This window comes from Polypterus senegalus, chromosome 4, assembly GCF_016835505.1.
Source record: "Polypterus senegalus isolate Bchr_013 chromosome 4, ASM1683550v1, whole genome shotgun sequence".
Taxonomy (NCBI): Eukaryota; Metazoa; Chordata; class Cladistia; order Polypteriformes; family Polypteridae; genus Polypterus; species Polypterus senegalus.
Window position 1 is genome coordinate 229323549 of NC_053157.1, and position 61868 is coordinate 229385416.

Genomic DNA, 61868 nt, shown 5'->3' on the forward strand with positions numbered 1-61868 from the left:
TTGACAAAACCGGAAAAAATTGCCATAGATATCGATGGTCGATCCTAAATGATAATGTGCTGCTGGATGGCCATTTTAGTCAGGTTCAAACCTGAGAGGATCGTCTTCTGAAATTGTTGGTTGCTTCGTTTTATGCCTCTTCCCGCCAGACTTGAGGAAGGATGGACAGAATAATGTTAATATTTTTCCCTCCTCGCATCTCTCTCTCAAAACAGACAGCTGACGAATCAAACTCAATATTGTTTTTAGAATTTGACATAGCATATACTCCGATGGCAGACAAGTATAATTTTAAATTTTGAAATTATAGACACCATCTCTCTTTCTCTTTGGGTGGGGCAATAAAGAGACCAGGGTTCAAGTCCCAGCTGCTATCCATATGCTCATTGCATAACTTTACATGACTTACTGTTCTTATGTTGTACCTGTCCAAGTTTAGGCAACTTGTAAAGCTTTAACATTAAATGTTAAATAAACAGCTAATTGAGTCGACTCCATGCTTAGGGGTCTCCTCTCCATTAAATACACCTCTGGTTGTTAATCATGGTGATGTAACTTATCTCCCCAGTTCCCAAACTGCCTTTTTCTGCTCCAACTGATCACATCAAATAAAAAAGAAACATAAGAAGTTTAGCGCATTTATTCCCAGTATACAAAATTCTGCAGAATAACTGAAGGCACAAAGATTTTCCATGAAATGTGAGAGTTCATCCAACTTATTTAAAAGTGATGCATATTCCTCGTTATATGGAGGCAGGCCAGTTGTGAAATGTTTCTAACTTATTTTTATTCTTGCTCAGGATCTTCACCCTTTCCATCTTCAGACGAGCTGCTCTTCTGATAAAGTTTAAGATAATTCTTTAGCTGTAGTGATCATAGTGCTACTGGCCTAATACGGGAATATGTAATATACTGTACCCCACTTCATGTTCCTAAGAGTCTCTTACATTCACCGATGTTTTATACAGTATGTAATATAGCCTCCTCCCTCGCCCTGTGACTTCTTCTGAGATTGCAAGCAGTTTAGATGTGCTGACAGTTAAACTTCTAGTGACAAGACAGATGCCACATCATCTCTCTGTCTGTCTCTTTCTCTCTCTGCTGTAACTCTCTCTCTCTATATATATATATAGATAGATAGATATTTATACACTCACCTAAAGGATTATTAGGAACACCATACTAATACGGTGTTTGACCCCCTTTCACCTTCAGAACTGCCTTAATTCTACGTGGCATTGATTCAACAAGGTGCTGAAAGCATTCTTTAGAAATGTTGGCCCATATTGATAGGATAGCATCTTGCAGTTGATGGAGATTTGTGGGATGCACATCCAGGGCACGAAGCTCCCGTTCCACCACATCCCAAAGATGCTCTATTGGGTTGAGATCTGGTGACTGTGGGGGCCATTTTAGTACAGTGAACTCATTGTCATGTTCAAGAAACCAATTTGAAATGATTCGAGCTTTGTGACATGGTGCATTATCCTGCTGGAAGTAGCCATCAGAGGATGGGTACATGGTGGTCATGAAGGGATGGACATGGTCAGAAACAATGCTCAGGTAGCCCGTGGCATTTAAACGATGCCCAATTGGCACTAAGGGGCCTAAAGTGTGCCAAGAACACACCCCCCACACCATTACACCACCACCACCAGCCTGCACAGTGGTAACAAGGCATGATGGATCCATGTTCTCATTCTGTTTACGCCAAATTCTGACTCTACCATTTGAATGTCTCAACAGAAATCGAGACTCATCAGATCAGGCAACATTTTTCCAGTCTTCAACTGTCCAATTTTGGTGAGTTCGTGCAAATTGTAGCCTCTTTTTCGTATTTGTAATGGAGATGAGTGGTACCTGGTCTTCTTCTGCTGTTGTAGCCCATCCGCCTCAAGGTTGTGCATGGTTGTGGCTTCACAAATGCTTTGCTGCATACCTCGGTTGTAACGAGTGGTTATTTCAGTCAAAGTTGCTCTTCTATCAGCTTGAATCAGTTGGCCCATTCTCCTCTGACCTCTAGCATCAACAAGGCATTTTCGCCCACAGGACTGCGGCATACTGGATGTTTTTCCCTTTTCACACCATTCTTTGTAAACCCTAGAAATGGTTGTGCATGAAAATCCCAGTAACTGAGCAGATTGTGAAATACTCAGACTGGCACCAACAGCCATGCCACGCTCAAAATTGCTTAAATCACCTTTCTTTCCCATTCTGACATTCAGTTTGGAGTTCAGGAGATTGTCTTGACCAGGACCACACCCCTAAATGCATTGAAGCAACTGCCATGTGATTGGTTGATTAGATAATTGCATTAATGAGAAATTGAACAGGTGTTCCTAATAATCCTTTAGGTGAGTGTATAATGAACCCTGCAATGGATTGCTGTCCTGGTATAGTTCCTGCCTTGCACCCAATGTCTACTGATTATTAAAATAGATAAATACAATGAGTATGGCCCTGGATATTTGCAAATAAACTAGAAATTGTATTTATTTCTGTATTAATATCCAATATTAATACCTCAGAAGATTGTCAAAATGTGTTATTTGTGTGGCCTCGGCTAAGGTGGTATTGTCGATATTACTAACCCAAATTTCTGCTTACTATAATGTAATGAATCACTCAGGGATTACCCACACAGGGCCAGTTTAGAGTGACAGTCTAGACCAGGGGTCGCCAATTCCAGTCCTGGAGGGCCGCAGTGGCTACAGGTTGTCATTCTAACCCTTTTCTTAATTGGTGACCAGTTTTTGCTGCTAATTAACTTCTTTTGAACTAATTTTAATTGACTTGCTCTTGAAGACTCTGACCCCTTAATTGTTTTTTTCCTTAATTAGCAGGCAAACAATAACAAGATACAAAATGAGCCAAAACAAATGGTGTCCATCATATAATATCTGAAAATAATGAAAGATGAAGGTCTCGGGAATGTCGATCTTCTCAGGTCCCCAAAACATTTTAATAGTGCTCTTAGAAAGAGAAAATCAACAACATCAGAAAAGTCTGCTAATGCTTCACTAGAGGAGCAACAAGCCACGAAATTAAAGAATTGGTTTAATTAACGACAAGAATTGGCACCTCATTAAGCAGCTGGTTGGAGTGTAAATGATTGGAGTTTGAGGCCCTGACTTCTGTTGGCTCACTCACTTCACATATATATATATATATATATAAACTGCTCCAAAAAATTAAAGAAACACTTTGAAAACACATCAGATCTCAATGGGAAAAAGTCCTGCTGGTTCTCTCTACTGCTATGGACAGACATGGTGATGTGTGATGAATGAAAGGATGGCACATCGTGTGATAGAAATGAAAAAGATCAACCTACAGAGGGCTGAATTCAAAGGCGCCCTGAAGATCAAAGGGAAAAAATGATACAGTGGCAGAGAGGCAAGTCCATTTTGACAAAATTTCATTGCAGCAACTGCAAATCATACTCACATTGCCACGCCCCCTCCTTAAGCTGCACGTGCGACGATTATTTATTTTAAAAGGCAACGAGCCGCGGACTTCACCTAATCACAATTGAAATGACTGTTGACTTTTATGTACTGCTGAAGATGATTTAATTGAAAGAATACACATCTCTTTAATGGGCATACTTTAAAACTTGAGTTAAAACTCTGCAAATGCCATTGTTCAGTACTATTAACGACTTGATGCTTATACTCTTACATAAGTGTTTTACAACTGGTGCATCATGAGAGCTACTCAGGTGTGCGATTGAAATAAAAGTGTCCATCCATCCATTCATCCTCTTCCGCTTATCAGAGATCAGGTCGCGGGGGCAGCAGCTTGAGTAGAGATGCCCAGAATTCCTTCTCCTCAGCCACTTCTTCCAGCTCTTCCGGGGGAATCCCAAGGCATTCCCAGGCCAGCCGGGAGACATAGTCCCTCTAGCGTGTCCAGGGTCTTCCCCGGGGCCTCCTCCCAGTTGGACGTGCCTGGAACACCTCACCAGGGAGGCATCCAGGAGGCATCCTGATCAGGTGCCCGAGCCACCTCATCTGACTCCTCTCGATGCGGAGGAGCAGCGGCTCTACCCTGAGCCCCTCCCGGATCACTGAGCTTCTCACCCTATCTTTAAGGGAAAGCCCAGACACCCAGCAGAGGAAATTCATTTCAGCCACTTGTATTAGCGATCTCATTCTTTCGGTCACTACCTATAGCTCATGACCATAGGTGAGGGTAGGAACGTAGATCGATGGGTAAATTGAGAGCCTTGTCTTACGGCTCAGCTCCTTTTTCACCACGACAGACCGATGCAGAGACCACATTACTGCGGACGCCGCAATGATCCACTTGTCGATCTCACGCTCCATTCTTCCCTCACTCGTGAACAAGACCCCGAGATACTTGAACTCCTCCACTTGGGGCAGGATCTCTCCCCCAACCCTGAGAGGGCACTCCACCCTTTTCCGGCTGAGGATCATGGTCTCAGATTTGGAGGTGCTGACTCCCATCCCAGCCGCTTCACACTCACAGCTGTGAACCGATCAAGAGAGAGCTGAAGATCACAGCCTGATGTAGTGACTCAATCCTGAGTCCACCAAACTGGACCCCGAGGGGTTCATAAAAGTTATGAACAGAATCCGTGACAAAGGGCAGCTCTGCTTAGTCCAACTCTCACTGGAAATGGGCTCGTCTTACTGCCAGCAATGTGGACCATTCTCTGACACCGATTGTAGAGGGACCGAACAGCCCTTATCAGGGGGTCCGGTACCTCATACTCCCAGAGCAGCCCCCCACAGGATTCCCAGAGGGACTTGGTCGAACGCCTTTTCCAAGTCAACAAAACACATGTAGACTGGTCGGGCAAACTCCCATGCACCCTCCAGGACCCTGTTAAAGGTGTAGAGCTGGTCCACTGTTCCGTGACCAGGATGAAAACCACACTGTTCCTCCTGAATCTGAGGTTTGACTATCCGACGGACCCTCCTCTCCAGGACCCCCCAATAGACTTTTCCAGGGAGGCTGAGGAGTGTGATCCCTCTGTAGTTGGAATACACCCTTCGGTCCCCCTTTTTAAAAAGGGGGATTACCACCCCGTTCTGCCAATCCAGAGGCACTGTCCCCGATGTCCATGTGATGTTGCAGTGGTGTGTCAACCAAGACAGTCCTACAACATCCAGAGCCTTGAGAAACTCCAGGTGTATCTCATCCACCCCCGGGGCCCTGCCACCAAGGAGTTTTTTGACCACCTCGTTGACCTCAGTCCCAGAGATGGGGGAGCCCACCCCCGAGTCCCCAGGCTCTGCTTCCTCATTGGAAGGCATGTTAGTGGGATTGAGGAGGTCTTCGAAGTACTCCCCCCCACCGACCCACAACATCCCAAGTGGAGGTCAGCAGCGCGCCATCCCCACCATATACGGTGTTGACACTGCACTGCTTTCCCCTCCTGAGACGCCGGACGGTGGACCAGAATCTCCTCAAAGCCATCGAAAGTCATTCTCCATGGCCTCCCCAAACTCTTCCCATGCCCAGGTTTTTACCTCAGCAACCACCGAAGCCACATTCCGCTTGGCTTGACCTATTAGCTTCCTCCAGAGACCCACAGGATAAAAGGTTCCAGTAGAACTCCTTCTTCAGCTTGACGGCATCCCTCACCGCCGGTGTCCATCAACGGGTTCGGGGATTGCCGCCACGACAGGCACCGACCACCTTACGGCCACAGTTCCGGTCAGCCGCCTCAACAATAGAGGCACAGAACATGACCCATTCGGACTCAATGTCCCCCACATCCCTTGGGACATAGTCGAAGTTCTGCCGGAGGTGGGAGTTGAAGGGGCTTCTGACAGGAGACTCTGCCAGATGTTCCCAGCAGACCCTCACAATACGTTTGGGCCTACCAGGCCTGACCGGCATTCTCCCCCGCCATCAAAGCCAACTCACCACCAGGTGGTGATCAGTTGACAGCTCCATTCCTCTCTTCAACACCAAGACATGTGGCCGCAAGTCCAACAACACGACCACAAAGTCAATCATCGAACTGAGGCCTAGGGTGTCCTGGTGCCAAGTGCACATATGAACACCCCTATTCTTGAACATGGTGTTTGTTATGGACAATCCGTGATGAGCACAGAAGTCCAATAACAAAACACCACTCGGGTTCAGATCGGGGGCATTTCTCCCAATCACGCCCTTTCTGGTTTCACAGTCATTGCCAACGTGAGCATTGAAGTCTCCCAGCAGAACGAGGAAGTCCCCAGAAGGTATGCCCTCCAGCACCCACTCCAGGGACTCCAAACTGCTGTTCGGCGCATACGCACAAACAACAGTCAGGACCCTTCCCCCCACCCAAAGGCGGAGGGAGGCCACCCTCTCGTCCACCGGGGTAAACCCCAATGCACAGGCTCCAAGTTGGGGGGCAATAAGTATGCCCACACCTGCTTGGCGCCTCTCACCGGGGGCAACTCCAGAGTGGTAGAGAGTCCAGCCCCTCTCGAGGAGATTGGTTCCAGAGTCCAAGCTGTGCGTCGAGGTGAGCCTGACTATATCTAGCTGGAACCTCTCGACCTCGCGCACTAGCTCAGGCTCCTTCCCCTTCAGAGAGGTGATATTCCACATCCCAAGAGTCAGCTTTTGTAGCCGAGGATCGGACTGCCAAGGTCCCCGCCTTCGGCCACCTCCCAACTCACACTGCACCTGACCTCCTTGGCCCCTCCCATAGGTGGTGAGCCCATGGGAAGGGGGATCCACGTTGTGTCTTCGGGCTGTGCCTGGCCGAGCCCCCTGGGTGCAGGACTGGCCACCAGGTGCTCGCCATCGAGCCCCACCTCCAGGCCTGGCTCCAGAGGGGGGCCCCGATGACCCGCATCTGTTCAAGGGAAAACACCATCCAAAATTTTTATTCTTCATAGGAGGTTTGATGAAATAACAGTGTAGTGCCCTTAATTGTTTCTAGACCTGAGACAGACACACTGTCATAAGATGATGAGACTACCTGGAGAAGCTGACATACCAGTGGCCTGGGGACATGATTGCTAGCGAGTCTTGCAGATCCCTGGGTCAGTGGAGTGTGGCTGGCAGAGAGAGGACCTCCTGTATGAGTGTTCAAAGGAACTTAGCAGCTGAGAAAACGAGTCCAAAGTGCTCACTGTAAGTGCCATGTGGGCGAATGGCAATATCTAAGCTGCCTTTTTTGGCCGGCGTCTCCAAAAGTCTCACCCCTTTGGGCATTTTGGCAAGTGTAGGAGATTTAATGTTTTTGTTGGTGGTAGAATCATGGTGTGCCTTGGGATTTTTTGGGATCCAAAAAGTGTGCCACCACAGAAAAATGGTTGGAAAACACTACTCTACCTACACCTTTACTCCTGGCACACTAAAAAAGAACTTGATTGCTGCTGTCTTACTTTAAAACTAACATCGTGCATTACATGAACGGTTATGCTGTGTTCTTTGAATAAATTAGTGAAAATACTGCAAACTGGAATTATGGGTAGAGATATTCATAACACTTCTATTTTATAGAATTGTGTTATTATATTAGAGCAGTCAGTGCTGCAAGCTACCTGGCAGCCCAGCAAGTTAAATACAGAGGCACTAGACACTTATTTCTGTTTTAGTGTCATTCAAAGAGAACTTATTTAGCACTAATGCATGACATAGATTTGAACTTCTAAAAGAAACATGAAATGAAAAAAAGCTGATTTTTTTTTTTTTTTACCGTTGCTACTTTTCTTCAGTATTGCTCCAGGACCACCATAACCACTTCCACTGCACCCGTTGGTATGTATCAATCAGAAAAATGAACACCAAGACATTGTGATCCATCCATCCATTTTCTAACCCACTGAATCTGAACACAGGGTCACATCCCAGCCAACACAGGGACCAATCCTGGGCAGGGTGCCAATCCACCACAGGACACACACAAACACACCAAGGGCCAATTTAGAATCGCCAATCCACCTAACCTGCATGTCTTTGGGAGGAAACCCACGCAGACACGGTGAGAACATGCAAACTCCACACAGGGAGGACCCGGGAAGCGAACTTGGGTCTCCTAACTGCGAGGCAGCAGCGCTACCACTGCGCCACCGTGCCGCCCAGGCATTGTGATAACTTTTAAATAAAATTTTAGTTCTGAAATTTTTAAAGGTAGTATATAAATACAGTTCTGGATGTGCATGTAATTCTTCATGTACAGAATTAAGTTTTTTGTATTATTGTTAAGAAGTGCCACAATGGGCTTTAACAGGCCCTGCCACTTGACAGCCCCCAGCCTTGACTCTCTAAGACAACAAGGAAAAACTCCCAGAAAAACCCTTATAGGGAAAAAAAATATGGAAGAAACATTGGGAAAGGCAGTTCAAAAAGAGACCCCTGTCCAGGTAGGTTGGGCATGCAGTGGGTGTCAAACAGAAGGGGGTCAATACAATACACAGATCAGAACAAATCCTCAATACAGTATAATAGTGCAATAGAAATATTACAAGTACAGAACAGAATTTAACAGTAGATAATATCACATAATAGGATTTGGATTTGTTCACAGTCCTGGAGACCTCGGCCATCAAGCTGCCTCCCCCTATTGGCCATTCCACAGCTGAGTCAGCCAATCTGATGAATGGACCCCTCTACCCCATGATTCCTGTGATCCTCCATCAAGGGATGACTTTACTTTAGGCAGGTAAAACAACCTGGTAGGTGGGCCGTGGCACCAAGTGCCACATCTGAGTACTGAGAAAAAAAACAGAATAGGTGAGGGTTAGTATCCAATTCTAACTATCATGTTACTTATATTTTAGTGCTAATGACCAACAACAGAGATGCAGTCTGTACAGTTAATCAGCAGCTCTAGACAGGGTAGGCTAAACTGAAGTACTGTAGTGAGTCTTCAGCTGGGATTTGAAAGCTGAGACTGAATTGGGCATCTCTTAAAGCAGCAGGCAGACCGTTCCACAGTTTAGGGGCCCTGTAACTAAAAGCTTGACCTCCCACTGTTATTTTATTAATTCTTGGAATCATAAGCAGATCAGCATCTTGAGATCTTAATGTGCGCTATGGTTTGTAAGTCATGATAAGTTCAAACAAGTAAACCAGATATTTGGCAATTTAAGGTTTTATATGTTAAGAGGAGGATTTTGAAATCTGCCCTAAACTTAACCGGGAGCCAGTGCAAGGATTTAGGAACTGGAGTGATGCGTTTGTATTTTCTTGTTCTTGTAATAATTCCTGCCACAGCATTTTGGATTAACTGGAGGCTGTATAAAGAACAGTTTGAACAAACTAAGCAAAACTTGTTTCCAAATCCAAATCAAGACATATGGCAGGACACAAAACAACATAACAAGAAAACTTATTTTCCAGAAAGAGAATTGTTTAAGACACAAAATCAATTAAGCCAGTAATGAAATCTGCATATTCAATTAAACATGAATGGATAGTAGAAGGAAAGGCCCTGGAGGCCAAGCAGAGAGCAGGCTGTGGTCAGCATAGAAATATGCTTATTTTAAATGCCCCCAAAACTAAAACAAATCCTCCTACACCCTTATAAATCTGATTCAGCACATCCCATTCTCACATATTTTTAAACCTGCTTAATTCAGGTCAGTGCTACAGAAAACAAAGCCCACCGCAGCAGAGCAGGACCCAACCTTGGCACTGATGAATTAAAAGAAGTTTCTAAAACAAGATGGTCTGATGGACATCACTGAACATCAGTCAGTTTTACCGTAAATGTGTTCTACAAGGAGATTCACTTGAAAGAGGCCTCGGATATTCTGTAATAACTCTCGCTAGGACGAAACATCAGGCAGTGTGCTCCACCGTATACGGAGCATCAAACAAGCCAGGATGCCCCTGCGTCGGAGCGGACCTTTAACCTCCCTTTGCAACTTCTGGGAGCCTACCGCCCATACCCCTTAACTCAGTCACTACTCGACTTCTCATCAGGATGGTGGTGTACAGTATTGAGCAGCGCGTCTTCATGGTGCAATCCTATTGAGCCCCCAATTCGTTTAGGTGATGTCAGAATCAACTGGATGATCCTGAGTTAACGAAAAGTTACTTCTATCAAGATGGAGCAACGTGTCACACATCAGCAAGGAGCATGGCAGAAACTGAATCCTTCTTCGGCAACAGGGTAATTTCAAAGGGGCTTTGGCCACCATGGTCATCGGATCTGACACCGCCAGACTTCTTCCTTTTGGGTAGGCTCAAAGGAAAAGTCTATTGGGAACAAGCCTTGGAAGATTTGAAGGAAAATATCCAGGTTGTCCTCATTTTAATAGTTCAATGACCTTCAGGCCCATCACTAAACTGGACACACACACGGCCAAGGGTATAGGGGACACTGCAGGGCCAATTGGTCCACCTGCCTGCTGGAAACAGGCTGGCAGCACCCAGTATGAAGAAAAATTCACAAATAAATAAATTACATTGGGCGTATGATAGAACAGTGGGAAAAAATGTTGGATAAGACCAAGCTGAGAGCTATTACACATATTTTCATAATGTAGAAACATGATTGCGCAAATTGAGCATTTTGCAGTCATGGATGAGAGTAATAATTACTTTTTAAAGATTTGATGTTGTATTTCAGTCTCAGCCCTGGGGCTGTCGAGTTTGCATGTGTCCTTGTGTGTTAGACATGGACCTCCAGGTAGTCTGTTTTTGTTTTCTCCCCCATCTTTGAAGATGTGCACTTTAGGTTTATGAACAATCCAGAATTGGATAAAAGTGACAGCCAAATAGATGAATAGCAATGATGCAGATGAATGTGACTGGTGACTTTAGCTAAAGTTTGTGTTCCACATTCTCATAGCTGTCTATGTACCACAAGGAAAGAGGCCAACATTACAGAAATGGAGAATTCAAACTGAGAGAGAAAGAGAGAGAGAGAGATCAAGTTTTTGGTGTGTACCAGAATGGCCACTTTTCACCTGTCACACCCTGTGGGCTTCATACCAAGCGCTATCGTCCCTCATAGCAGTGCTGAGCGCACATGAGTGGCAGGCTGAGACGGAGTCTCACACACACACACGATTGTGGACATGCATGTTAGGAAGTCATCACACCGCTGAGCAAGGGGACATTTGCCTTTAGCTCAGAAGGACTGGATGACCAGAAGATAGATAGATAGATAGATAGATAGATAGATAGATAGATAGATAAAACTTCAACAGCGCTGATAAAACAAAATGAACACAAATGACGGGGAATTTTTATTGGGACCTCTGCTGTCACATCAACATTAACAGTTTGCCATAAATTGAAATACATATTAAAAGTGGTTTGGCATCATAGGAGATATTATTTAATAGCAAGGCATGACTTATGAGAATGGTGATGAACCACCTGTTGGAAAACACAGTGCATTGGTTTATGCACATTTCCAAAAAAAAAATCCCTTGCTTCAAAAAACAAAATTCTTGAAAGAAAAAAAAAGGTAACTTTCCTCAGTGTATCAATGATAAACCACATGAAACCCAATGGCAACACAACACTGTATCGGTGCACTCTGCTTTTCTACGTCTGCATCTGCTGTTTGTTTGCTCACAGGCCGAAGGTCCCTTTTGATGTTTGCAGTTTATGATTTTGTTGTCACTTTACTGTATTTCAGTTGCCCCTCGTTTGTTCCTTGGTTACTTTTGATGACATGAGTGTTTCAGTTGTGCCCAGTCACTTTAATTTAATTTCAAAAGATGTTTCCTTCTATGGCTGTAACTTATTATGGATGTGCGGATAGCTGCACACATAGACACCATAACAGGGGGATTCCTCTTCCAGTCTCCCACAGATCTGTTTTCACATCTGCTTGGTCTTATTTGTTTTCCTGAGTTATAAATTCTTGTGCTGCCTTTTCCACATGTTCTGTTAGGTTAGGTAAACTTATATTATACCAGAGGAAAACGTATTTGAAGCAGCAAAGTACAAAATATAGGACATTGTTACAAACACAAGAAAATAAACCAGGAGAACCTATAAGCAGCTCTTGACCCCTTTCCCCTCATAACTATTCCAAAGAAACATTTTTACTTTTGTATTAGTTCACCTGCTTCATTTGAAGACTGGAATTAGTCCTTTCGAGTTCCTTTAAACTCAAGCCTGCTCAGGACATCGTCTTTAAAGAGTAGATTTCTCCATTGCTGCTTATGGGTGCCATTTTTACTACTGCTTTGTTTTGCCAATTAACATGTTTCGACCAAGGATGTCTTCCCAGGCTTCTCTTTTTCCTGTTCCCAGAATTTGCTTTGAAAGTTGTGATGTATTGTTTTTCAGGTATTGTTGTTTATATTGCATGATGTGTTCTCTTGGGTAATTTGGGTTTTGATGTCACAGCAAGAACTTCACCCTCGGCACATATATGGTGAGCCTGGGAACCGGACCCATCAGTGGTTCATTAACGTTCAAGGACTACTTTTTCATTTTGTGTATTGTTTTTTTATTTTGGATTTTTGGTCTTTACACTGGGGCAGCACGGTGGCGCAGTGGTAGCGCTGCTGCCTCGCAGTAAGGAGACTTCGTTTCCCGGGTCCTCCCTGTGTATGTTCTCCCCGTATCTGCGTGGGTTTCCTCCGGGTGCTCTGGTTTCCCCCCACAGTCCAAAGACATGCAGGTTAGGTGCACTGGTGATCCTAAACTGTCCATAGTGTATGTGTTAGTGCCCTGCGGTGAGCTGGCGCAATGCCTGGGATTTGTTCTGGTCTTGCACCCTGTGCTGGCTGGGATTGGCTTCAGCAATTAGGATATAGTAGGTTGGAAAATGACTGACTGGTCTTTACATTGCTGTGTAGTACATTACGTTATTGCCTTCCGATTTTTGGATTGTTGACTTGGGACTTTGGTTTGTATTTGTTGACACACTTGTTATAATGGGCAGCATGGTGGTATCATTGCTGCCTTGTAGTAAGGAGACCAGGGATCGCATCCCAGTTTCTCCCAGTATCTGCGTAGGTTTCCTCCCACATGCAGGTTAGGTGAACTGGAGATTCTAAATTGGCCCTGGTGCATGTGTGTGGGTGTGTATGCCCTGCCATGGACTGGTGTCCTGACCAGGGTTTGTTCCCTGGCTTGCTCCCTATGCTAGTTGGGATAGGTTCCAGAAGACCCCCACTACCCTGATCAGGACTAAGCGGGCTAGAAAATGACTAAATTACTTATTTTAATATGATGTTGAATATTAGGGGACTGGCCATGGCCAAAGTGTGTGGGTCAAAAAAAATCATTCACATTAGAATTATTCCTACTAGCTTAGACTGAATAAATGGTCAGTTCTCACAACTTTGCTATGATGAGCCAGTTTGGTGGATGTACTGGTAAATGGATGGTACCCTGGGAATTATCATCTGTCAACTGATTTTGGTACTCAGTGCTCCTGCTACCAGAGAAAGTGTGCAAAGTGCCAAGGACCTTTTGTTTCTTTTCTAATTGTCTTTTCTGTTCTTTTTGATTCTCACTACCCGAGTTACACTTTTATCATCTTCAACAAATGCTGCACACCAACAAGCATACAGTAACTACAACGTGAGGTCGTCTTATTCTATCTTAGAAGAGCACAGTTCACATATTAACATATAGTAGTTATCTACTTTGGATAGAATGTGCCTAAAATGATCAATTGAAATAGCAGCAACATTCCAAAAGATGAGTTCATTTTAATATGTACCAAATAATATGGCTGTAAGATTAAAAAATGCCCCTTTCTGCAATGTAGTGGTTATTTTATGGATGACCTGACTCTCAATTGTATTCAGACTTTTGGAGGAAAAAGAATCAACTTTTCATTTCTACACTCATTGTACCCCATACCCACCAAGTGCCACTGACTGACTTATAATGCTAGAGACAGGACCCAGCAGCACTGATGTCAGAGTGGCTCCATCTACAGGAACAGAATGGACACCTCTTTAATTTGCATCACAGGTTCGACGTAGCACCTAACTTGTCTCCCTGGTCGTCTCTTCCTGTACCTCAGAAGAACTGTGAATTTTCCTGTGTTTATTAAGACTGCTTAGCAGTGAGAATTGTTCACCACATTCAGGACAGCAATGTGGCTTTTCCCCTGTGTGAAGTCTCCTGTGATTCTTCAGAGAGCTCTTTTCTGAAAACCATTTCTCACATATAGGGCAGGAATATGGCTTCTCCCCAGTGTGCTTTTTCATGTGCCTAAGAAGATGACTTCTGCATGAGAAAGGCTTTTTGCATTCAGAACAGCAATGTGTTTTCTCCCCATTGTGATTTCGCACATGATACCAAAGACTCATTTTGTGTGAGAATCGCTTGCCACATTCAGGACAGGAATAGGGTTTCTCTCCTGTGTGAAGGCTCATGTGCACCCGTAGGTTTTTCATTGAAGAAAGTTGTTTGCCACATTGAGTACAGAAAAACTGTCTCGCAACATTCTGTCCAGTATGAATTTTCATGTGACTATGAAGATGGTCTTTGCGGGAAAAGAATTTGCCACATTCAGAACAGCTATACGGTTTCTCTCCCGTGTGAATTCTCATGTGCATCTGAAGGTTTTTCGTGGATGAAAGCTGTTTGCCACACTCAGTACAGGCGTATGGCTTCTCCCCTGTGTGAGTTTTCACATGTGACAAAAGATGATTTTTTTGTGAGAACTGTTTGTCACATTCAGAACAGCCGTGAGGCTTGTCTCCTGTGTGAATTGCCACATGTGATAGAAGATTGTTTTTACGTGAGAATCGTTTGCCACATTCTGAACAGCTGTACGGCTTCTCACCTGTATGAGTATTCATGTGCGACAAAAGATGGTTTTTTTGTGAGAACTGTTTGCCACATTCAGGACAGCTGTGAGGCGTCTCTCCCGTGTGCATTTTCAAGTGTGCCTGAAGATTGCTTTTTCGTGTGAATTGTTTGCCACACTCAGAACAGCAGTGTGGCTTTTCACCAGTGTGAGTGTTCATGTGTGACATAAGATGGTTTTTGAGCGAGAATCGTTTTCCACAGTCAGGACAGCTGTGAGGCTTCTCACCTGTGTGAGTCTTCATGTGGGACTGAAGATTGTTTTTTTGTGAAAATCTCTTGCCACATTCAGAACAGCAGTGTGGCTTCTCTCCTGTGTGGATTTTCAAGTGTGCCAGAAGGTTACTTTTCTGTGAGAATTTTTTACCACATTCAGAACACCAGTGTGGCTTCTTCCATGCCGTAGCAGTTTCCTGTCTCTGAAGAGGGTCTCCATCTGAGAATCCTACAGCATACGAAGGCAGAGGGAAACTGTCATTTTCTTGAAAATCTGTTTGAAGACAGAAACAATTGATATTTGTATTAAACAAACAATGCATTACAATTCAAATGGCAGTGAGACCTCCAAGAAAACACAGCACCACATTTAACATGAACTCTGAAAAAAAATACAAACAGATGTGTACAAAGTATTTTGAGGTCAAGTTTGCACTGAATGAATTAAAATTCAAGTTTCCAAACACCATGAAAATCAATCATCATTGGTGGTCACTGAAGATGACATTCTGCATTATGGGCTGATTATGTATATCTATCTAGCCTAAGTGTCCTTCAATTTGCTCCAGTAGGAAATTATGACCTGGAGAACAAGCTTTTCACAGAATATGAGCTTTACACAAATCAGTACCATCTGATATTACTCCTCTACTTCATTATTTAAAAGCTGCTTAAAAGACTAAATTCTATGAGTCTGTCAGACAAGAAAGAAGTTCAGACAAACAACTTGTGAAATGTTCATATTGTGATTAGCTGTTTTTTTTCTTGTCTTTATTTTGTATAGAAATTCATGACGTTATTGTGTTAAAGTATGCATGTAGTTCATGTTTGAATGTTTTTCTTGAACGTGTCTGAAAATTGAAACGTTTGTGCATCTCACTGAGATGCCATTATTGTTTTGTTACAAATGCCACAAATTGAAACAATTAAAAACACTCAGGTCCGTCATATCAAAGGTGATGGTATATAGCTTGACCGAACTGTTTACACATTATCAGAGACTGGGATAAAACTCTGTGCAATCATGAACTACTTTGAGCATGCTAGTCCTGGTATAGTGCTTTTAGAAAATCATTCTACCCCTCTGAAACAGTCACTTCATTTGTCTTTCAGCCTGACATCAAAACCCATTAAAATATCTTCTTCCAGCTTCATTTAGTGTTAAAACATTCAAGTAACAAATAGGCACAACAGTTCTGAAAATCAATAAAAAATGAAAACTCCCAATAACAGAGTTGTAAAAGTGACCAGTCTTCTGCCTGAATACTTGGTAGAGCCAATGTTTGATTTAATGACAGCCATCAGTCAGTTTGGAGTTCTCTTCACCGCCTTTGCACACCTTAGATTGGGAATATTTGCCCATTCTTTCTTACAGAATTGTTCAAGTTCCGTCAAATTTCATGGTGAGCTTTGATGGACTTCACTCTTCAAGTCTACTGCCAGATTTAAGTTGGGATACCTTTCATTCATTAAATTATTGTTCTGGGTTTTTTTTGGCAATTATGTTCGGGTTCAGCCTGCCCTGCATTTAATAAGGTACCACTTGATAGGTTAGTTCAGAGTGTGGTGTGTAGATGGGTGCAGAATTGGCTCAGACTGAAGAAGCAGAGGGTGATGGTGTGAGGAACCAAATCAGAATTGGCCGACGTTCTACATGGGTCAGTGCTAGGGGTGCGATTATGCTTAAAATATATGAATATATATTAAAAAAAATATATACATTTATATTGTCATGCACAAGCACATAGGGAGCTGCTTAAAGACCCAACGAGGAGTGTGGCATATCGTACCAGGGGACAACGATGGGGTTCTAACCCTTCTTTCTTTATTTCCACAGAAAGAACGAAGCACCACCACCATGAATTCACCCGGACTCGATAACAAGAACTCAGCCACTTCCGGGTCCTTTCCTTCCCTCTGGTCCCCCTCTGATGACGTCATACTCCCATCTAACACCACGGTTCCTTCCCAGCATTTCAGCTACCTGTTTCCAGTCCATCCCCATAAATTTTCCACCTGTCATTTTCATTTCTGTCTGGTGTACTTTGGAGAAAACACTGACTGTAATTTTTTGTTTACAGTATACGGGGCCGGAAAACCCAAAACATGTATGCTTGTTTCTGTTCCTTTGTTACTATATATGTAAAAATGATTTGGACAGGAATATAAATAGGTGGATTAGCAGATAATTTGGAATCTGTTAAGTCATTATAGAGGGACTTGGGCAGATATGTGGCAGATGAAATTTAATGTCAGTTAATGTAAAGTATTATATGTAGAAAGTAAAAATGTGAGATTTGAATACATAGTGGGAGGTCAGAAAATCAAAACTACATCTTATGAGAAGAATTTAGAAGTCGTAGTGGACTCTAACATATCCAGACAGTGTTCAGAAGCCATTAAGAAGGCTAACAGAATGTCTGGTTATTTAGCGCCTTGATGTGTGGAGTTTAAGTCACAGGAGGTTCTGCTCAACCTTTATAACACACTGGTGAGGCCTTATCTGGAGTACTGTGTGCAGTTTTGGTCTTCAAAAAGGACATAGCAGCACTAGAAAAGGTCCAAAGAAGAGCGACAAGGCTGATTCAGGGTCTACAGGGGATGAGTTATGAAAGAAAGATTAAAAGATCTGAGCCTTTACAGTTTAAGCAAAAGAAGATGAAGAGGAGACCTGACTGAAGTGTTTAAAATTTTGGAGGGGATTAGTCCAGTGGATCGAGGCGGTGACTTTAAAATGAGTTCAACATGAGGGACACAGTTGGAAACTTGTTAAGGGGAAATTATGCGCAAACATTAGGAAGTTTTTCTTTACACAGAAAACAACAGACACTTGGAATAAGTGAATGAGTAGTGTGGTGGACAACAGGACTTTAGGGACTTTTAAAACTCAACTTGATGTTACTAGCACGCTTTGTTGGGCTGAATGGCCAGTTCTCGTCTAGGTTTTTCTAATGTTCCTCATCAGCTGCCTGGCAGACTGATGCAAGTTTTTTCTCAAGAATTTGGATGTACAGTGGAACCTTGGTTTGCGAGCATAATTCGTTCCAGAAACGTGCTCGCAGTCCAAAGCACTCGTATATCAACGTGAATTTCACCATAAGAAATAATGGAAACTCAGATGATTCGTTCCACAACCCAAAACTATTCATATAAAAATGATTAATACAAAATATAAAGTAAAAATACATAAAACAAATTAACCTGCATTTTACCTTTAAAAGAATCATGGCTGGTGTGAGCAAGTTTCTAAACTCATGTGGGATTCCACCCAATGGGACGACACGCGGTAGAGTGTCCCAAAGCAATCACAGTCTCCCAGTGCTGTAGCAGTTCACCATAGAAGCGTATCCAAAAAGATCACAGACATGCTATAAGTGCCTGCCGTCGATGGGTGATACAAGGAACATTATAAAGATCCCGCTACAATAAATAAAAGCGCTGTTGCTGTTTCAAGCTGAATAAAGCTGGTGTTGTACTGAGACTCGGCTTCATGTTTTGGGGTGCAAGATGGCGACTCACACTTCACAGCACACACATATGCGCGTGTGCAAACACACACACAGTCACAATGCTGTAGTAAACAGTATACGCTCGTATGGATGTTGACTATATGAGTGAGGCACACAGACTCAGATGGAGAAAAAGAGACGATTGCCCTCAAGAGAAGAGAAGTGAGAGAAAGAGGTGTGCGCGAGCAAGCGAGTGAGTGAGATAAGGAGAGAGAGCGGCAGCAGAGAGAGAGAGAGAGTGCTGCCTGGCGAGAAAAAGATGAGAGAGAGAGAGAGAGAGAGAGAGAGAGAAGAACCATCAGCTCAGTTGTGATCACATGACGCTCAGCAGACAAAGTGTATCCATATATTGCGAGACATCGCTCGTTTATCAAGTCAAAATTTATTAAAAAATTTAGCTCGTCTTGCAAAACACTCGTAAACCAAGTTACTCGTAAACAGAGGTTCCACTGTAATTGGCAGCGCTAATTTCATATCAATCCTGACCAATCACACTGTCCCCTCACAAAATAATGTTCCCACCGCTATGCTTCACAGTAGATATGATGTATTTAGTTTTCTCTCAAAAGCTTGGAGATCAGTCTAAAAAGCTCAATTTTAGCCTCAACTGACCACACAGCCTCAGAATCTTTCAAGTTTTTTTTTTTGGCACAGATGAACCAATCTCATCCAAGAACCCTTCAAAGTCCTTCAAAATTGCCCCTTGGCAGCTTCCTTGGTCAATATCCTCCAATTTCTTTGGAATTTGCAAAATTTTCATAATTTGTAACTACATTTTGTTTAAATTTCTTCTGATGATGGAGGTGTCCATTTGAAGGATTATACAGTGATTTTCTTGCATACACTGAAATGCTCAACTGACATTACTGAACTTATTTGCCTTGTATGGTAATACAGTATATCTGCATTCAAGGTGAGACGCAAAAATAAGCAGATTGGTAAAATATATAAGTATATACATATATATATATATACAGTATATATATACAGTATATATATATATATATATATATATATATATATATATATATATATATATATATATATATATATATATATATATATATATATATATTGATGAATTACAGCATTCTCTCATGAAGTTCTTCGTGCAAAATGTATCTCACTGATTCCCTGTCAATACCAGCCAAGTCTGAGATAACTCGAACACCTAGGTCAGTGGTTCTCAAACTGTGGGACGGGCCCCGCTAGGGGGGCGTGAAGTAACAAAAAGGGGGATGCAAAGATTTGAAAAAAAGAAAACAAGAATCGAAAATATGAAAAAATACATCTATCAAAACCAAAACAAATTAACTTAAACTACAGTGGTAGCGCTGCTGCTCGCAGTTAGAGACCCGGTTCACTTCCGGGTCCTCCCTCGTGGAGTTTGCATGTTCTCCCGTGTCCGTGGGTTTCCTCCGGCACTCCGGTTTCCTCCCACAATCCAAAGACATGCAGGTTAGGTGGATTGGCGATTCTAAATTGGCCCTAGTGTGTGCTTGGTGTGTGTGTGTGTGTTTGTGTGTGTGCCCTGTGGTGGGTTGGCACCCTGCCCAGGATTGGTTCCTGCCTTGTGCCCTGTGTTGGCTGGGATTGGCTCCAGCAGACCCCCGTGACCCTGTATTCGGATTCAGCGGGTTAGAAAATGGATGGATGGATGGATACATTCTGATACTAGAAAAAATATAGAGTTAGATAAATGTCGATAAAAGTTAAGTAGGTATAATAAAATATGCATCTATGATATATCATTAATTAAAAAAGAACAAATTGGTATTAGTGGGCTCCTTTCAAAAAAATGATGGGGGGGCAATTAAACCTGTTATGAAAACTCGGGTCGTAAATACGTAAAGGTTGAGAACTGCTGACCTAGGCGATGATCACTTCAAACAATCTCATTCACCGTTTTGATGTTTTCATTCGTCCGAGAGAAGCGTGGGCAATCTGGGCGTTGAACGGCTTCAACATTTTTTTGCCCGTTTTCTTCAATTTAGCGAGAAATTTGATGTTGATTCTCCGTTTGCTTTTTTCACCCGACATTATCGCGGCAACTCGTGTAGCGATTGTCGTGCAAATACTGACTGGGCTCTTCACAGGATATACGTGGCTGGTCAGAGGTTTGAGAGGGCGTGTAGGAGGGGGTTATAATTCTATGATTCACGTTTTTCCAGGAAAGCCCCAAGCACAGCCCAGTCCAGTTATTTTTGTGTCTCATCTTGTAAATATTTACTGGATATATATTTTTTTTATATACAATCACACACCACATAAATTTGAATGTGTAATATGATTAAGCACTTATTTTACCATGCAATTTTGCAGATGGTTTTATTTTTAAAGGATACTGTAATCTCACCACCAATATGGGTTAAGCACTGAATTGCATTGACCCTTAGATAGTTGTTGAGATACACCGAGTCTTACAGTTGCATGCAAAAGTTTGAGCCCCCTTGCTTAACATGTCTGTTCCTGTGAATATTTAAGTGAGCAAAAGATGAACTGATCACCAAAAGGCATAAAGTTAAAGAGAACACATTTCTTTTCAGCATTTTCTGCAAGATTAGTGTACTGTTTTTTGTTTTGTACAATTGTACAGTAAAAGAAAAAGTAGAAGAGCAATGTGGAAAAGTTTGAGCACCTCGAGATATCGGAGGTCCCAGAAAACTTTCATTAGCTTGTTAGGGCTACATGGCTTGTCCACAGTCAATGTTACGACACTCCCGGGTGATGAGAAATGCAAAGCTGTATACATTCTCAGACTCCTCAAGCTTTGTCCTAACAATCAGAAGCCATGGGCCCCTATAAGCAGCTTCCTAGCACTCTAAAAAATAAAATAATTGATGCTCACAAAGCAGGAGAAGGTGACAAGAAGACGATAAAGTGGTTTTCAGGTCGCTGTTTCCTCAGTTTGTAATGTTATTAAGAGATGGCAGTGAACAGGAGAGGTGGAGGTCAAGTTGAGGTCTGGAAGACCAAGAAACCTTTCTGAAAGAACTGCTTGTTGGATTGCTAGAAAGGCAAATCAAACTCCCGCTTGACTACAAAAGACGTTCAGGAAGATTTTACAGACTCTAGCGTGGTGGTGCACTGCTCTACACCCGATTTAGACCCAGCAGAAGAAAACCCTTTACTGTGTCCCAACCACAAAATTCAGTACCTGAAGTTTTGAAATGAACATCTAAACAAGCCTGATGCATTTTGGAAACAAGTCCTGTGGACTGATGAAGTCAAAATGGAACTTTTTGGAAGCAATGTGGAGAGGTATGTTTGGAGAAAAAAAAAAAAGGAGGGCCAAATTCCAAAATAAAACACCTCTCAAACTATCAAGCATGGTGGTGGACTGATCAGACGTTGGGCTGTGCCCAGTGGCACAGGGAACATGTCAGTGGTAGAGGGAAGAATGGATTCACATAAATATCAGCAAATTCTGGAAACAGACATCACACCATCTGTAAAAGAGGATGGGTCCTACAACGAGATAATGATCTGAAACACACCTCCAAATCTGCAAAGGAAGACCTCAAGAGGCGGAAGCTGATGGTTTTGCCATGGCCCTCACAACCTCCTGACCTAAAGATCATTGAAAATCTGTGGAGAGATCTTAAAAAGAGAAGTGTATGCAAGATGGCCCAAGAAGAAGCCTTTAGCAAGGATGAAAGGGCGAAAATACCCCAAATGAGAACTGAAAGATTCTTAGCTGGCTAAAAACTGACCATGTCAGGGGCCTAAATATTTGCTTCAGGCCCTTTTAATTATTTTGGTATTTTGTAACTATGAATAATGGAAATAAAAATGTAATCTTTCTTAAAATATTCAAGAATTGTGTCATCTTTAACTTTATGCATTTTGGTGATCAGTTCATCTTCTGCTCACTTAACTATTCACAGGAACAGACATTTTAAAAAAAGGGGGACCAAACTTTTGCATGCCACTTGTAAGAGTCGGCTGGCAGCTTAATCTGGCTGGGATGCCCTGGATATGGAAGGATGGGGGGAGGCAGCTTTTTTAGAACACTGCCTCCTCCAAGAAAGGAAGAGGGCATCCTGGGACTTGGGAGTTCCGTGTCTTTGACCTGTTGGCCGCCACCAGGGGGTGCTGTGAATATACAGGAGACAAAGGTTTTCGCCCGACCCGGAAGTGCTGGCAGGCCACGTGAGAGGAAGCCCAGAAGCACTTCTGGGTTGGCCAGTATAAAAGGAGCGGACAGACCTCACAGAAGCCAGCCAGAGTCAGATGGAAGGAGGACAACACTTGCCAGGAGGTGTGGAGGAGAAAAGAAAGAATAAATGTGTATTGTGCATTTATTTGACGCTGTGGTGGTGGAGAGCACTGTGAAGGAAGAATAAAAAGAAATTCTTGGTACTTTTATCTTGTGTCCTCAGTGTCTGGCTGTCAGGTTTGAGGAGCAACAGTGCACACTAGCGTCCACACACTGTACAGGTAACCACTCCACCAATGTAAAATGTCCCTCTGAAAGCTGACATCAAAGACTGGGTGGAGGATTAACAATCAGGGGGCATGGCTGAAAATCATACTGGACAAAGCTGTAAAAATGGTGTAGGCAACTAGTATAATGAATAATGAACATGCATGGGCAAAACCTAATAAGATGGCTAAATTCCATTAGCTGTTGCCCATTAGCATAGCAGGAAAGTTTCTTATCTATGTTAAGCTACAAATAAAAATGTCTTCACGCTCAGGAACAGTGGTTTTCTCCAAGGACAGAGCATGGCTTTTTATTATCTTTAGCAAATGTTAAACTAAAACCAGAAGGCTTTTTGGACTCTGCGTATTTTCCTGGCTTTGGATATTGTCGGTTTGGGATTTTAATCACCGACTCTTGCTTAGGGCATAACAGGAGATGACTTTATCATTGTTGTTTGGCCAGTGTTTAATAATTGGTGGATTTAACCTTTTGTCAAATAGAAAGAAAAGCATCTGAATGGCCTTATTTGTAAATTAATTATTTACTGGGTTATTTTAAAGTTTTGTTTAGAATAAGGATAACAAGGAGTCAGGACTCCGCACTCAAATGATGGGCCTACCTAATAGAAACCCAAAAACAACCCAGTGAGAGGGTCTTCTACTCCATCTGGGAATGTCATACGCCTGCTGCGAGTCTGCCTCTTGTATAATTAAGAAGTGAGCCACCTGGACAGAGAACAAAGACCATCTTAGGGCTCCTTTATACTTCATGCTCAGAAGGCGTACGTGCACGTATCATGGCTGCCACGCATTCCCAGCGTTCATTTGACGCATCTTCCTGAGAAGGCCCTCAGAAATTAATGTGACGCATGTGAAAGTTGCATTACCTGCAAAAAAGTCAAGGGGGTTTGCAGTGCGATAAAAGTTGAAATGTGGTGTCAGAGTCTGTTTCGTTCAGGGGCAACTGGGTGAAAAGTCAAGTCGGCGCCATCCTTTGCCAGTTAGGTAAGAGTTAGGTTCAAAGAGATTTTTTAATGATATTTAAATGAAAACGTAGGATGCTGGAAAATCCACAGTATCGCCTGCTTTATGAGAGTCCCAATATGTTGAGAGTAAAGATTTTCCTTAAGCCGTACTCGCAGGTCACCTTTTGTATTTTAAATAACGTTATCATACGATTACAATCAATACAATTTAAATAAAGGATCGGCAATTTTGGTTGCAGAAAGTAATGTAAAATAGAGTTTGTTCCATCTGCAGAATAGAGTTTGTTCGTCAATTATATACATTTATTTTCAACATTTTAAATCACATTGTCATTTAAATATAATTACAAAATCTCTTTGAACCTAACTATTACCTAACTGGGTAAGGATGTTGCCACCAAACCCTCCGTTTACTATCTACATGTGACAGAAAGCTGCTTTGGGAATCTTACGGGATCGATGTGCGCGCTTCGATATTTGATGAATGGTTTGATGTGGTGAAGCAAAATGCCAACATACACATGCATTTGTGGGGCTTTTATATTCAAGCGTTGCATATTCCTGATCATAATGACATGATTCATTTTAAAATTCTCACACACCATCTTTTGTACCGTCTTTTTTTTCCTGGGGCTTTCTCCTGACCTGACAGAAGCGGCAAATGACAATAAACCACACAGAACACATTAAATGTATGATATTCCAACCTCTCTGCACATTTAGGATCCTTAGATTTATACTTGCTATCAATTTCATGATGAAATGCATTGAAGTATGTATGTTACATTTTACAAATAAATCATTAATTGCGTTTAAATAATGAATACTGTTAATATTTACACACATGGGTGTGACACTGTGGCGGAGTCACGTCGCTAGTGTTCCCCGCCTGGAGTTTGCATGTTTTTCTGCTGGGTTTCCACAGTGTGCTCTGGTTTCATTCCAAAGACATGCAGATTTGGTGACACTAAAATGATGCTAATGTGTATGAGAGTGTTTGTATTCACCTTGCGATGCCTCCTCCAAGGATCGTTTCTGCCTCGTGCCCAGTGCTAGCTGGAATGGACACATCCCTGGATTGATGGATTTAATCATTAAACATCCTTTTCAGAGATATTGCGGTAAGGTGTCATTAGGATTTAATGGCTGTTCCAGGTAATTCACAACACAGCTAAGCCGAACCTGTTCTCACCATGATGATATCTCGCACTGCCACCTGCTGGATTCCTCCAGATTTACATAAAGTACGTGCACAAGTATAAACAGTACAACGCTTGCGTAGCAGGAGCGTCCGTTAGAGCATGCGTCGCGTGAAGCATAAACCTGGCCTTAAAATGGTTATAGCTACAAGAATCCACATTGGCAACATTATCTATAACTTCAGGGTGTGCTTCTAGTTTTTGAGGTTAGAAGAGTAATTTGCCTTCACCACGGTTCTGCTTGTGGTTTCTTGTTGGATGAATTAAGACATCTTTATTAGCTCCAGGTCAGTAGAAGCAATAGTGGACATCTTCAGTAGACAATCTGTGCATAGTGTAGTTTTGGGTAAACAGCACTACTATAAGAGTAAGGGTGTACCTTAGTGGCTGAAACCCCACCTACATACCCTATGGCTGACAATCCACAAGTCTAGAGAGCAGAAATGTTAACACACAGGTTTAACAGACAGTCTCTGCATAGTGGAGGTTTGAGTGAAATGTACCTTAGTGGCTGAAGCCCCAAATGCCTAGCTGGCACACCATGGCTGATGATTCTGTACAGGTGGAAGTACTCCACAGTGGAGTCAGAAAGTATCCTGACCCCTTCAATTTCTGCACATTTTATTGTGCAGCAGATTTAATTTTAAATGGACAAATTTGCCATTTTTGTCTATTAGTGTCTATAATTAATAACCAGGTGTAACAAAGGCGCGATACAGACACCTGACCCGACACAGATGGACACGAAGGCACGTGTAAACTAAATAAAATATTTATTTTTCTTCAGCTGGAGGGCATGTCTTCTCCGTGTCTACCAGCCACAACACAGTCCCCAAAGCACCACCAAACAACCACATGCTTTCTTCTTCTTCTTTACCACCACCACTCCTCCTCCTCCTAGCTTTGTCTACCTTCCACCTGACTCTGGCCACTGAGTGGTGGTTACCGGGCCCTTTTATAGTCCACCCGGAAGTGCCCCATGGTGGTTAATTGCCGAGTTCTGGCTGCCCCCCCGGTGGTGCCTGCAGGACCCAAAAAGGCTGCACCCAACTCCAATTCCCATGGAGCCCTGTGGGAAATCGAGGCACCGCTCCAAGCCAGAAGGGCGGCCATCTAACGTCCAGGGGGAGGTATTGTACCATCCAGGGCTGCTCCCCCTGAATGTACAGTGGAGGGGCATCCTGGACTGATCTGCCACACAGATTAGGTTGGGGAGAATGCGTTGGTACAGCCAGTTGCCACACCCACCACACGACAAAACAGCTCGGGATCCCGGTTGACAATCACCCCATGCAGACATGCAGTCTAGTCCCACCCTCTGGAAATGACCATCTACAGTATCTGCCACAGCCAGGTGTTACATGAGTGTTCCCTTAGCCTGGATCAGCTGTTCAGGTCCTCAACCATGACAATCCTGTGAGCCAGATCACCCTTGGTCAATCGCGCCACATGGCTGTAGTGCCATAACCGACACTCCTTCACAATGCAGTTAATGTGCCTCATTTGAGACTCCATGAGCAACCGCTCCCTCGACACAAAGGCAAACCAGCAGGACCCAAGGATTCTCTGAAGAGACACAGTACTGAAGGAGTCCAGTCGTCTCAGGTCACTGGATAGTGTCCATGTCTCACAACCATAGAGTAAGACAGGAAGCACCAGGACTCTAAAGACTTGGACCTTTGAACTTTTGCAGAGATATTGGGAGCATCACACACTCCTTTCCAGATATCTCATGACCCCCACAGTCTCTCCCAATCCATCTACTGACTTCATAGGGAAAGTTTGTGATCCTGGTTGGCAACCCCCCTCAAGCAGACATGCAGTCCAGTCCCACCATCTTTCTGCTGCAAGCAGGTGATACATGGGCAACCCCTTGGACTGTTCCAGCTGCTCAGTTCCTCAAAAATGACGATCCTGTGAGCTGGATCACCTTTGGGGAATTGTGCCACATGGCTGTAGTGCCATAACTGACGCTCCCTAACAATTCGGGTCATGTGCCTCATTCGGGACTCCATGAGCAACACAAAGTCAAACCAGCGGTACCCAAGGATTTTCTGAAGAGACACAGTACCAAAGGAGTCCAGTCTTCGTCTCAGGTCACTGGATAGCGTCCATGTCTTGCAACCATATAGTAAGACAGAAAGCACTAGGACTCTAAAGACTTGGACCTTTGTCCTTTCACATAGATATTGGGAGTGCCACACGCCCCTTTACAGCGACCTCATGACCCCCATGCTCTCCTAATCCGTCTACTGACTTCATAGAAAAAGTCACCAAAGAAAAGAATGTCACTGCCAAGGTAAGTAAACCTCTCAACAATGAAGTCGACACTCTCTCTACAGACAGACACACTGCTGATGACCGTGCCCAAGAGGTCATTAAAGGCCTGGCTGTTGGTTTTTAATCCAGGACAATCGCAAGCCCAGGCACTCAGACTCCTCACTCAGTCTCTTGAGACACCCAATCAGAGCCTCCATTGACTTCATAAAGATGACAGCATCATCGGCAAAATCAAGATCAGTGAATCTTGCTTCCATGTGGGAGACGCACATCATCCCAACTGACTGTAAAAATGGGATTTATAGTCCCTATCTGGAAAGGGAAAGGTGATTGCCTGGATTATGACAACTACAGGGGGCTAACACTGCTATCGGTGCCTGGTAAGGTCTTTGTTAGGGTCATCCTGAATAGGATTTGGGATCACTTGCTCACCTACCAGCAACCGGAGCAGTCTGGTTTTACACCTAAGAAGTCTACCACTGACGAGCATTCCTGGCACTGAAGGTTCTCATCGAGTGCATAAGTGAACATCAGTAGAGTTTCTTTGCAGCCTTTGTCAATTTTTGTAAAGTGTTTGACTCATTTGATCATGCTGCCATGTGGGACATCCTGAGACTTCATAGGATCCCCACAAAGTTGCTGGATGTCATGGCCGATCTGTACACTGGTACTTAACAACCCATGATCACAAAGCTAAAATAAATTAAAACTCAAAAGCTGTAACCTCTCATTGATATTAGTATGCAGACCCTTTGCTGGGATGCTTCAGATTGTTTGCTTAAATTCTAATTGGGATGTGTCTAAAAATTGATTGGAGTCCACCTGTGCCAAATTGCATTGAATGGACATCATGAACAAGAATCCAATTTGAACAGAGATGGGAGAACCTATCAGATGGATTCTCTGGTCTGATGAGACAAAAATTAAAATCTTTGGGCACAACTACATGATTAATGATGTCTAATGATTACCAGGCTCATCAGATGCCTAATATCATCCTTACAGCGAAACATGGTGGTGCAGCATCATACTATGGAGTTGCAGGAAGTCCTCTGCAGACATGGAAAAACCTGGCAATCTCAGGCAGCACTCCTTCAGTCAGGCATTTATAGCAGAGAGGCTAGACAGTCTTGAGTAAAATGTATAGGAGAGTTTAAATACTCTGAGAGCATGAAGAGATAGATTCTCTGGTCTGATGGCACAAAAATTGGGCTCTTTTGGAAGAACTCCAGCTATGTCTGGTGATTACCAGGCCCTGTTCATCATCTGCCTATTATCATCCTCACAGACAAACACGGTTGTGGCAGTATCATATTATGGAGGTGCAGGAAGTCCTCTGCAGATATGGAAGAACCTGGCCATCTCAGGCAGGAGTCCTTCAGACAGGCATCTATGGCAGAGTGGCTAGGCAGTCTTGAGTAAAATGTATAGGAGAGTTTAAATGACTCTGAGAGTGTGAGGAGAAAGATTCTCTGGTTGGATTAAACACAAATTGGGCTCTTGAGGAGAACTCCAGGCACTAAGTCCGGTGAAGGCACTGCTCATCACCTACCTAATACTGTCCCTAAAGTAAAGCATGATGGTGGCGGCATCATGTTATGTGGGTGAAGGGACATGGAGACTGGGTAGAACTGAGGGAAGGATGAATGCAGTCAAATATAGAGGGGTCCTTGAAGAAAACCCAAATCCGTATTTGCAAACATTGTAGAGATTTTCCCAAGAAGACTCCAAGCTGGAATTGCTGCCAGAGGGGCTTCTGCAAAGTACTGAAGCAAGGGTCCAAATACTTACAGGAATGAGAGAATTTTATTAAAATGTACAAACCTTTCAAGTGGTCATCATAGGTTACAAAGTGATGGACAAAACTGGAAAATGTATCCAGAATTTACAACACAATAAAGAGTGCAGAAAATTAAGGGGTCTGAATATTTCTTGAAGCTGAGCAGGTTCTTGGATGGGAGACCACCGAGGAAAAGTTTGGGTTGCTGCTGGAGGAGGTGTTTGGGAGGTTTTTGGTCTATGAGTGGATCCCAACGCCCTTGTGTAGTGACAGGGACGCTGTGCTGTAAAAATGGCGGCATACTTGAGATGAGATGTAAAACCGAGGTCCTGTCATAAAAGATCCCTGTGCATCCTTTGTAAAGAGTAGGGTGTATCCTGATGTCCAGGCTAAATTGCCCACCATGGCCTAGTCATTCTGGCCCCCTAATCATCCCCTGTCTCTCTCACCCCTTCACCACCTAACCGCTAATGTGCGGTGAGCGTACTTGGGCGAAAATGGCTGCCCTTGCATTCTCCAGGAGGATGCTGCACATTAGTAGTGGTTGAAGTGCCCCGATATTTAAAGTACCTTGAGTAGTGAGAAAAGCACTATATGAATATTATTTAAAGAATTATTATTATTATTATTAAAATACTGTAATACTACAGTTTTGAAAATATGCCCTCATATAGCACAGATCATAAGTTTTAGGGCAAAGGTGAAAAGAGAAGCATTTTCCACAAATGTAGAGGTTCCCACTGCACTGACATTTCTGGTTTACTTCCATTGATTTGTAGAAGCAAATCACAACAGACAAATTTGACTTTTTCTGACTTCGATGACCACGTTCCCAATACCAAAGGTAGAACAGAAATAATGCTGCAAAGCCAATGATTCTCAACACACCGAAAAATGTATATATATTTTTAAACATTAAATACTTACACTTCTCAGGCAGCCTTAAATATGACTGTTGTTCGTCATCTTCTTTTTTGTTTGATATTTTCATAACCACCTCATGTTCAAGATCCAGCACTTCAGGCTTGGGCTGGACAGAAAGGCACTGAGGCTCACATGTTGTCATCTCAGGGGACCCTAAATCACTCCTCTCCCTTTTTATTTCTGGACTCTGATCCCCAATGGCGTCACTCCCTGCAGCCTCATGGGCCAGAGTAGAATCTGCACTTCCGTGGCCTGCAATTTCAAAGGGGATCGGCACTTGTCCACCATCTTCTTCTTTAATATGGAAAAGCCCCTTCTGAAAGTCCTTGTCTTCCACATTTGTAGCCATGTCAAAGCCCCTTTGCTCAGGGCCGAGTTCCTGATGGTTAAGGCAGGAGGTCTCTCCTTCGCCATTCTCTTCCTTGATCTGAACTACCAGGTATTCTATGCGATCTGCCATGTCAGATACTTTATTCCTTTTCACCGATCAACTCTTCACATTCACAGTCCTAGAAGGGAGCCGTGAGAAGTCTCAATATGGTGGACTCTTGTTTTTATTTTTTTCTGTGAAAAGAGAAGGGTGTCATTCTTTCAACACTGAAACAGCTTAATCTGAAAATCACACCATTTAGATACATGTTCGTGATATAAAAAAAATGAACAAACAAAATTTTACAGAAAGATCACTGCAAAGTAGACCTCTGTCACCAAGCTGAATCACAAACAGGACCGAAAGATAGTCAACTTGATTCTGTCACATAGACCCCAGCCTCATTTTCCTGAATTTCAACTGCTGCCATCGAGCTGCAGATTTTGGTTTCCGAGGGCAAACAGCAACATATGTAAAAAATTATTTTATTTCCAAGGCTACACGCATTTTGAAGTCTGTCACTTGTAGTGATGCAGGTAAACACAGACAGTGTGGTTAAAGATTTAGAGCTCAAACCCTGAGGCTGTGGGTTCAAATCCCACTACTGACACCACTGTGTGAGCCTGAGCAAGTCACGTGGACTGCCTGTGCTCCCACTGGAAAACCAAAAAGAAATGTCACCAACTGTATCATAAATGTTGTAAGCCACCTTGGATAAAAGTGTCAGCCAAATAAGTAAATGTAAAGTCGGAATTATTATTGTGTGTACTGTTTAAAGTAGTTGTACTAACCTTGAGCAGGTGCACTTGTGAAAACACTGGTCCTCGGCTGTGTCGTCTTTGCTCACTTTCTTCTATCTGTATAACAAAGCCTTATGTTTTTGTACTTTCTAGAAAAAAGAAAAAAAAAAAGGGTCCGTCCGATAGTCGAACCTCGGATTCAGGAGGAACAGTGTGGTTTTCATCCTGGTCACGGGACAGTGGACCAGCTCTTCACCCTTAGCAGAGTTCTGGAGGGTGCATGGGAGGTTGCCTGACCGGTCTACATGTGTTTTGTGGACTTGGAAAAGGCATTCGACCGTGTCCCTCGGGGAATCCTGTGGGGGGTGCTACGGGAGTATGGGGTACCGGACCCCCTGATAAGAGCTGTTCGGTCTCTGTACAACCGGTGTCAGAGCTTGGTCCGCATTGCCGGCAGTAAGTCGAGCCCGTTTCCAGTGAGAGTTGGACTCCGCCAGGGCTGCCCTTTGTCACCGATTCTGTTCATAACTTTTATGGACAGAATTTCTAGGCGCAGCCAGGGTGTTGAAGGGTCCGGTTTGGTGGACTCAGGATTGGGTCACTGCTTTTGCAGGTGATGTTGTCCTGTTTGCTTCATCAGGCCGTGATCTTCAGCTCTCTGGATCGGTTCGCAGCTGAGTGTGAAGCGGCTGGGATGAGAATCAGCACCTCCAAATCCAAGAGCATGGTCCTCAGCCGGAAAAGGGTGGAGTGCCCTCTCAGGATTGGGGGAGAGATCCTGCCCCAAGTGGAGGAGTTCAAGTATCTCGGGGTCTTGTTCACGAGTGAGGGAAGAATGGAGCGTGAGATCGACAGGCGGATCGGTGCGGCATCCGCAGTGATGCGGCTCTGCATCGGTCTGTCGTGGTGAAAAAGGAGCTGAGCCGTAAGGCAAAGCTCTCAATTTACCAGTCGATCTACCTTCCTACCCTCACCTATGGTCATGAGCTATGGGTAGTGACCGAAAGAATGAGATCGCGAATACAAGCGGCTGAAATGAGTTTCCTCCGCAGGGTGTCTGGGCTTTCCCTTAAAGATAAGGTGAGAAGCTCAGTCATCCGGGAGGGGCTCAGAGTAGAGCCGCTGCTCCTCCGCATCGAGAGGAGTCAGATGAGGTGGCTCGGGCATCTGATCAGGATGCCTCCTGGACGCCTCCCTGGTGAGGTGTTCGGCACGCCCAACCGGGAGGAGGCCCGGGAAGACCCAGGACACGCTGGAGGGACTATGTCTCCCGGCTGGCCTGGGAACGCCTTTGGGATTCTCCGGAAGAGCTGGAAGAAGTGGCGGGAGAGGGAAGTCTGGGCCTCTCTGCTTGCTGCTGCCCCGCGACCCGACCTCGGATAAGCGGAAGAGAATGGATGGATGGATGGATAGTTGCAAACAAATTAAAGTTTGCCAACCTTTCTACAGTGCATACCTTTGTCCAGCTACCAATCACCTGTTGCTCAATACAGACACCACCAACTGAGATTGTGTCACTTCAGTGTCAGATGGCCTTTCACAACCATAAATGATTTGTAAACAACAACATTCTGCTAAAGTATATAAAGTGCAGGGAATGAGTTTATTTTTGAAAGGCGTTTCTCATACTGTGCGAAGTGACATGCAAGTTGTTGATAACCAAACACAAATGCCTGACACAAGAAGCCTTTCTCTCTCACGGTCCACATCTGGGAATCTCCATAAGGTGCTTCAGATAATGGCTTTGGTGATCAATGCATTTCAAGATCAGGCTTTTGAATTACATTATACATTAGAAAATACTGCTGATTCCTTCCTATGCTCCACAGTTTAAAATTACAAATCAAACAACTCAGATGTGATTAAGTTGCACCATAATGTTTGGACACAGCAATGGCAGATCTATTAAATCCGTCATATTCAGCACTTTGTTGCATATCCCTTGCATGCAATGACTGCTTGATTTTGTTACACAGGAAACTGTTGTATGTTCACACGTTTACATCACACAATACTCCCCTTGGAATAACAGACTAATCTTAAGCTGAAAACAGCATTTATCTATCTATCTGTCTATCCAGATATAGATATCTAGCTATATGTCTATATTGTTATGTCTATACTAGTTGTGTAGGCTCGTGCTGTAAAAAGCCCAGGCTCCTAGAAACTATTGAAATCTTCAGAAAAAAAATTGAAATGCAGAGTCAGCGGTTTCATTTCATTTTGCAGATGTGCTCAAAACCTCCTCGTCAATCAGCAGCTCAGCGAGTTTCTATTTCATTTGTCTTTCCTCGGCGGTTTCACCTTGGTGATGGAGTCGCTTTCTTTCAGCTTCATGCTGTAGCCTCGCACTTCTGGGCCGGACAGGACACGCATGCGCACTTCCATACGTAGACATTTATATATAACAGATCTATCTCTATCATTATGACTTATGGAGCCTGTTACAGACCTAAAGAAAACTTCATTGGTTGGTTCTTTTGGGAATCAAAATTGTTTCCCTTTGACACTGCTCTGAAGAATCACTCATGCACTGTTACTTTAAAGAGTGCTTACCTACATGCCAGTTAAGAAACATTAAGTTTGGGGCTGCAGCTCTTTTTCTACTTGTAAGAATGCTAAAGAGAATCTGTTCAAATTCTGTTGCGGCATTTCTCCTTTCTTCTTCAATAATTCAATAGCATTCTTTCAAACAGAGTCATACAGAGTTCTTTGCCAGTGCAGATCCCTAGCCTCAGAGCCATCACTCTGCCTAGTTTTTCGAAGTGACTTGAATAATCATTTCTCTGCCTTAAAGTATATGATACTGTAAATAGAACTGCTGAAAGATTGGTAGGTCTAATCATGCAATACAGTTTAATGGATATTTAAGAGTTTCTTTACCCCATATAATGTACTTGTATTTTACAACTTTCAGTTCTACGTTATTCATATTCAATTTTCCTTATTTCTTACTTTTTTAATGTACGTTATGCCCAATTGTTTATTACTACAATTTTGATTTTTTTTACTAACTAACCATTTTTATAAATACAAATACAAACGTAGGTGTATTAAAATCCTAAACATGCAGTATATAAACATTTATCATATATGTTCTTTAAGAAAATATCTATCCAGCCATCATCCAACCTAGTATATCCTAACTACAGGGTCAAAGGGATCTGCTGGAGCCAATCCCAGCCAACACAGGGTGCAAGGCAGAAAACAAACCCCGAGCTGGGCGGGCACACACACACACACGCACACACACACACACACACACACAAGGTACAATTTAGAATCGCCAATGCACCTAACCTGCATGTCTTTGGACTGTGGGAGGAAACCCACGCAGGGAGGACCCAGAAAGCGAACCCAGGTCTCCTAAGTGTGAGGCACCAACGCTACCCACTGCGCCACCCTGAAGAAAATACAGTATATATTGAAATATTGCAATATATAACAATAGCATTAAAGATAGGCATTTAAGTTAAATCCAACTGTTCAAATGAACAGGATAATTTAAATGCATGATTGCTCTATCACTTTTTTTTTTAATTAAAGAATACTGTTAATAAAAAAGTGATGATCGGTGGAAATTTTAGACATCTACATTTGTGTATTAATACATTTAGCTAAAATGACCATAGTGAGAAGTCAACCAAAATATTGTACTACATCCATAATGGCTAACAGGGTACAACACCCTAGTGCTAAAATTAATAAAAATGTTGTTCAAAAAGATATCTCTCTTATCCTTGATAAAAAAATAAACTTAGTACTTTTTTAAACGGCATGTAGCTAAGCACTTGTAAAAGGAACAGTGCATGAGTTGGTTCTCAAAGGGAAGCCATTTTTGATTTCCAAAAGAACAAACCACATGAAGGTTCCAGAAAGAGCTGTCATTTCTTTAGGTCTGTAACGGGCTCCATAAGTCATAATGATGATGATGATGATAGATCAGTAGACTACCAATAGTTATAGGACTCCTGCTGCAGACAATAACTTTAACTGGCTACCTTTAGTTTTCTTGCTCTCTCTGTGTCCTCCTAGGCCGCCTGCTACACAATGAAAAGGCTCCTAATACGTGAGAGACAAACAGAAACGTTTTAAAGTCCCAAGAGCCAATTTCAAATGTAACAAACATTAAGCAGACTAAATGCAGCTCTCTGTCAAGCAAAGGCTCTGCAAGAAACACACAACCCAGTAAAGGACTATTACTGATTCCGTAGTTTTGTGAACGTAACATAATATTTTTTGTTTACGTAACCCCAAAAACTTCTGCTATTTTACAGTGGAAGAATATATGAGGTGGACTTCTTATATCATTACAGTAACAGCACGTTTTATAATCTAAAGTAAATTTTATTCTTAAAAAGTAATAAGGGAACAGAATTTTTAAACTGTTCTTCTTTTGCTTTGAGGAGGATATGAAACAAATATTTTTTACTTTAATTTTAGTGGCAGCATTTTTTCATATATTTTGAAGATATCTTCCTAATAATTGTAATACTTTTTTCCTTTGAGGTGTATGTTTCCTATTGACTTAAAAAAGGGTTTTGTGGTAAAATGTGTAATACAACCCTTTACCATATTAACTGAAGCAAAAGCTTTCAAAACAATTCTGTATTTTTTACAGAACAATATAACTTTCTAATAAACGGCTTGTTCCATTTTGGTAAAAAAAAAAAAAATAAGGATTTCCTTGTAACTAAAATATACCTATTATTCCATATTGGCAAATTATGGAGTGAAACTTTATGACTGAAATTATTTCCATTATAATATGCCTTGCTGGTGAAAAAGCTGACTAACCGAAGCGACTAATTAAAAGAAATAAGAGACTACACCCCATTTTAGGTTTAGTGTGCCATTCATGGGATCAAAGAGATTGTTAAAATTATATGACGAGATGACGTTTTACTAGATGTATCTCAATAAACTTTACACACAACTACGCGCGTCGCGAGAACACCACGCGGCGACAATATCTACGCGCCGCTACGTCACGGACTCAAACACCGTCAGAAGCCGCGCCGACAATGAAGAGAGCGGCAGCCTTCTGCACTCACCTACCTAGCGCTGCACACTTGAACTCACGTCCCGAACATATCGATCCATGAACAGTGCCATACCAGGCTGGAGCAAACACGATTAAAGCACATAGCGCTTATTTAGGTCTTAAAGTGACAAAATGTTTTTTAGAGACAACATGGAAGGATCCGGTTCTCTACTGTGGAATGGCTGAGAGACACCCTATACTTCGGCCATAATTTAGCACACCATGCGCACGACACCGCATGGCAAGTGTTTTTAATATCCCGTGTCTTACTAGACATACGCTCTACATTTAAAATGTTAATGCGAATAAGAAACAAGTGATGCTTAAATAACTACTACAGCAGTCAGTTACACAGAACCGCAGCCCCATCGACCATCTGAAAAAGGCAGCTGCATTTTATACAATCGGCGGGGGCCTCTGAACTTCCGTGTTAGTAAGACACAAGGGGTCTCCGTTTAAATGACCAGATTCTTCGCCGACAAGAAGGAACAGTAGGTCACATACATCTGAACTTGCTTAAAAATAACTTCAGCGGGGGCGCTTGCTCCTTGCGGCAGGAGAGGGATCGCTAAAGAAAAAAAAAAGTGGTCTGAACACCAGCACAGGAAATAAGATATTTTTTAAGCACAATCAATCAATAAAGACAGCTTCTCTTTTCTGTATTCCGAATCGGTCTTCCATTAACAGCAATATAATCCATTCACTAACTGATTGCTCACTTCCCCTGCCTTTTACAATCGCGTTACCTAAAGCTGTCTGTTCGACCTGTCATGCTTTATACGAGATAAAATCCAAATCCCACAAAACTTACAACTTACCAGTATTTACGTGTTACCAATTGTGACCTTCATTATTCTCCTTGTTCTCATACCCATAAAAGAAGACGCACGTTTTTGTTATGTTTGGGTTTTTTTTTTTTAAACCGGCTCCGACTCTTGCACCAGCCCAGGAAGAAAGGAACTGGGAAGAGAATCAGAGAGAGCGATGAGTCAGCAAGAGGAAGCAGTACACGGTGGTGTTCCATGATTCAACAGGGGCTTAACACGATTCGAGATTGATGTTAAACTCCGCCCACGGTTCCATATGTCACGTGTTAAAGTCCCACCCACACGTTCCAAGCAGGAACTGCACTACAAGAATCTTAACTGCTGCTCGACTCTTCTCCAGGGACCACACAACCCGGTCATTGCAGAAGCGGCTGCACTATAATTACCTTTCCTGTAAATTTATTCCCCTGAAATCCATCGATCAAGCCCGTTTATTCAGCACGAGAGAGCCTATTCCAGCAAGCTTTGGCGGAAAGCAGAAGCAATCCCGGGACAAATTGTCGAGGACACGATAAAAACATGCGCAATCACGATGCATTGTTAATCTTAAATCTTTTCTTTTTTCGCATCGAATGTCTGATGTGAGCAATCGAAACCGCTTAGTTTAGCTCAACTTTAGCTGATTTTCTCACACAGCCTTCCCTTCTTGAAGTCCTTAAAGTCGATAAAATAAAATCAGATAAAACTGATAAGCTGCTTATTTCCCCCTGCTTTTGTGATGTATGTTGAGCTCGCCACGTGAATATAACTTACTTAATCAACTAAACAGATTACAGTTTATCTTTCTGTTTTGATTTAAGTATTTCCGTTTGAGGACGGGTAAGACGAATGTCGCGTTTTACATCCAAACTATAAATGAAGCATACGAAATTAAGTGGGCAGCACTCCCTGAGTGGAGTTTGCATGATCTCCTCGTGTCTGCGTGAGTTTCCTCTGGGTGCTCCGGTTTCCTCCCACCGTCCAAAGACGTGCAGGTTAGATGTATTGGCGATCCTAAGTTGTGCTTGGTGTGTGCCCTGCGGTGGGCTGGCACCATGCCCGGGATTTGTTCCTGCCTTGCGCCCTGTGCTGGCTGGGATTGGCTCCAGCAGACCCCGTGACCCTGTGTTAGGCAATAGCGGGTTGGACAATGACTGACTGACGATATTAAGTATAAAAGTAAGAAAGGTTTAACGCGAAAAGGTCATCTGAACAGGGAACTTAGCGAAATGAAACGAGTCTGCATTACTAATGGAGAAATCAATATATGCAGAACAGCAACAGGAATGAGCGTCACCAAGGCCCGAGGCAAAACCGGCTAATTGTGTCCATGGCATAAGATCTCATAAATGTCGGATTACTGCTATTTTACCTTTTGATATAGCATTACCTATAACATTTTGTTTGTAATCTGTTATTTTATATTGATTACCAACTAGTTTATATATTCACATTCGTGTATATATTTGATGAGGACTAAAGGGAGATAGATAGATAGATAGATAGATAGATAGATAGATAGATAGATAGATAGATAGATAGATAGATAGATAGATAGGAAATACACTGTATAACAGATAGGTAAAAGTAGGCACATTTTTTTTTCTTTCAGACTTCCTAATGGTGACGGTTTTCCACAATTCAGACATGTCATTCACTGGCCAAAGCAAAGAGAATAAAAGCTGAGAGCTGCGCTCCACCTCCGTCTTCTGCACTGAAACGGACAAAGCTAACATATTCCTTGAAAATTTCCAGGCACATCCGAACGCCAAGATGAAAATCAACTCGAAGCAGTATGACAAACCGAAAGGCACCGCTGAGACTCGAACTCAGGATCTCCTGTTTACTAGACAGGCGCTTTAACCATCTAAGCCACGGCGCCAGACGTTGTAGATTGAGTCTAGCATTGTGCCCTCATACGCCTAAAAGATTGTTAACATGCAACAGACGTCCACTTCTTTGTAATAAAAAAAAATTCAAAGGAGAACGCACTTTCAGCTCCACGATCAGACGCTTTTGGAAAGAGGGAAGTTTGCCTTATGTTGTTTGAATTCAATGTTCAAAGGAAACGCTTGATGAAGAGAAAACGTTCCCATAATCCGTGATGAGGACGAAAAAAGGTCATCTGAAAAGCACAACAGACTCGCGAACCTGAGAAAAGCAGTCATCTTCTTCAATGGCACCTTAAAGTCATTTCTTCATCGAGTTTTTCCATTCTCTTTTGTCGACTGCCCTTAAAGACTAAAAAAAATTAAACGTAAGAACCTATTAGTTTTCCCTGGCAAGTACGTGCACAGTCTAATTGCAAGTTCACTTTGCCACGGATTCAGCTGTGCGTGTACTGCAGAAAAGAAACACGAGGAAGCAGGCACCGCTGAGATTTGAACTCAGGATCTCCTGTTTACAATGCAGGCACTTTAACCAGCTAAGCCACAGCGCCCCAACGTGGATGATTATTTGCCAGCTTCCCTTTTCACTCTGTAAAACAAAATAGTTAGGGCAGAGTATCTGAACTCTTATATCTGGAACAAGAATATTTAGGTTTGGGGCGGACTGAGAAAGCTCCAGTTGGGGGTTATTTATGGAAAGCAGTGAGGTGCAACGGTTGAAATATTCTTTTCTTGACTTTGAGCTGCTGGTACAGAAGGGAGCAGAAGGGTTAATGGGCTCTAAGATATAAAATACCGACAAGGATGGGATTCGAACCCACGCGTGCAGAGCACAATGGATTAGCAGTCCATCGCCTTAACCACTCGGCCACCTTGTCGCGGAAGACCGAGGCACATTTGTGATAATTTTGTCCAAATTTAAATGCATTGTTCTGGCTAAAAGAGCACGTGATGTTTTTCGTTTTATCACAGATACTTCAACTACAGTGGTAACGCGCCGATGTATAAACTTTGGGAACCCTACTAAGTCAGGACTTAGTAGTCTTTTCACTTACAAACTTTTTTTAGAACCAGCTCTAAATTTTTTGAATTCTTGACTTGGACATTATTCCCTTTCTTCCTTGCAGATTAGCTTCCAGTGAGATATCATATATTGTCTTGCGGGGACCGTCTCTATAATGCTTAACACTAGTACAGTGCCTCTGCAGCCCTTTCTCAGCAGATCCTTTGCACTCCTATGTAGGGTTTGCTTTGCTTTGTTGTTCTGTCAGCCCATTTTCTTGTCTTGACCTCTTCATTTCCCAATTTCGTAATAGCATTTCACACTAACTGGAGGAGCTTTGACATCTTTTAATAGCCTTCCCCAGCTTTGTGGCCATCACACAGATCTTCAGTCAGTTGCTTAGAAGAGCCCCTTGTTGTTGAGTGTTGCTCAAGGGTTTAAGAGTCAAAGATCTTTTTAGGCTCATCAGTGAATACTTCTGTTCCTTTTTGATCAGATTGACAGCTCCTGAGCTAAACTGCAGGTCAGACTAATGACTTAAGAACAACTGAAAGGGGGCTCAGACTTCGTTAAACACCACATTTACCCTTTTATTTATTTATTTATTTATTCACAACCTTCTTCAGTTCATCAGATAAAAGTGCAACTGCACATTATCATTTTCATACACATGCAATTATTTTAGTTTGTTTGCTGTCTAAGTTGTATTTAGTATTATTTTTTTTTTTCCTTTAAATATAACAAAATCTGTCATTTGGCCAGGGCTGTCCAAACTAATGCATGGGACTGTAACCCCTGATAGCCTCCTGTTCAGGTCAGTTGTGAAACTAAAACATGTGTTGTCGATGTGCACAGTGATATTGCCATTCACTTATACACTTTGCGTATACTTTATAAGAGTTACTTTATCACTATCAATGTTTTTTAAACATTGGTGAGTTTACTGTGTAGGTTTAAAAATAGTTGATTTTTGTGAGGGAGATGGGAGATGTTCAGTATATTAGAATGCATATACAGTACACAATAAAGGCCAGTGTTCATTTGTTTAAAAAAAGATTGTTAAAATACACAAACAAACAAACAAATAAATAAATATCGTTAAGTTATAAAGAAGGGTGTGCCACATACTGAAATGGGTGAGCAAAGGTCCACACCTGGCTTAGACAGAGGTACATTGTATTCAGGACGGTACTCAGACCTCTTTCTTTGTTAGTATTTTACTCAGGTTTACTGTAATTTATTCTGTTTAATGCTTTTGTGCATCCTTTATCTATCTGTTTTGGTGTTCTATTCAGGAAACTTTTCTATCCAATGCTACATATACCTGCTGTTCCTTTCTGAGACTCTGTGAAGTGCCTTAAGCATGGGAAAGGCACTATATAATTATTATTATTATTATTATTATTATTATTATGTTGTAGGTTTCACTTTAAGTGCACAAATTTACCATCAGTCCACACTTACTGATAATGACAAAGTGAAGACATGTTTTCAGAAAGATTTACAAATGTATTTAAAAATCAAAAACTGAAGCCTCTCATTCCTAGAAGTACTCAGACCCTTTACTGTGGCACTCCAAACTGTGATCAGGCCATCCTGTTTGCCTTAAGTCTCCCTTAGATGTTTCTAGAACCTGTAGCAATTTGAATTGACTGAATATCATTTAGAATGGCGCACATGTACCTGTGTATAGAAACACCCACAATTCACACTGCATGTCAAGACCGAAATCAAGCCATGCAGTCCAAGGACCTTTCTGTAGACCACCACAGTCAAATTGTGGGGAGGAATACATGAAGGAGAAGGGGGTAAATCCATTTGTAAAGCTTTGCCTGTTCCCAGGGGCACAGTATGATTAAGAACTGTGAAATGGAAGAAGCTTGGAACCTCCAGGTCTCCTCCTATACTTTTAAATCCTGCTTCTTTTATGCCATTTTACAGTCCTTTACTGAGTTGTGTGATTCCATTGGTTGACTAAGCACCATTTCATTCAGGGAAGGGTTCTTTGCATATGAAGTTCATTCTTTCAGCTTTGAAAAACTTCCTAATACTGTATATATAAAAAAAAACAATCAATCCTAACACAGTGTCACAGGGTTCTGCTGGAGCCAATCCCATCCAACACAGGAGCAAACCGCAGGCAGGGCGCCAGCCCATCACAGGGCACACACACCAAAGACAATTTAGGATCACCAATGCACCTACCCTGCATGTCTTTGGACTGTGAGAAGAAACCTAAACAGACACGGGGAGAACATGCAAACACCACACAGGGAGGACCCAGGAAGTGAACCCAGATCTCCTTACTGCGAGGCAGCAGTGCTACCCACTACGCCACCATGCCACCCCAAAAAAAAAAAAAAATAACAATCAGATATCTTTAAAGTCTGGCAGGCTAAATAGCAGGACACTAAGAGACTATAGGAAAACCTGAACGTTTGTTACTATACCAACTCAACTAGTGTCCTTTTAAACTCACGACGTCTTTCACAAATCTGTTATCATCAATCCATGGTTATTCACTGTATGGAGCCTGTTATGGATCTAAATAAATAAAAGGTTCTTTCTGGAACCTTCATGTGGACGGGTCTTTTGAGAACCAAATATTCTGTACTATGACCGGTGTGGAAGCCGTACTGGTGTTTCTCAAATAAATTGTGATGTGTAAATCAGCAATCGTAACCCCACAAAACAGGACATGATAGGAGACAGCGGGATTTCAACAGAAGACAGGCTTACAAAGAAATATGTTTCTGCTGCAAATAGGGCAGTCTGGAAAAATTATACATATCTGAAGAAAGGCCAAAACTTATTTTATTTTTTTTTTAAATGGTCATTTTGTAGACCTTAATTAGGCATAAAAAGCGAGACTCTTAAACAATTAGATATGTAGATACATTTGTAGGGAGCCTGCAACTTTATTTTACTTTCTCGTATAGACAGTATAGGAATCGTGAAAAAATTTGATCTCGAGATTTAGATGAATCTTGACATTTTAGACTCTATGACAATCAAAAACTCACCTGTCCGGTTATCACCGTTTGAAGTTGTCTATCAAGTGTAACTTTAGCCAAACGTTTCACAGTTCGTCATCCCTACCTCTTTGAGGTTCCGCCTTATAGAGTTTCCTCTTAAATAACCTGCCATTGTACCAAGCGACGAAACTCCATTAAACGAAAGGAGGCAAAAAAGAAGCTGCGGGGATGAAACTCCATTAGACAAAAGAAGAAGCGACGAAACTAACTGCTTATATTTTTGACAATGGAAGTAAGTGAGCTTTGAAATGAAAACGCTTGAAATTTGCACAGTTTTTTTTTTTCGCATTTTAATAACTTTGTTTTGCATGGTTATGTTTGTACCGTGAACCTTTACGTTTGTATTAATAATAATTTTCGCTTAAGTAATTGATTTATATTCAGTGCTTGAAGTGGATCGGCACTCGTCAAATTCCACAAGGCAAGTTTCACGATAACTTCTCGACGTTGCATGGAAAACGAAAAAAAACTTTTACAAGCATGTAGGAAACGCTTGATCAGTTATGCTGTCTGTTACACATCAGTATAAGTGTGCAATTCAGTTGAGCTATTGCTGTCTGATTGTGGGTTGACACCTAGTGATTTGATTGGTAATGCCTTGCACATTTTGTTAGTTGTTGTTCAATAAAGACAAGAAAGAAAAAGGCACGCGCTGTCTGCTCTTCTGTTCTTATCAAAGGAAAAAAAAGGGCAACGATAGTGTACTGCATTACTAACACATGACACTGTCGTGAAGCAGGCTTTTGATAAAGTTCAGATTGACTACAGTGGTGCATGTTATTATCTTTTCAGTTTAGCTCCTTATGTTGGAGTAATGTGTCTAAATTGTAATACCAAATAATCTGCGATGTTTTTGTACCATCAATTTTAATAGAATTTCATGGTAGTTTTGTGCAGATGATGCATTTCATTTCTAAATTGTTAAAAGACTTAACTGCAATGGGCAGTGCACCACTAAATTATATGTGGGTCAGACTAACAGTCGCGATGTTCACAGAGCCTTTTCAATTTATTTACAAATGATATTTATATTTTTTCCTTTCAGCTTTCAGTGCTACAAGAATATGTTCTGGAAATTGGATGTTAATGAAAAATCAGGTAAATTGCAAACACTCATTTGTTAAACTTGTAATTCACTTGTAGTGTTTGACTTTAATGTGTGTCTTTTGTTCTTTCCTTAGGACATCCCCGCTGGTTCAGTAGATTGTGGAACAGACATGTTGATGGAGTTTGAATATGAACTGTAAGCTTTATGTAACTTTACATTTGTGTTTAGATTGTGTAGTACTTTTTCTGTTATCCTCTCTCAGTATGCTCTTTATCTGACCAGGAGAAACCCTTTGATTTTACTGTCAATCTTTTAAAGATGCTGATAATAAATAACAAAATACACACACACACACACACACACACACACACACACACACACACACACACACACACACACACACACACATATATATATATATATATATATATATATATATATATATATATATATATAATTTTCTTCAATTGTGGCATTCATTTAATAAGCCCTCCACTAATAATGGCACACCTTATAAAAAATTAATTTTAAAAATATTTATTTCTTGATGAGGGCTTTGTTTTTCTTGGAATGACATTGTTTCAATTAAAAGTCAGACGTTTCTAATTTTTTCAGTGCAAGGTGACATTTTTTTTTTTAACCCTTCTTACTAATTTTTACAAGTGGTGCCAATAATAGTGGAGAGCAGTGTATTTATCCTTTTTGTCTTAGGATGACGTGTCTGTAACTTGCATATTACTTTAGGTAGTGTCCAGATTGGTGTATTCATAATACTCTGAAATAATTGATGTATTCTAAAAAAAACTATTGAGATAACCATGAACGAGAGTTTTTGTAATGAACCGCAGAGGAATTCTCACAGTTTGAACTTTATTCCATAGTGTCCACTTTTATGAGAAAACAGGAGTGTTCAGACCAAAATCGGATAACTTGCACAAGACCAATACTACATGTGACAATTTGATGTGGTAAGGCAGCTGACTCAAGAATGAGGGGCTTGGGTTTATGAGGCTGCAGAGATCAGCAGGGCTTCCAGGAGGACTCGGCATGAAAAACTGGAGTTCATCATAAAGGGCCATGGAGCAGATGATCACTTGCTGGTAACCTGGTTCAGATAACAACTAGAACTTTCTTATTGTAATCTATCTAGTAGCAAAGAGCAATGATGGCTTGATAGCACCAAACTCTAGTATTTGCTTGTCCAACAGGCTGTTGTACCTGAAAAGGTGTCCTCCAAATGGTTTAAACAATTCTAAAGATCCTAATGGCCACCATGTAATGACCTCTATACGGTAGAAGATGAGGAGCTGATAGATGGCTTCTACAACTACCTGATGAAATGCTGTGAAGAGCTGTAGGCACTTTTGAAAAGACCGACACCCCGAGTTCACATCATTCTGGATGTGCTGATGCCGGAGGCTCATTTGGCTTCAGTGAATCTCTAATGAGTATAGAGAGTGTCTCCATGAGTAAGAAGCAAAAGGTCTGCTCATTGATGGACCAGCAGACAGTGAGTGGGACGTCATGTGGTGTCGGGGAGTGGAAGGTCCTTTTCTTTTTATTTTCAGCAGCATTCTTCTGTTAATCAGAATACCATTTTACTTGTAGAGAATTTAGACATGAATATAAATTAAATATGTATGAATGTAAATATATGTTTAAAGTGAAATTTAAAATATGCATGAATACACTTTAAGTACTGGTGATAGTAAATCCATATATATATATATATACACACACAGTGGTGTGAAAAACTATTTGCCCCCTTCCTGATTTCTTATTCTTTTGCATGTTTGTCACACAAAACGTTTCTGATTATCAAACACATTTAACCATTAGTCAAATATAACACAAGTAAACACAAAATGCAGTTTTTAAATGATGGTTTTTATTATTTAGGGAGAAAAAATCCAAAGCTACATGGCCCTGTGTAAAAAGTAATTGCCCCTTGTTAAAAATCACCTAACTGTGGTGTATCACACCTGAGTTCAATTTCCGTAGCCACCCCCAGGCCTGATTACTGCCACACCTGTTTCAATCAAGAAATCACTTCAATAGGAGCTGCATGACACAGAGAAGTAGACCAAAAGCACCTCAAAAGCTAGACATCATGCCAAGATCCAAAGAAATTCAGGAACAAATGAGAACAGAAGTAATTGAGATCTATCAGTCTGGTAAAGGTTATAAAGCCATTTCTAAAGCTTTGGGACTCCAGCGAACCACAGTGAGAGCCATTATCACCAAATGGCAAAAACAGGGAACAGTGGTGAACCTTCCCAGGAGTGGCCAGCCGACCAAAATTACCCCAAGAGCGCAGAGACGACTCATCCGAGAGGTCACAAAAGACCCCAGGACAACGTCTAAAGAACTGCAGGCCTCACTTGCCTCAATTAAGGTCAGTGTTCACGACTCCACCATAAGAAAGAGACTGGCCTGCAAAAACGGCCTGCATGGCAGACTTCCAAGACGCAAACCACTGTTAAGCAAAAAGAACATTAGGGCTCCTCTCAATTTTGCTAAGAAACATCTCAATGATTGCCAAGACTTTTGGAAAAATACCTTGTGGACTGATGAGACAAAAGTTGAACTTTTGGAAGGCAAATGTCCGTTACATCTGGCGTAAAAGGAACACAGCATTTCAGAAAAAGAACATCATACCAACAGTAAAATATGGTGGTGGTAGTGTGATGGTCTGGGGTTGTTTTTCTGCTTCAGGACCTGGAAGGCTTGCTGTGATAGATGGAACCATGAATTCTACTGTCTACCAAAAAATCCTGAAGGAGAATGTCCGGCCATCTGTTTGTCAACTCAAGCTGAAGCGATCTTGGGTGCTGCAAAGGACAATGACCCAAAACACACCAGCAAATCCACCTCTGAATGGCTGAAGAAAAACAAAATGAAGACTTTGGAGTGGCCTAGTCAAAGTCCTGACCTGAATCCAATTGAGATGCTATGGCATGACCTTAAAAAGACGGTTCATGCTAGAAAACCCTCAAATAAAGCTGAATTACAACAATTCTGCAAAGATGAGTGGGCCAAAATTCCTCCAGAGCGCTGTACAAGACTCATTGCAAGTTATCGCAAACGCTTGATTGCAGTTATTGCTGCTAAGGGTGGCCCAACCAGTTATTAGGTTCAGGGGCAATTACTTTTTCACACAAGGCCATGTAGGTTTGGATTTTTTTCTCCCTAAATAATAAAACCATCATTTAAAAACTGCATTTTGTGTTTACTTGTGTTATATTTGACTACTGGTTAAATGTGTTTGATGATCAGAAACATTTTGTGTGACAAACATGCAAAAGAATAAGAAATCAGGAAGGGGCAAATAGTTTTCACACCACTGTATGTGTATATATATATATATATATATATATATATATATATATATATATATATTTATATATATATATATATATATATATATATATATATATATATATATATATATATATATATATATATATATCTTTATTAAAAGTGAGCAAAGAGTTTGACAAACTTGAGCTTCAACTGTTGGAGTACAAAGACAGACAGCATCACTGAAGTTTCTCCACTTGGGATTCCATCTCAACACCTCCTCTGATAAACGTGTCACTGGCTTTATTTGTCTTTGGCCTTTTTTATTTCTGAGGGTTAAACTGACTGTGTATAACAGAGTTGTGTATATTTGATTTAACTATTGCTGTAAATAATAAAGGATACTTTGTTGATTAAGTTATGAATATTTGAAATTGTCTGTGTATCTGTTTTAGCCAATTCATGCCATCTACATTTTGTCTTTAGTTTTTATAACTGTATTGTACAGTTTTATTACTTTTTTGAATATTACAAGCAAACATTTCTATCCCCATTACATGTTATTTATATATAATACAGTATATAGAAGTGGCCGTGCTTCAGTATATTCTCCGATCAGTCTGTTAGTTAGAATGCACAAAGAAGATTCATTTTTCTTTCAGTTCAGCTGACCCATCATTATTGTTAATTGTAAATATTTCTTGAAATGGTTGTAAAATTTATACTGAATAATTATTAACATTTTGTTTTTGGTAGTGACTATACTGAGTGTTTTAATTTGTGCTGGCCCAATCAACTCGTGCATTAACACAACTAGAACTGATAGATTTGAGCAGAGCCTCCTCTTGTATCCACACCGTCTACAGATGTCATGGACTTTGCTGGACTCGCTGGTAATCCCACAGGATAAATCAGCTTAGAAACTGAGCATCCTGATCAAGACTGTGCTGTTCACTTACAACCATAGTCTACAACAATAAGGGTCTTATCTTTATTTAGGAGTCACATTTTCAATAAAACTTGCATTGTCTTTAACTGAAATTGCAGCTTGTGTATATAGGAAAAAGATTGAATACTCCTGATAAATGGAGAGTCAAAACCTTTTGAAGCTCAGTATTCTAAAACCATAACTCACAGCAAGAACCTTGTTATTCTAAAGTCTTGACATTAAGTGTGTGTCAGTGTTAATATTTATCTTATTATATAATACGCTATCATGGCTGTTCGTTTATTTGAACAGGATTTTAAATCACTTGCAGCTTGCAAACCGTCTCACCTATTGACCTGAATTTGCCACACATATACTGCGTGACGTCTACTATCCACTTTCAGGGTGATGATTGACCTCCAAGGTTATTCCTCTTTTATTTTTATTTTATTTTATTGTAGAATCAACTCTTGGCAGCAGCCAGCAGGACAGCCATGCAGTGCATGTGTGAGGGCGCCATTTTTATCCCTCCCACCTTCGCTGTCACTTCTCCTACCTCTTCAATCTGCCTCAAGAATGATTTAAGATATGAAGACTTAAGTGCCAGCTTAAGTGAAAAATTAATTAACGTACCAAGTAATTGCAACACAAACACGGACTGAATCAGTTTTAATGCGTAAAGATGCCGATGGAAGAAGAGAAGAAGCAAACCGCTAGGATGAAGAAAAGAAGAGCTGCTCAGGAAGCAGCAAGCACATCAACCTCTGAGCAAATGAATGCCAAACATACAGAGAAAGAGCATGAAAACTAGGAATGCTCAAGTCAAGTGTATTCACTGCACGTTCTCCTGCAGTGCACCATTACTTGTATGTATGTATGTATGTGCTCAAAAAAAAATTAAAGGAACATTGAAAACACATGAGATCTCAATGGCTGAGAATGAAATTTCAGCAATGAAATCCTGCTGGCTGTCTCTGCTGCGATGGACTGATATGGTGCTGTGTTAGGAATGAAAGGATGGGAATGAAAATGAGCAACCGACAGAAAGGGGCTGAATTCAAAGACAACCTGAAAATCAAAGGGAAAAAATGATATGGCATGCAGGCAGACGAGTCCGTTTTGCCAAAATTTTATTGCAGCAACTCCAAATCGTACTCAGTAGTTTGTATAAGAAAGTGATTGTATGCATGCCTGACAATGTCCTAATAAGATGACAGATGGTGTCCTGAGGGATCTCCTTCCAGATCTGGACCAGGGCATCACTGAGCTCCTGGACAGTCTGAGGTGTCAGATGGACCCAAACATAATGTCCCACCCAGAGGTGTTCTATTGGATTGAGGTCTGGCAATTGGGGGGTTGGGGTATGGATGGGGAGGCAGTCAATGGTATCAATTCCTTTTATCCTCTCGCCACATGAGGCTGGGCATTGTCGTGCACCAGGAGGAACCAGCATAGGGTCTGACAACGGGTCCAAGGATTTCATCCCAATACCTAAGAGCAGTCAAGGAGCCATTGTCTAGCCTGTAGAGATCTGTGCGCACCTCCATGGATATGTCTCCCCAGACCATCACTGACCCAGCACCAAACCAGTCCTGCTGAATAATGTCACAGACAGCATAACATTCTCCAGACCCTTTCACATCTGTCACATGTGTTATGGGTGTACCTGCTCTCATCTGTAAAAAGCACAGGGTGCCAGTGGTGGACCAGCCGATTCTAGTACTCTATGGCAAATGCCAATTGAGCTCCACAGTGCCCAATAGAGGACATCGGGCCCTCAGGCCACCCTCATGACGTCTGCTTCTGATTGTTTGGTCAGAAACATTCACACTAGTGGCCTGCCTGCCTGCCTGCCGGAGGTCATTTTGTAGGCTCTGCCAGTGCTCATCCTGTTCCTCCTTGCCCAAAGGAGCAGATAGCAGTGGGTCCTGCTGATGGGTTAAGGACCTTCTACGAGGGGCCCTGTCCAGCTCTCCTAGAGTAACTGCCTGTCTGTCTCCTGGAATCTCCTCCATGCCCTTGAGACTGTGCTGGAAGACACAGCAAACCTTCTGGCAATGCTACGTGGTATTGATGTGCCATCCTGGAGAAGCTGGACTACCTGTGCCAACTCTGTAGAGTCCAGGTATGGCCTCATGCTACCAGTAGTGACACTGACCGTAGCCAAATGCAAAACGAGTGACAAAACAGATGAGTAGGGAAAAATGTCAGAAGCCTCCACCTGTGAAACCATTCCTATTTTCGGGGTCATCTCATTGCTGCCCCTCGAGTTCACCTGTTGTTAATTTCATTAACACCAAAGCATCTGAAACTGATTAACAAGCCCCTCTGCTACTTATCTGACCAGATCAACAGCCCACAAGTTTTATTGACTTGATGATATACTCTCATTCAAATGTGTGCCTTTCATTTTCTTGAGCACTATACACTATACTGGTGCTCTGTCTACTTGCCTGGGGTTACAGATGTAAAAGAAAGAGGGAAGTGTTGAACTACAACACATGACATGTGGAATTTAGGCCATTCTGTTATGGTCTACGTAATAAAGAATATAAAGGATCATAGAGTCCGACTGGAGCCCTGCCCTGACAACACACACCCTAAACATATTTATGTTAATTTATATTGATTGTCCTATAGAAAACTACATTGATGTAAACCAGTTTTTCAGTATAAACCTATGACAAACAAGGAGAAAAAGCCTTACCAGAAATATCATTGCCAAAATAAATTCCCAGCTGTTCAGATTGGATGATGTAATGGCTATGACTTGACAGCCTCAGTGTAGTGTGTGCTAAACTGACCAGTAAAGTGGAGTCGTTTACAGCTGTACAGGTTGTTATGTCAGGGCCATACTGGAGTATACAGACTCTGTGTGCTCTTAATATGCTGTTTGCTTGTGTAGTCATATACTGTATGTAGGATGATGCCCAACTGAACTGTCTGCCATCTCTATCTTGTTACCAGTCATGATGCTGATACCCATCAGTGCCTGCTGTTCAGTTGGACTCCTGGCCTCGTCCAGTCTCAGAGACCCTAAAGACCGGCTGATGTGTTCAGCACACCAGTAGGTCCTGATGGAGTCAAATGGAGGATAAATGAGATATGAACTATAAATAAACATCTGTCATGTTTTAATCTTAAATGTAACTTTTGCATAAGTAATGTGTATTATAATAAACATATATTTGGCGATCTTAAAGAGGTATTTAAAATCCCAAAAGTAATAAAGATCCAATTAAGTCAAATAATTGAATACCCTGATTAACAGGTGCACAGTCACAAAAAGTGCAAAATTATTACTCTTTTGAAGGCATAATATTTGCTCTTCACAGATCGTTTAACATAATAAACTTCATTATAAAAATAATAATTGAAATGTGACTATTAGCACTATGATAACTGTGTTTCTTACATTTAACATTGATAACATGTAGAGACAGCCAATGGATTCTTTAAAGTCACAATTGTATTGCCAGCTTTCTTAATGTTGTCTAATCCCTGATACCTGAACGTCAGAGTGTCAAGTATGTGATTTTTAATATTCTGTAATCATAATACAGCTAAAGACAAATTTGAATACGAGATCCACAGGCAAGGAACTCACTAGAGCTGCTGGTATGTTGAGAACAGACATGAAGACCGCAGAAAATTTGACAAGACATCTGCAAACAAAGAACAGAGGCTGATCTGCGGGCAGAAGAGGATTATACTAAAATACTTAAATACATAAACGTTGATAAATAGTAATGAAAGTAATAAAACACATTTTAGGGTTGTTTATGATAGAAGTAACGATTTAAACTTAACAGTTTATTCAACGTTTAAAATTGTAATACGTTTATAGCCCGTGGTGACTTATAGGCGTCTATTTCATTTGGGCATTCGAATAAACAACAACAGTCAATCATTTGTTTTAATCTGACTGACTCAATCAAGTAGAGCCCACACTTATGTCTACGTCGATCCATTAAAATTTGGCGGCAGAAATTTGTACTGTTATGTTTATTTAAATTTTCTTCAGTCATTGTTTAGTAACGATAAATAACTCAAATCCAAATTTTTATTATCATTATTTTTTCAGAACCGCTAATCATGAATGACGGTGGTAAAAATACACTGCAGTCTTAATAATACACTCGACAGAATGCTATAGTGTAAGATACTAGCACTAATAGACTATCGCCGCAGATGTATTTTACGAATATACACTCCGTCTCTTACAGTCACTTTATCTTGACCGTCCACCTTTAGAAATTACTCCCACCATTCTTTTTACGTATCCATAAGGCAAATGGCTAAAGTGGGATATGAATGACAAATAACACCGATTGGCGATTTGTTAAATAAAAAATGTGTGTGACCGCGAAGTCTAAATTTTCGATTGGCTGATCAGTGCCACACGTACGCAAATTAAATATATGATTGGTTCGAGTCGAAACTGACATTCACGCCCATGTTACTCCGGTCACTTGGAACTTTCTGTTCTCGCTCGTCACTGCTGTATGACGTGCAGGTAGGATGTTTAGTTTCGTAGTGTCGACACACATTATACTCTTTCATCACTGCAGTACATGTAGTTTCATCCATCCATCCATCCATTTTCCAACCCGCTGAATCCGAACATAGGATCACGGGGGTCTGCTGGAGCCCATCCCAGCCAAGACAGGGTGCAAGGCAGGAACTAATCCCGGGCAGGGCACCAACCCACCGCAGACATGTAATTTCATTTGAAATCAAATAGTCACACTTGTCCTTGACCTCTAGGAAGAAATATCCATTTTCCCACCGTGTCTGAAATTTTCTGCACACGCTAGTTATTGTGCGTTTCTTTGGTTCTGCCGTTTTTGGTTTCCCGTAGCAAAGTTGTTCTTTGGTTGCGCTTGTTTGTGAAGACGCTGCATTGATCAAGTCAGTAGCGCCACATTGTGTTAAACATAAGAAGTGCAATACAGTGAAAAATGAGTTCGCGTGTTGGCCATATTTCATTATATTTTTAGAATTTGCTGGGGGCTAATTAAAATGGACCACGGGCCGCAGTTTGGACACCCCTGTAAAAAGAGAAATGTGTACATGATAATAAAAACTGTGTTCAATATAACGCATATTCTTTCAATAACTATTATTAATTTTATTTTAATTTATACATCATCAGTTTAACAATAACGTGTAATGAGAACAATAAGCTGATACGTCCCCATTATGTTCCTGATAATACATTTACTTTTATATATATATTTTTTATTCCTGCCTTCATTATCACAATTAAATGTAGCTAAATGCAGTTTTACCTAGAGCAATTTATTGAAACAAATATTATATAATACTAACACTTTTTCTGTGTTTTTAGGTTAGTATAACTCTTTTTACTTTTCACGTAATCAAGGTAATGCATATGTAATCATGAAAAATTCCACCACCGTTTTTGACCTTCCTAAGTGCAAAAATATAATTTTAATGTAAACTTTGATTATAAACAGAGATAAATGATTGTGTATCCATCCATCCATCCATCCATTATCCAACCCGCTATATCCTAACTACAGGATCACGGGGGTCTGCTGGAGCCAATCCCAGCCAACACAGGGTGAAAGGCAGGAAACAAACCCCGGGCAGGGCGCCAGTCCACCGCAGTGATTGTGTATAGATATTATCAATTGGTTATGATGAGAAACAGAGAGATATGAGATTTGAGAAATATTGCTCAACTGGATGGGGTGCTAATGACCTTTTCCTCTATCTCAGTCTACGAGAAATTCGAGGGGAGTGCACTCCTTATTATTTTTATATGAAGAAAATGTCACATTGCATATAGTCAAGGGGTACTTATACAACAAATGACTTCATAGTCAAATTAGAAAAAAGAAGGAAAAAAGATCAAGTTACAAAAAGAAGGCAGGAACAAAAAGAGACCAAAGATAACAGAACAGAATTCAACCTGAGAGAAGTAGAGAGGAGAGTCAAGAGCACAAACAAGAATTGTAAGAAAAAACAGAAAAAGAAGTTAAACACGCTTATTCTAAAATTTTATGAAATAATTCTTGGCATATTTTAAGAAAATTTTTGAACAGATCCTCTAAGTAAGAATGAATTTTTTCCCAATTTCAAATAGTAAATAACATTGGTTACCCACTGACTTAAAAGAGGTGGGCTGGGATGCTTCCAGTTGAGTAGATAAGTCTACGTGCCAATAGTGTGGTAAAGGCAATCACAGTTTGGTTAGTTACGTTAAGCGAGGGTTCAAACAGGAACCAAACAACACCATGCAAAGTCAAAATTTTAAAGATTGCACATGAAACTCCGTGCACTTATTCTGCCATCAGCCTTTCTGTTTGTTGGTTCTTATTCTATGTTAATTAATGTTGACTTATGTTTATCTTTTATTGTGTCTTCTATTTCTCTATTCATTTTGTAAAGCACTTTGAGCTACATTTTTTGTATGAATATGTGCTATATAAATAAATGTTGATTGATTGATTGATTGATTGATTGTTCGCATATTAAATAAACTGATTGAGGATATAAGACTATGCAAGACTGTTGGGGATACACATGTGATTTACTGGTGTTAAATGCTATTTTATTTATTTATCAAACTTTAACCACATAAACATAGTATGTTGAACTATGCTTTCTTCTCAAATAATAAAAAAAAACCAAATAAACAAATATAAAATAGATGTTGGCTCACAGAAAAACGTTTGGGGCAGTCACCCGCATACTTAGTCCCTGGCAGCAAAAGGACAAATACAAATAAAGTTGTGAAAGGATTAGAGCCCAAAACAGAACTGAATACATGTGGAGGTTGTCTTGCTTTTAAAGTAGGTTGACCGAAGTGACGTTATCTGAGGCCCAGAACCGGAAACGGGTTCTTTGGGCCGGAACCGGTAAAGTGACGTCTTCATGGCCGGACTCAGGCAGAATTTCCTATATTTGATCTGCAGGAATATCAGAGGAAAGATTAGTGTACCCCGCTGCCCCCTGGCCTGGCATGGAATTACCTTTGATTGGTCCCTCTAGCTGTCTCCCACACGCACGTGTATGGCAATGTAAAAAACAAAAGAAAAAAAAAAAAGAAATGAATCATGATTGGTGGAATAAACTTGCGAGGCATTTCAAACATGACAAATGTCTTCACTTGAATTCTTCTGTTCCAGAAAATGCTCACATTTGTCTGTGTCCCAAAACAAAAAAAGAGGCCAATAGCTGAAAATAAAGAATTCCTCCTTGCCAGTTTGAGGCCAGAGGCAGCTCTAGTTTTTGCACTTTTCACCTGTCACACCTGTGGGCTTAGCACACATGAATGGTGGGCTGACACAGAGCCAGGCTGAGATCACACACACAAGAGTGTGGACATGCAGGTTAGGAGTTCATCACACCGCTGAGCAGGAGGACATTTCTCTTTAGCTCAGAAGGACCAGATGGTCAGGAGGTCACCTGTTTGGGATTGACAAGCAGCTCTTAGCTGAAACATCATAGATCAAATTTCCTCAGCAGTGACAAAACAAAATGAACTGAAATGCTTCAGTAAAATGAAGACAGGGCATTTTTATTGGGCCCTGCTGATTGCTGTAATATCAACATTAACAGTTTGCCATTTCTGGGAATGAAGAAACGGTGCATATTAACAGTGGTTCAGCATCTACAGTAATCCAGAGAAAATTCTCATGATTTATGAAAATACAGAAACAATGACTTTGACAGTGATGAACCACCTGTGGGAAAGCACTAATAATGTATTGTATTTTGCACATTTCCTCACTTATCCACTGTTTTACAACCTATGAAGTTGATCAAGTGACATAGCGTGTTGGGGAAACTTGAAAGCTCACATTCACAAAATCGCACAGTGCCAGAAATAAAAAAGAAATCACATATCAAAGTTGCCGTGAAAAGAAGAGTTGTAAGCCCACTGTCTGAGTGTCATATGAAAGTTTATTAGGGTACAGAGAAAAAAGGCACACGGTGAGGAAAAAGCACGAAATGTCAACTTCAATCTCGACATTTCCACTTTAATCACGTAGTTTATTTTGTCATTTAGTAGAACATCATAAACTTCAACTTAAAATCATTTAATCAACCAGTTTCTCAAATCACATCGTAATTAAAGTAGCACGTTAAATGCTTTGTTTTGTATTTGATCTTCTATGTGCTCTATGTGTGTGAATCACTACTTGCTTCTTAAACCGGCTCTCTTCCTCCAACTGGACACAGAATCCATTACATCCGTGATATTACAGCTCTCTGAATAACTAAAATACTGAGATGTATACGTAATGTCATTTTCATGATGATAGGAGTTAAAGCACGTTATTGAACATGTGTTTCACTTCGATGAAATAATTTATTGTCGAAATTTGTCGCTGCGTTTTTAGCTGTGTTGTTATTTTATCTTTCTGTTTTATATTCAATATATATTGGCGTAGCCGCCACTGCAGTCCTTGTTTTTCTTTCCCCAAGTAACCGATCGCCATACAATCAGCTCTGTAATAGACGTTAAGCCATCAGTAAGCTTAGCGCCGATTCTTCAAAACGTTTAAAGAACATTGAAATATCTTCATAGTACATGTTTAATTATTCTATCCTTAAAGACAATCACAGTGAAGAATATAGATTATTTAAATGAAGTTAAAGTTTTATCTGTATATAATTTAACAAACATATTTTGCTGCATTTCACCTTAAAATGATATCGTCATCATATGTAAATACGCGCTTTATAAAGTGGCTCAGGTTGTGAGATATTATAACTGTAGTGCAAGTTTACAGTGGGGTGATTGTACTTATAAGTACAAACCGTTCTACAAGGAGCAATTGATTGGCTGCATTTAAAGTTCTTGGGATGAAACTGTTTCTGAACCGTGAGGTCTGTACAGGAAAGGCTTTAAAACGTTTTGCAGTGGCTGAGACAGCGTGTGCTTGAAGCTGTATACCGATAATTCTCTTTCCGATCAGCTGCTGCTGTGATTCACACTCAGATACAGTGATATAAATACGAGTCGTGCAGTGAGAGTAATATGGAAAAAGATGATCCGCTGTGGCAACTCCTAACGGGAGCAGCTGAAAGAAGAAGAAGGTGCAGTGAGAGTAACAACACTAAAGCAGTTATGGTATTTGGAATACTATGGCTGTTCCCTGGACCATTATATTGTTACGAGTTAATTACAATCAGATGCATTACACTAATAAACAATATGCGGTTAGTTTCTGTGTATTTATAAAGCCGCGTCATGAAAATAATGAGATATCACACAAGAACAGTAGCACTGCTTTGACGCTGGGTGCCGCCAGTTTGCAAAACCGAGCGGAGAACTTGCGTACGACAAGGCATGAGGTACCGTGGAAAAGTGCGTAGCTTTACGCCAAGTGTAGGTTTTATACATCGCGATTTGAACGTGGAAAAGTTCTTATGCAACATTTCTGTGCGTACGCACCGTTTATACATGAGGCCCCAGGCCTGGAGGGCCATGGTGGCTACAGGTTTTCATTCTAACCCTTTTCCTAATCAGTGACCAGTTTTCACTCCTAATTCACTTTTTTTCCCTTCATTTTAATAGCCCTGTTAGAAGGATTCAGTCCTCTGAATTGATTTGTTTCCTCATTAAATGACAACCAAACAGAAATGAGAAGTGAAACGAGCCAACAGACGACCAGCTAAACTGGGGCTTCAAACTCCAACCAGTTTCTTAATGAGAAGCCAATGCTTGCTGTTAATTAAACCCGTTATTTAATTATTCATTTTGCCACAGCAGACATTTCCAAAACTGATGATTTTATGTTTTTTTCTAAGAACACAATCGAGATGTTTTGATGACCTGAGAGATCAGCCTTACTAAGACCTCCATCTTTCTCTATTTTCAGATTCTGTGTGATGGGTACAGGTGAGCTGCTCATGTGGCTCCTTGTTTCGTGTCTCATTATTGTTTGGCCGCTAATTAAGGAAATAGAAACAACTAAGGGGTCTGAGTCAAGCTAATTAAAATAAATAATTTGCAGCAAAAACTGGTCACTAATTAAGAAGATGGTTAGAATGAAAACCTGCCGCCACTGCAGCCCTCCAGGACTGGAGTTCGACACCCCTATCTTAGTGCATTATAACCTACAGTTATATCTTATTTTGGCTTGGCATGCGTCACCTGTAGGTGAAGGTGCAGTACTGTAATTTCTCACAAAAAGGATGAAGGATGGCACTGAAAGGCCAATAGCATTTCCCTCACAAATGCTAACCAAACCTGAGAGAAATTACTCACAAATTGAAAAAGAAGCCTTAGGACTTGTGGTTGGAGTCATGAAGTTCCATGATTATTTGTTTGGCTGAAAATTTACATTAGTAGCAGATCACCAGCTGTTACTAAAGATTTTGGGTGCCAAGATGGGCATACCCACACTTGCTGCAGCTAAAATGCACAGAGGGTTGCTTGTTTTGGCAGCCTATACTTAATGAAATTAAATACAGAAAATCAGAACAGCATAGTAATGCAGATGCATTATCACGTTTGCCCCTGCTGGATTCGAATAAAGGAACTGAAACCAAATCCAATGTATAGGGTGTGTTTCCTAGATAAATTGCCACTGCACAGGAAGCTGATAGAGACCCTGTGTTGAGAAGAGTAAAACAGCATGCATTATGTGGATGGTCAAATTGTAATGTGGATGACACTTTAAAGCCATATTTTGCATACTTACTATAGAAAATGATTGTATTCTGTGGGGTCTTGGAGTGGTGGTACCTCAGAAGTTACAAAGTGGGTTAATGGTGGAATTGCATGAGCATCATTGGAGGACTGTAAAGATGAAGGCACTAGCCAGATGTCTGTTGGTGGCCTGATCTAGACAAATACATCGAGAATGAAGTGAGTCAATGTGATATTTGCAAACAACAGCGGAATATGCCAGCCGTGGCCCTTATACAAACCTGGAAGTGGGCTTCAAGTCCATGGGAGAGAATTCATTTGGATTTTGCTGAGGACCATAAACAGACATTTTTGGTGGTCATGGATGCATATGTTAGGAGGGCAGACATAATCCATATACCAACTACAATCACAACTAAGACAGTAGAAGCTCGAAGGAGTTTGCTTGCGTCATATGGGTTGGCACAGGAAGAAGTCACAGATAGTGGGCCTCAGTTTACGTCCTAAGAGTTTGTCTCTTTTTTAGAATTAAATGGGGTTAAACATATCAAATCCCTAGCAGATCACCCTGCCTCTAATTGCAGGGGTGTCCAACCTTTTTTGACAAAATGAAAATGGCCGAGAGCTACATACTAATTTCAACCCAAACAAACTGAATAAGCTTGTTTTGCCTGAACATTTATAAAATGTTGGTATCCACAACTCACATTTTGCATTAAAACATCACAAAAAATATTTAGTTCACCTGCAAGTGCATTTTGTATGTGTAGTGTATCTCACACTATTGAATTAAAACATGAATGCTGTCAAAACAAAGCAATGCAATTCCAAATACACAGATATGACTTAATCATTTGACATTTTGTTCCATGTCACCGTTTCACTTCACATGTCCAATTGCATGTCTGATGTGTTTTTAGTTAGTCAGATGTCTGGCACTGCAATGGAGTCAACAAGAGAGGCAGGTGTCTGGTGGAGTGGAGCCACTGAGGTTCACTCTTCTGGAGTCATTTCAATGTTCATCTGTCAGTCTTGTTCTGAACTTTAAGTTCACGACATTCATGTCAGACTCACAGGGGTATGGAGACCCAAACAAAGCAGACATTTTCAGAGCTGCTTGGTGAAGATTCTTACAGTTATCTGTCTCTGATATGCTCCAGAAATGCTGTTGAGACTTTAACTGCACATTATTTTGAAGGTTTACTAATATACAATATATAAAATCCAATGTTTCTCTGTCTGTATGTCTGTCCGCTTTTCACGAGAGGACTACTTAACAGATTTAGATTGGGTTTTTTTCTATAATTTGCTTAAACATTCCGGTTGATTTGGTGACTTCTCTAATTTCGCTAAGTATCATAGTTGGCTTGCAGTACCGATTTATTTGCGAGAATCCCAGAAACACGCAGTGGGATAACAGAGAGGGGTCTTCCTCAATCAAACGCCAGCTTCGGGCGTGTGCCTTAACTCTGCTTAGCTAGCAAACGAGGGAACAATTGAATTCAACTGTGTTTGATATTTAAAAAGAAATGTTACTTAGGTCTTGATGAGTTTGAGTCCGGATATTCTCTTAAGTGTATGCCACATTAAAAAGATAAACTGCAATTCAGATTGTGGATCGTGATTTTGTGTTAAAAGGATCATGATATGATTTTTTTGGAAAGATCGCCCACCCCTAATTTGACTAATCAACATTTCAAATTTATGTAGGATTCATTAACTTTTTGGGGAGCTACTTGGAAAGGGGTTGGGAGCTACATTGGTAGCTAACAAGCAATGTGTTGGAGACCCCTGATCTAATGGTTTGGCTGAGCAGCTAGTTCAGAGTTTTAAAAAATCTCTAGCAAAGAATAGGCCATTGGGTGGCATGTCACATTACCAACGTATCGCCAAAATTACCCTCATGTACATACAAACAAAACACCAGCAGAGCTGTTTTTAAAAAGGCAAGTGCGTACCTAACTGCCTCAAATTAAACCAAAGTTTTCACAGAGGATGCAGCTGGAAAGTTTAAACAAAAAAGGTGGATCCTAGAAGCTTAGATGTTTTGTTGTGGGGCAAGATGTCTTGGTAAGAGATTACAGGGGAAGGAATAAATTGTTAAGTGTTGTAATTTCAGAAGTGTTGGGTCCTGTTACTTATAAGGTTCAGGTTGAGCTGTGTAAAAAGACATGTAAATCAACTGTTAAATGCACATTGGCACAGAGGATGTTGATTCAGGCCAAACTGGAGGATTTCTGGATATTGATGATACTGAGATCAGTGGCGTAGCGTGGGCTTTCGTCGCCTGGGGCCGACCGGAAATTTGCCGCCCCTCTATTTAGTTATTCTTAAAAAAAATAGACAAAATAAAAAAAGCTGCATTAAATTTTTTTATTGATTAAAAATTTACTTTTCGTATTTTTTTAATAGCAAAATCTTTTATACAATTGTCAATATCAATATGTATGTCATGTTCAATTGCCAGAATAGCTAAATTTGTTAGCCTTAACGTGGACATAGTTGATCTGAGATAATTTTTGATTAATTTGAGCTTAGAGAAGCTTCTCTCGCAACTAGCATTACTGATGGCAGATGTTAAAAAAATTCTCAACATTATGACAATGTTTGGTAAACCATCTTCAAGTTTGGACTCAATAATATATTTTAATAAACTCAGAGAGTCGGACCTAATGAGTTCTTTTTTACAGTCTGGGTCTGTTGCAGCTACAAAAGCTTCTTATTCCGGTAATACGCTCCACTTTCTTTTACCCTTTTCATATTTGAGATGTGCTATAAAAGAGAAAAAACATAACTTTTTTTTATATACAAAGTAGGAGTGACTTCGTAATCAATGCGATTACAATAAATCGGTCTGAGATTGATTACTTGCTTACTGTGATCTGATTATTATTACACTATCATCAACCATCACTTGAGACATATACAATAGGGAAACACTACTCAATGAGAACACTCACCTGTTTTAGCCCGGATTCTCACTTTTAATACACTTTGAAAATTCACTTAGGTAGGTTTTATCGTCACTAGATACT

The 61868-nt window shown here is 41.2% G+C and overlaps 1 protein-coding gene and 3 non-coding genes across 5 annotated transcripts; all 4 read right to left on the bottom strand.

Annotated features, from left to right (window-relative positions):
- Nucleotides 1-13130: 13130 nt before the first annotated feature.
- LOC120528110 (gastrula zinc finger protein XlCGF57.1-like) lies at nucleotides 13131-37296 on the bottom strand. 2 transcript variants are annotated; one of them, XM_039752145.1, is made up of 4 exons: nucleotides 37010-37296; nucleotides 31199-31296; nucleotides 30041-30601; nucleotides 13131-15208 (listed from the first exon to the last, which is right to left on the bottom strand). In XM_039752145.1, exons 3-4 carry the CDS (start codon nucleotides 30495-30497, stop codon nucleotides 13890-13892), a joined length of 1776 nt encoding a protein of 591 aa, XP_039608079.1. In that variant the 5' UTR covers nucleotides 30498-30601; nucleotides 31199-31296; nucleotides 37010-37296; the 3' UTR covers nucleotides 13131-13889. The 2 variants fall into 2 exon arrangements, with proteins under 2 accessions (XP_039608079.1, XP_039608078.1); XM_039752144.1 differs by lacking the exon at nucleotides 31199-31296.
- A 1509-nt stretch (nucleotides 37297-38805) lies between these two features.
- Nucleotides 38806-38879, bottom strand: trnat-agu. Its single transcript has one exon. It is a non-coding gene; the product is annotated as a tRNA-Thr (tRNA).
- A 484-nt stretch (nucleotides 38880-39363) lies between these two features.
- Nucleotides 39364-39437, bottom strand: trnat-ugu. Its single transcript has one exon. It is a non-coding gene; the product is annotated as a tRNA-Thr (tRNA).
- Nucleotides 39438-39682: 245 nt separating this feature from the next.
- trnas-gcu lies at nucleotides 39683-39764 on the bottom strand. Its single transcript has one exon. It is a non-coding gene; the product is annotated as a tRNA-Ser (tRNA).
- Between the last annotated feature and the right edge of the window lie 22104 nt (nucleotides 39765-61868).

Bases quoted from the DNA above. Each gene is read 5' to 3' on its own strand.
- LOC120528110 (XM_039752144.1), bottom strand. From the start codon at position 30,497: ATGGCAGATCGCATAGAATACCTGGTAGTTCAGATCAAGGAAGAGAAT. The intron at 15,209-30,040 runs GTAAGTATTTAA...GTCTTCAAACAG, and splicing joins TTTAAGGCTGCCTGAGAAGT to ATTTTCAAGAAAATGACAGT.